Below are 72,089 nucleotides of genomic sequence, written 5' to 3' on the forward strand. Positions count from 1 at the left end.
CCATTATTGATACATACTAATCAGGATAAAAAAGAAAAAAAAAATTTCCAAGTATTACTGCTAGTTGGCATTAGCGCCATGTGTCAATCAAGAGCTCCAAAGGAGATGGACAATGAGCTTAATGTTTCTTTTGCCTGACACAAAATCCACTCTGCAATGGATACAATTTTTACTTTCAAGTCTTATTATTGAATATGTATACCTCTAGTGGCATACACCTGAAATCCCAGAACTCAAGACATGGGGTCGGGAAGATCACAAATTCAATGTCATTCTGGGCTATTAGTGAGTTTGAAGTCAGGATGGAATAAACAAGGCCATGTCTCAAAAAACGAAGTGGAGTGAAGAAATAAATGAGAGAATGGAGGAAGAGAGACAGAAAGAGAGGAGAGGGAAGGAATGAGAGATCTGGGGGAGAAAAGGGGAGAGAAAACCAAATTTGTAAGGCTGCAACATCTTACACACCAACACTCGTGGATCTTGGCAAAATAAACCGAAACTCTCCCTAAGAATTCAACGTTCTAAATGAAACAAAGAACATTTGTGATCCATGGGCAGAGGTCAAAATGTCAATGTCAAGAAAATTTGAGCTGGCCATGGTAACACACACCTGTAATCCCAGTACTCAGGGAATGGAGGCAAGAGTTCAAAGTTCATTTCTTTTACATGAGGTTGAGGCTAAGCTGGGCTACAGGAGAGCCAGTTCCAAAGGGGAGGAAGGGGGAGTTTGCAAGAAGTGGATTCCAAAGCATGGATGGCTTGAGGTAATTCAAGATTCAGTGAAGGAGGTAGTTGCAGATGTGCTGGAAATAGCAGAAAGACTGGAGTTGGAATTGGAGCCCGAAGATGTGGCTGAATTGCTTTTACTCTCACGAAAAACACTTAAACAGAGAAATACGTTTAATTGATGAGCAAAGCAAGCAGATTCTCAGGATGCAGTGAACATCATTGGAAGAAGAAAGCGTTATTACACAAACTTGCCTGTTAAAGCAGCAACAGGCATGAGTAAACTACCCCTGATGCTGAAACACATCACTATTACGAATAAAATCCTGTCAAACGACATCATGTTGCAGATTAATCTTTCCCGAGAATAGCAGTTTATCAATGCATCAAACTTAATTTCTGGCTTACTTCAAGAAATTCAGTAAATGGGGCATAGAACTAAACTAAATAATTCTCAAAAGATGAAATACAAATGGCTGACAAACACTTTTTTAATGGCCACCCTCCTTGGTCACCAGGGAAATGCAAATTAAAGGTACTTAGAGATTTTTGTCTTACCCCAGTCAGAATGGCTAAGGTTAAAATAACCAAATGACAACAGATGTCCTTTGCAGGAGACAGAGAACTGATAGAGGGAGAGCAAACTGTTGCAACCATTTCGGAAATCAGGTTGGAGTGTAGCTAGAGTTTTCCTGCCTTGCCCACAGTCAGGACAAATCCTTGTCACCCGCCAGTCCCACAGCCGCTCAGACCCAACCAAGTAAACACAGAGACTTATATTGCTTACAAACTGTATGGCCGTGGCAGGCTTCTTGCTAACTGTTCTTTTATCTTAAATTAATCCATTTCCATAAATCTATACCTTGCCACGTGGCTGGTGGCTTACCGGCATCTTCACATGCTGCTGGTCATGGCGGCAGCTGCAGTGTCTCTCCGCGTCAGCCTTCCACTTCCCAGAATTCTCCTCTCTCCTTGTCCCACCTACTTCCTGCCTGGCCACTGGCCAACCAGTGTTTTATTTATTGACCAATCAGAGCAATTTGACATACAGACCGTCCCACAGCACTTCCCCTTTCTTTTTTTTAAAAGGAAGGTTTTAACTTTTACACATCTCCAAAGTCAGCTTGGTATATTTGGGAATTTGGGCGTAGCTTCTCTTACTACTTCCTGCTGGAGGGGGGCGCTGTATCTTATGGGGACACAAAGAAAATTTTAGGATCATGGAGTAGTCCGTGAGACTGTATTGTCTGAGCCAGTTGCCTTGAAACGATTCTGGATGTTGGATCATCTGGGCCATGGTGTCATCGGAGACCTTTCAGGTGGTCTTGGCTGGTCAAACCTGATGTATCTTAATCTGGAACAAATCCATAGCCTCTGGCTTTCTGTAGAAACAAAAGCAGAGCCTCTTTTCCAAAGCAACATATCCTTATATCCAAATTTTGAAGTCAAGGTACCTTTTTTTTTTTTTTTTGGTTTTTCGAGACAGGGTTTCTCTGCGTAGCTTTGCGCCTTTTCCTGGAGCTCACTTGGTAACCCAGGCTGGCCTCGAACTCACAGAGATCCGCCTGGCTCTGCCTCCCGAGTGCTGGGATTAAAGGCGTGCGCCACCACCGCCCGGCAAAGTCAAGGTACCTTTAAAATATACATTTTGGCATAACTCAACAGCTTTTGCAATCAAATGTTTTTCTTCAGTTACAAATATCAAAGAGAACATAATCCAGATTCTCTGTGTGGTAGCCATCTTTATGTGGCTTTTTTTTAAATATTACCTTGAGCCTATTGCTTTAAACTGCAGCCTTTTAAGCCTGAAACGGTGCTGTGGCTGCTGGCTCTGCCCACTTCAGCTTCCCAACATGGCGGTGGTACGTTTTCCGCCAGCTCTGGGAGCCATCGTGGGTCTGTGCTTTTATCCAAGCAGCGTGTAGCCCAGAAACCTTTTTTGTTTTGTAACTAGCAAAGGCTAAATCCACCATGCAGCTTAATGTGCCACTTGCAGAGGACTCATTCCCACCATACTGCAGGTCAAGCACACACGCCAGGAACCCGCCAGTAACTCAAACCGGCAGCTGCCGCTCATTTGAGAGAGATAATTAGGAAGCTGTTTTTAGTTCCATTTTAGAATCTTTTCTCAGGTTTTAGGTGGAAACTCTTGCCAACACGTTGGGCGCCATTTGTAGCTAGAGTTTTCCTGCCTTGCCCACAGTCAGGACAAATCCTTGTCACCCGCCAGTCCCACAGCCGCTCAGACCCAACCAAGTAAACACAGAGACTTATATTGCTTACAAACTGTATGGCCGTGGCAGGCTTCTTGCTAACTGTTCTTTTATCTTAAATTAATCCATTTCCATAAATCTATACCTTGCCACGTGGCTGGTGGCTTACCGGCATCTTCACATGCTGCTGGTCATGGCGGCAGCTGCAGTGTCTCTCCGCGTCAGCCTTCCACTTCCCAGAATTCTCCTCTCTCCTTGTCCCACCTACTTCCTGCCTGGCCACTGGCCAACCAGTGTTTTATTTATTGACCAATCAGAGCAATTTGACATACAGACCGTCCCACAGCATTGGAGGGTCCCCCAAAAGTTAGAGATAGATACACCACACGGTTTGGCTATACCACTCTTGGGCATACCCTGAGGTCTATATCCTGTTCTAGAGATACAGCTCATCCATGTTCAGTCCTGCTATATTCACAATAGCCAGAAAGTGGGTAATGAAAACATGCAAGGGTAGAGGAGGGAACCTAGGAAGGACTAACACTAGAGAACACTAAAGCCCTTTGGGAAGAGACATATGGAAACCTACCACTATAGAAGGTTCCTAAACTGTATACATGCACGTATTATGTATGTATAGATGTATATATGTATGTATGCATGTATGCAGTTCATATTTTAATGGCATTACCCTATTATAAGGCAACAATGCCCCTACTAGGCACTATAGACACTATTGCTAACAACAACAACAACAACAACAACAACAAAAAGCCTAGTACTTAGACTGGATTACATCTTTTAGAGTTATTGGGCGGCCGGGCGGTGGTGGCGCACGTCTTTAATCCCAGCACTTGGGAAGCAGAGGCAGTCGGATCTTTGTGAGTTCGAGGCCAGCCTGGTCTACAAAGCGAGATCCAGGAAAGGCACAAAGCTACACAGAGAAACCCTGTCTCGAAAAACCAAAAACAAAACAACAACAACAACAACAACAAAAAAATAGAGTTATTGGCCAGTCAGGTTCCATAGAACTTGACAATAAGACCCTACTGTTGAAGACAACCCAATTCAGAACAATTCCAGGGAGTGGTATTTAAAATGCAGGTATCCAAGTTTCTCCAAGAGAGATTCTGATTTGGTTTGCTTGAGGTTAATCTCTGCAATGAGCCTCTTAAGAAACACTCCCAACCAGTGGCCCATGAATCACATTTAGAAGAACATGACTCTTTTTCTGGCATTAAAGGCCCTTCATCAGCTCTTTGTGTCTACTTCTGCCTTGTTTCTCATTATTCTCCACCTCTGGGCAGTCTGCTTACACCACCAAACAACTTTGCCTTTGCCCTACATACTGTACTCTCCATTCCAGACTGTCATCTTAACTCCTCCTAATGTTAAGTAGCCACGAAAGTTGGTTTCCTCGTCTTTGCTCGGGCAACTTAGACCGATTATCTTCAGTACCACAGCACTTTGAGTCCATGTGGTGCATGTACCCCATGGGTACACAAGCGTTTGTATGTGCTAATTTGCAATGCCACAACTTTCACGGGATTTTGTTTGCACATTCATCTAAAATTTGCACGTCAAAATTCTGCGTGTCTTCACTGTACTATTCTTTGACGGTAAAGGTTTCCCCTTCATTTCTTCAGTCCCTCTTTGTCTCTCTCTGTCTCTTTCAGTCTCTGTCTCCCTCTCTGCCTCTCTGTCTGTCTGTCCCTCCGTCTCTCTCTCTCTTTCTCTTTCTCTGTTTTCTCGGGCATTTTTTCAGATTTTACAGCTAAAACAGCACCTGCTGCTTTTCAGCCTCGCTTCCCCGGGCCAACTTTACAATCCGTATCACGAACTACCAATCCCAGAAGGCTGAGCGAGAGCGAAGGGGCGGGCTCTCCGAAGCCACCGATTGATTGGTGGACTCGGGAGCTTTCTTCCGGAAAGGCCCCGGAGGCAGGAACTTGGGAAGGGAATCGGGGCTCTGTACGGGACTGGGAGGGGCTTGTGCCTGAGCCCCGGGGTCCCCATCCGCTGAGGAGATGGATGAGGATGGGCTTCCTCTCATGGGGTCAGGCATAGACCTGACCAAGGTTTGTAAAAGATGCACTTAAGCTTCCGGCGAGCAGGGAAGGAGCTTGACCAAGGGGCCCAGGTTCCCCGGGAGACGCCACCTCTCCGGGCCCAACCTGGGCCCCTCTTTTGCTAACCTGGGGGAGGGGGAGCCCCCGCAGTCCACTTTGAAAGGGGTCCTTCCTGGGCTGATTAAAGAGTGGGCGTGCCTCGCAGCCTTTGCTCCCCACATCACGTGTCTCTACGCCCAAGGTTGACAGTCAGGAGACAGCGCCACTCTAACACTACCTCTCTGGGATCCTCAAGTCTCTATGTCTCTGTCTCTGTCTCTGTCTCTGTCTCTCTGTCTCTGTCTCTGTCTCTCTCTCTCTCTCTCTCTCTCTCTCTCTCTCTCTCTCTCTCTCTCACACACACACACACACACACACACACACACACACACACACACATTCTCACACTTTATGCAACCCCTGTGACTTTGACACACGCAAGGTTCGGGAAAACAAATCAGTGACTCTTCTCAGCCCTTCACGAAATTCATGTCACAGGGCAAAACCCACACCCTTTATGAAATCCAGACACCCAGAGGATTGCACAGTGTACCTTTCTCCGGTAAGAATCATATGTGTTTGTCTTTTACACGACGCAGGTGCCAGCCATTCAGCAGAAAAGAACCGTGGCCTTTCTAAACCAGTTTGTGGTGCATACAGTGCAGTTTCTCAACCGGTTTTCCACAGTTTGTGAGGAGGTAGGTCCTGTGCTGCTCGTTGACGGAGTAGCCGAGAAGTCAGTCCCCTTCCACCTCAGAGGTTAACATGCTGAAACCAGATTTCCAGACTTCGTGTATTCACGCTGCCATGACCTTCTTCAAGTGTGTCAAGACACCGTAGCGTCCTCTTTGATTCTGTTACCATCAGTCCTGTACCCTGTACCCTCAACTGAATTAGTATTCTAGAGGTTTCTGTGAGATTGCTCAGTCAAGTTTGTTTTGATTATGAGACCAAAACCAAGAAAAAACAAAAACACCCCAGAAGTTCACAGTTGAATTTTTTTAATTTTAAAGTTTCTTTTTTTATTTTCCTACACCAGAGATTTTTATTTTAAGTATATGTTTGAGTTTATATTAAAGTACTTTGCATTCTTTGAGCCAAAAATGGTTCAGGGAGGTAGCCTAGAAATACATTTTTCAAAAAAATACCCCTCTGCAGATGGCTGGATAACTTGTGAAGGAAGAAATAAGCACATAATTAAGAAATAGGAGCCAGATCCAAGAACTCCCCTGATCTTTGAGAAAGATTTTTGTTTGTTTGTTTTTGTTTGTTTGTTTGTTTGGTTTTGGTTTTTCTCTGTGTAGTTTTGGTACCTGTCCTGGATCTCGCTCTGTAGACCAGGCTGGCCTCGAACTCACAGAGATCTGCCTGCCTCTGCCTCCTGAGTGCTGGGATTAAAGGCTTGCGCCACCACTTTGTGTATTTTTTAAGCATGAGGAAGAAAATGAGACTATATGTTGAGACTGAATTTAAGAAAGGAAATATAAAAGACTTAGACAGTTCACAGCGGAATAATTGAATATTCTCTTGTCTTACATTGTCTTGTGTCAGGCGTATCCTTAACAAAGTCGAGCTTATGTTAGACATGTGGCTGTTAATCAGCATTGCCTGCAGACAGGACGCTTCTCATTTGTGTAAAATTCAAGCTGTGTAGTTGTGGATTGTGATCAAGGTCTTGAACAGGATAGGCATGCACCCTGCCGCTGAGCCCCATCCCTAGACCCAGCTGTTGTTTTATATCTTTATCAAAATATCTTCAGCTTTTCCATGGAGACAAATGGAGGAAAAATGTAATTACTAATGGTACAGTAAGGAGCTCAGTTCTGTGTATTTTACATATCCATAGCCCCAGAGACTAGGTGCTTGTTCCCAGGCAGTTTTCTTTCTCTCTCCCTCTCTCCCTCTCCCCCCCCCCCATTTTCTTTTTCTTTCTTTCTTTCTTTCTTTCTTTCTTTCTTTCTTTCTTTCTTTCTTTCTTTCTTTCTTTCTTTCTTTCTTTCTCTCTCTCTCTCTTTCTTTTTTTGTCTTTTAAAACTTTATTTAATTATTTAAAAGATTTATTTTTATTTTTTGTGTGTGAGTGTTTTGCTCACATGTTTGACTATCCACTATATGAGTGTCTGGTAACCTCAGAGATCAGAAGAGGGCATCAGATCCCCTAGAACCGTAGTTACGGACAGTTATGAGCCACCATGTGGGTGCCGGCAATCCATTCTGGGTCCTTGGCAAGTACAAGTGCTCTCAGCTGCCAAGCCACCTTTCCAGCCTGTTCTCTCTTGGGGCGCCGCTTCTCTAATGGAGTAAGGAACCCACTGAGTCAAAACCAGCATGCCAAGATTTTCACGTTCAGTTTTCCCATGGCCCCCTTTTCACTCTAGGTTAGCGCATACAGCAGAAAGCAGCAAGTGTTCGTCCCCTACAGTTGTGAAGTTGCCCTTTCTGAGTTAAATAAAACTAGCAAACAGGCTAGGAAAGGAATGTGATGTAAGCTGCAGGGGCAAGAAGAGCCCCTGGTCTCTGTAGGCCTCCAGTTCCCGCTGTCTGGAGAACGGGTGTTACCGGTTGACACTGGGATCTGAGATCGCGAGTGTCAGCGTCTGGTAGCTTGTGGACGAGGCAGTGCCCTACGATCCACACTTTCACCCTCCAGCTCTTCCACCCTCAACTTTCCCCACAGCCCTCTAGTGTTTCTTGAACCCAAGAAAAAAGGGTGTCAGGCAGAAGGCACAAATAATACAGTGTTAGTCTATTGCCTTTTTTCTCTTTTTTATGTGTTTATTTGGACAAGTTACATGTTTGTCTCTATGGTGAAAAATATGCTGCCTTGATTCTTGTACCCTCCAAGGAATCTATAAGTCAGGCCATATCCCATGAGGGCTGCCTCACATACTTTTTGAGGATGGAAAGAACACCAATTCTAGTCTCTTCTTTCTTGAGAGTGTGTTTTGCTGTTAATTGCAGTCACCTTAATGTATGGGAAATGTGTTGAACTTTTTCTCCTAAGATTCTGTGCCTTTGAGCAACAGCTTCCCAGTCCTCCCATCTCCCCCACCACCTCTGATCACCGTTATTTTACTCAGTTTTTTAATTTGAACTTTTTTATTTAAAAAATTAAGCTACAGTTACATCATTACATCATTTCCTTGAACTCCCTCCATCTACACACACACACACACACACACACACACACACACACACACACACACACACACACAGAGAGAGACCTTGTGCTCTTTCTCTCAGACTTCATATCCTCTAGCCAAATTGGATTTTTTTTTATATTGCAAATGGAAATGAGATCATATAGTATTTGTCTTGCTATGCCTAGCTGAGTTCACTTATTGGTGTCCTCTGGATTCATCCATGTTGTCCAAAGTGAAGTGTTCCTTCTTCCATAAGGTCAGAGTTTTCCTGTGTGTGTGTGTGTGTGTGTGTGTGTGTGTGTGTGTGTGTGTGTGTACGCATGTGTGTGATATTTTGTTTATCTGGTCATGGTTCACAGACATTTACGCTGGTTCTGTACCCTGGCTGGGGTAAAGCCACAGTGAACAGCAAAGTGCAGATGCCTCTTGCACAGACTGATGCCACTTTCTCTGGCTGTGTAACCAGAAGTGGAATCACTAGATCTTCAAGGAGTTACGCGTTTCTCTTCTCTCTTGAATTGCTATACTGTTTTTCCAAATGGCTATGTTAATTTTCATTCCTACCAGCAGTACAAATGAGCTGCCTTTTCTCTACCTTCATGCTAATTCTTGTATTTTTTTTAAATCTAATAATGTTCTAACACTGATCTTCCAGTGGATGTGAGGTGGGTTCTCATTCTATTTTAATGTGCATTTTCTTTATGATAAGTGATGTGAAATTTTTTTCCCAAGTATCCATTCCATTTCCGTGTCTTCTCTTGATAGTTATCTGTTCAGGTGCTTTGTTCATTTCATTTTCTTTTTCCTTTTTCTTCCTTTTTCTTCCTTTTTTTGGTTTTTTTGAGACAGGGTTTCTCTGTGTAGTCTTGGCTATCCTATAACTCTCTCTGTAGACCAGGCTGGACTTGAACTCAGAAATCCACCTTCCTCTCTGCCTCTCTGCCTCCAGAGTGCCGGGATTAAAGGCGTGCGCCACCACTGCCCCGCTTCATTGTCCATTTCTTAAAACGGAATTGTTTGCTTTCTTACTATTGAGTTGTGGTTCTTTATAAATTTTTTTGGCTATGACCATGCTGAGATAGACAGCATGTAGACATCTCCCATCCATAGGGTGTCCCTTCTCCCCGTCGACAGGTCCATTCTGTGAAGAAGCTTTTTGCTGCAAGTACATTTGCTTCTTCTGCTTTTGCTGCTTGTACCTTTGGGGTCACTTCCAGCCAATGCTTGTCCATGCCACTGCCCAGAGTTTCTCTCCCGTGTCTTCTTTGTCTGGTGGCTGTGTGGTTTCAGGTCTTACATGTGAGTGTTCTACCCATGTCACATTGGTTTTTGTGCATGGTGTGTGGCGTGAGCTCTAATTTTATCCTTTTGCTTATATATATCCTGCACCATTTGTCGAAGTAACTGTCCCCCCCTTTTTTTTTCAATTGTGTCTTCTTGGCATGTTTGTGAGAATCAGCTGATCGTGCATGTTCAGCTTTATTTCGGGTACCCTGTTCTTTTCCATAGCCTGTTTTTATCAGCATCATACTGATTTGGTCTGTATAGCTTTGCTGTCAGTTTTTAAGTCACTGTGGTGGTCTGAAAGAAAATGCCCCCCAAAGGGAGTGGTACCATTAGGAGATGTGGCCTTGTGGGAGTCAATATGGTCTTGTTGGAGGAAATGTGTCCCTGGGGAAGTGGGCTTTGAGGTCTCATCTATGCTCAAGTTACCGCCCAGTATTTCAGACTACTTCCTGTTGCTTGTGAGTCAAGATGTAGGACTCTCAGCTCCTCTCCAGCACCATGTCTGCCATGCTTCCTGCCATGATGATAATGGACTAAACCTCTGAACTGTAAGCCAGCCCCAGTTAAACGTTTTCCTTTATAAGACTTCCAGTGCTCATTGGTGTCTCTTCACAGCAATAGAAACCCTAACTAAGACAGTCAGCTAAACATCTATGCTAAGTAAGCAGAACTTACAGTCACACGAACAGGAAGCAAAAATTTTCCTAGTGGGTCGCTAGGGGTGGTAGTGACTGGAACCATTCCCATTTCTACCCCTTGATTCCTGGACCCGTGAATCCTGGCTTGGGGAGAAATTGTACTAAGTGTTAGGTGCTGATTGAAAGCATAGACCACCTTCTGGAGAACCCTGCCTCAGCCCTCCAGGCTGCTGCCACCTAACTGGTGGGGTCACTGTGTCTTCAGAAGGCCATTCTGCTCTTCTTTCAGGCCAGCTGCTGCAGGGTGGTGGAGAAGGTGGTAAGGCCCGTGGATGCCGTGAGCATCTGTGATGTCAGTTCCTAGGTCAGAAGGATGCTGTGTGGAATACCATGATGGTGGATAAGGCATTTCTAAGCCCACAGATGGTAGTTTGAGCAAAGACATTACTTGCAAGAAAGGCAGATCCTTAACCAGAATAAGTATCTACTCTAGTAAGGACAGGCACTGCCCTTTCTGAGAAGAAAGTAGGCCGGTGCAGTAAACCTTCCACCAGGCGGCTGGCTGGTTCCCTTGGGGAATGGCGCCTCGTCGGGAGGGCACTGTAGGTCTCTGCGGCTGGCAGATCTGGCACTCAGCAGCTGCTGTGGCCAGCTCAGCCCTGGTGGGTGGCCGTCCAGATGCCGAGACCCTTTCCCTCCCCCATCTCTGCCTCCAGATGTGCTCTTCTTGCTTCAGTTCACCTGTGGTGGAGAGAGAGAGAGAGAGAGAGAGAGAGAGAGAGTGTGTGTGTGTGTGTGTGTGTGTGTGTGTGTGTGTGTGTGTGTCTTCCTCTATGAATTTCACAATTTCTATTTTTGTGAAAAATTTCACTAGAATTTTGGTAGAGATTATGTTAAATCTATGAACTATTTCAGGCCATTTGTGCATTTTAAGAATATTCAAACCAAAGAACACAGGATATCTTTGCATTTACTTGTGTGTGTCTGATTTCTCATCAATAATTTATAGCATTTGCGCTCTCTCTCTCTCTCTCTCTCTCTCTCTCTCTCTCTCTCCTCTTTTGGTTTTTTTTTTTTTTTTTTTTTTTTTGAGACCAGATTTCTCTGTGTAACAGTCCTGGCTGTCCTGGAACTCACTTCATAGACCAGGCTGGCCATGAACTCACAGAGATCCGCCTGCCTCTGCCTCCCAAGTGCTGAAATTAAAGGTGTGCACCACCATGTTGGTATACAGATCTCACGTTCTTGGTTCTGCATAGAGCTTGGATCCAATGAGATGGACTTATTGATTGGCTTATGAGGTGGGCCTTGGCTGTGGATCTGCAAGGGAAGACCTAGAGTTTGGGTCTCTAATAGACCATCCTGAACCCCAAGGCTACAGGGACTGACTTGGAATTGTGGTTTTGAGCCTGAATTTGCCAAGTCTGGCTTTGTACCTACCAGTCCTGGGCCCTGGATCCTCTGGGATGGGTCTGAAGCCTGAGTCTGAGGGAGGAGGCCTGGTCCATTCTGTCAGATCTGATGGTTGGGTCTGTAGCAGTCTTCAAAGAGCCTTGGTTTGTGAGGGCATTAGAGCCTGGTTAGGTTTGTTTGGCCTGGATTCTGAGTCTCTGGGGCTAGTTTGGTACTTGGCAGGTATGGTGTGTACATCCACAAGGCTAGTGTGGGGTATGGGAGAGTGGGTGCTGGGCTGTCACCATGGCCCATGTTTAGAGAGCTGGAGGTTGGGGATGTACAAACAGTCCAGAGGCCGCATATACTGGCCTGTACGGGAAGTCGGGAAAGGTTGTCCTGGGCTAGGTCCGTTAGGGCATGAAGCTCTATTGCCAGTCTGGAGAGTAAGGCTGGAGGGAAGAACCTGACTGTGTTGGTGGGTTTCAGTCTGCTGCCTTACAGTCAGAGATACCAACCTGGAGCCGTCACGGGCCTGAAGCCTGGCTGTGTAGTCTGCCTGGCTTGGGGCTGGCTTAGAATCTCGGGCAGACCTGGAACCTGTACTCACAGAAGCTAGCTTGAAGGCTGAGTCCAGGGCTCACTCTCTCCTCAGGGGGAAGCCTCGTCCTGAGAGTGCAGACCGTAGTGCCTCAGGGGCCAGTATGGCCCTATTGTGGCTCTGGAGACCGAGTCTGTGGGGACTAGCCCAACCCTTGGGATGTCTTGAATCTTAGGTTGATTGGGAGGTTTAAACCACTAGGGTTGAGCTGTCAGTGGACCAGGCATGAAGTCTGAGGTTCTGAACTCTGAGCAGACAGTGAGTGCGCTTGGAAACTCCGTCTTCGGTACTGGCCAGGTGTCCGGGGCCATCAGGGTCTGACTGGAGTGGTACTAAGTGTGGGGCCGTGTGGGGCTCACTTCCGTCTCCTTTCCCCAGATAGAGTTGTGTCCTCACTGCTGTGCTGCTTGGGGTTTGGTGGGAAGTGAGCCCGGTAATGAGCAGCTGTCCGCGTCATACACACACACACACATACACACACACATCACATCACACACACACATACACACATCACATCACACACACACACACACACACACACACACGTCACATCACACACACACACACACATGTCACACACACACACATACACACACATACACACGTCACATCACACACACACATACACACGTCACATCACACACACGTCACATCACACATACACACACACACACATACACACGTCACATCTCACACACACACACACACACGTCACATCACATCACATCACATCACACACACACACACACATCACATCACACACACACACACACACACGTCGCATCACACACACACACGTCACATCACAAACACACACACATACATACACACATACATACATACATACACACATACATACACACACACACATACACACACACACACACACACACACACACACACACACACACACACGTCACATCACACTCACTGCTCTTTTCGATGTGTCTTCCCTGAGTTCATCCGGTCACTGCAGTTCTCACCGGCTTCCCTTAGCTCTTGGGAAAGTGTCTTTGTGGGGGACTCTGATTAAATCAGTGCTTTGCTTGTGGACATGAACTGGGAAGTCCTACCCACCTTCCTGGGGTGCTTTACGTTTGGTAACTGACTACAAGTCATTGTTTACAATTGATGTTTTGGCAGTTTTTACGTTTTGGTCAGTTGTTGGCTGTTCGCTCAGTGAGAGGTAACCAATCTTTCTTGTGTGTTTCTCCCTAACTGAGTAACACGCAGGCAGTCACCTCCGCCCTGCCATTTCAGGTCCACGCTCGCGCTCTCTCTCTTGGCATATCCACACACTGAGATGTGGACAGTTTGAACTGCTGTTCCCCTTGTATCTGAGCCCCTAGGGTTTGCAGCTCACTGTTCACGGGAGGCTCTAACTTGCTGAGAACATACAGAGCCCAGTGAGCCACACTGAGACCCCAGCTCTGGCCTAAGTGAAGAGGCCAAAAGCTTCTCTCTACTCTGTGCTGTACATTGTGTTGTCCTGTATCTCCTGAATGGAGTGTCTTTATGGATATGGAAACTACTGAAGATATGTATCTCAAGGTCACTTTCTGGAATAGTTTTTAATCTGTTGCTAGCTCCTGGGAAGCTTGTCCTTGTTTGGCAAGCCGGAACAGAAACAAAATGACTGTTTCCCTAACAGAAAAAGTGAGCATCCACTGTAGTTTCTAAATTATGAGTGAGCTGCAGGGAGAAAGACGCCTCCTCCCTGCACGCTGATCTACGGTGGACATAACTGTAGCGCTTTCAGCCAGCCAAACTCAAGCTGGGATTCAATTAGGAACAACTCGAGCTTTTTTTTCATCTGTTACTTTGTTTCTTAGAGTTTTCTGATAAAGAGAACAGTATAGAACTCTTTTATATTTGTAAAGAGCTCAACTTTTTAAAAGACTTTGTACCTACTAGGCTACTTTGAAAAGAATTCTGCTTCGCCTGCTGAGACCAGAGGCCAGAGAAAGGAAAGCAGTTGGATCAGACCCAAGTTACAGAGTCACTTAGGGTCATCTCCTCTTCCTTCACAAATCCCCAGCTGACGGTACATTCCTGCTCCCATGAGCAGAAGGGCCGGCGGCGGCATCCACCACTCCGTGGGCAGGGCCAGCCCATGCTCTTACCTGTGTCAATTCTGGGCAGACTGTCCTACTGTGAATTACAGGGTCAACAGTCCCGTGTAAACAAGACATGTGGATGTTTTTTCTTGACTCAGATTTGGTACACACAATACTGGATTTTAAATCATTTCTGATCTTTTTCTTCTAGAACTCTTTAAATACAGGCAAAGGTGTTGAGAATTCTCATCTAACAGATTTATAGTGTTTATCTTTTATATCCAAGTTTTAGGCCCGCATTGAACTTATCTTTCAAACAAGTGATGTCTTTCTTAAACCCTCTTTTGGTTTTTGCTCCATCTTTATAGTGGGGAGGCTTAAAAGTCATATGCGGCTTACTGAAGACTGATTCCCTGCTGGCCTCTAGGATACACAGCACAGCAGGGTACACTCTTTAGAGACGTAGCTATCGATGCTCAGTTTTTATAATCATAATTATGTCATCTCATTGTTCACAGTGCTATTAATTAACCTTCTCTAGAGCTGGCTTGAGAATCTCAGGTGTTGAGTGGTTTTGGATTTTCTGTTCTGTAGAATTGTGAGAATCATTTCTTAATGCAGCGCTCCTTGTAAGTTTTTAAATTAATAACTAGACTATTTGGAGGGGGGGTTAGAACTTCAGTGTAGTATAAAACTGCTAGGGTTTGTTTTTTCTTGAAATTATGTTTACATTGGTTTATCTAGCATTGACATCAGTGGTAGTAGCCATAGTAGCTAAAATGAGCTCGGAATGAAAGGATGGCAGGTACCAGAACAATCTACAGCATACAAAGAGGGAGAAGACTATTGCTCTGAAATGATCGTTTTTGTCATTTTTGAAATGATCATCTTAGTCTATTCAGGAGGTAGATTTCCAAACAAACATCTTTACTCCCGTAATCACTAAGATTTCTTTCCAGTCTCCGCCTACCCTGTGTAAATCGTCCGTTCAGTACTCAGTGACAGCTTAGTTTTATCTTCTGATCATGAGAATATTTAATACTGATTTAAAAATAATAATAGTTGCAGGTGAATGTCATCCACCTTAGTAAATGTTCCAAATCAGAAAATCTTGGTTTCCAGTCTGTATAGTCCAGAGCTTGCTGAGAAGCTGGTCAGTTGTTTACTAACTCTGGATAATGAACAACAGTCTGTGGCCCCCCGGATCTACCGTCATGTTGTCACAGATTCTGTCAGCTCTGGATTTGAAGTGTTTTGGTTCAGGTGATTTCACTTGTATAAAATCTCGCTTTTTTTCTTTTTCTCTTAATAATGAGCAAGGTCATTCCTACTTTATAGACTTGGTGTGGAGACTCGAATGATGTGATGCAGACACAGTATTTCACACACCAATGATCAGACATTTACAATACTAAATCTCTTTCAAAGTGTATATTTATATGGGTATATTAAAACATAAAACTTAATTTAGGGAACTGGAGCAATAATTCAGTCAATAAAATGCTTTTCATGAAAGCATGAGGACCTGAGTTTGATGTCTCAGAGTCTATATGAAAGTTAACTAGGGAAGAGCATGCCTAACCTGGGTGTTGGGAGGGTCATTGGGAGGGTTCCTGGGCTTGCTCACCAGCCAGTCAAACTGAATTGGAGAGCTCCAGGTACAGGGAAATAACCTGTCTCAAAACTTAAAGTAGAGATCAATTAAGGAAGATGCCTTAAAAGTTGACCTCTGGCCTCCACATAGACACACATGTATGTGCACTCTCTCACACACATTAACATGTATATGTACATACATGCATAAAATAGTAAATTTTGAATTCATTTTTCTTTTTATGTTCATTTTACTTAAACCAGTATGCTCATTTTTCACATATGGAATTTATCACTTCACAAATTAATTTGTTGTAAGATTTCTCCTCTAGTGAATTAAAAGACTTATTAAATTTGCCAAAATTGAATTTCCATGATTTTCAGGAATGTGCCTATAATTTGGATAGCATGACATGTTTTATAACTTGTATTTATGTTTACATAACAGCTTATTGTGAACAAATCTCAAAGTTAAACTTAGCACTGATGCCATTAAAACTAAATTCGATTCAGGGGATGCAGGCCTGTTATCTGAGCCCTAGGGAGGACTGACGGCTTGAGGCTACTCAGACTGTACTGAACGTTTGAAGCCAACCTGAGCTCCACAGTGAATCCCTCTCTCAAAAAAATGAAACCAAAATTAGAGATTAGCTTGTGTATGTTGAATTTCCAGTGGTTGTTTTAAAAGTAAGCGTTCTCAGGTTGGACAGGTAGCTCAGTGGTAAAAAGCACGTGTTTCTCTTACAGAGGCCCCAGGTTTGGGTTCCAGCACCCATGTTAGGTGATTCACAGTTGCCTGTAACTCCGGCTCCAGGAGACCTGGCGCCTCCTCTGGCCTCCATGGGTACCTGCACTCATGTACACATACTCACAGACACACACACATAATTTAAAATAAACGTTATCTTTAATACAAAATAAAAAACAAGTACTCTATAGCTGTACACTTTGCATCAGGTATATGAAAGGGATGTGATAGTGTAATAAAGTGCACATATGAATTAAATAATATTGAAACACTGTCTTGCTCATGTACCAGTCTTGTGGATCTAAGTTATCAGAGCAATTGCTATATCCAGGAGAAGTTTCTTCTATTATGTCCTCTGATATTGTTGCTTCAACATCCACTCAGGCTTCTATTCCTAAGACTGCAGATAGGCCGGTACACATCTTCATCCCAGCTTGCAAAGATGGAAGAAACAAAATACAGTAATAGGTAAAATAAAAAGAATGCAGCTTTTATTTAAATTTCAGGTGACAGATTCAGATGCAGCAATGTATCCTGCCATTCCACCTATTTGGATGGCTGAGGCAGGGAGCTGCCGTGATCCCAAGTTTGAGACTTACATAGGCAGGATTTGGTTGTTTCAGGATCCTACCTTGAAACAACCAAGTATCCTATGAAACACTAAGTGCTCTGTACCAATGTTCAGTATTTTACTCCTAATTGTGGGCAAAATTACCTTGGGGCATTAAAGTTCTGCTTTTAATAAGGAGTTTTATATTATTCCAGGTAGCAGACAAAATGCTGCCTCTGCCATGGAGTAAACTGGCTAACCCTCTTGGAATGTGTAACAAAACATGACATGTTTAGAATCAAGGTATTCAGTAAATGCTTTTTTGGATTGTATATATGTGTGTAGATGAATAATTGTATGTTTGGTATATGTGCATGCAGATATACCCGTACCCATTTGTGTGGGTAACTGTGTGTACAGGCTGGCATGCACATGGACTCCAGAGGATGCCATTCGATCTTTCCCTCATCACTCTCCACTGTATTTATTGAAGCAGGGTCTCTTGGTGAACTCAGTGCTCACTGATCTGGCTGTTCCTACTACCCACCTTGCTCTGGAGGTGCTGGGAGTACAGGAAGGCCACCGTGCCGGCCTGGCTGTTATGTGGGTGCAGGGGATACAAACTCCAGTCCCCACACTGGAGTAGCAAGTGCTTTATCCCCTGGACCGTCTCCCTAGGACGAGATGGGTAGCTTAATTATATAAATTAATTAGGGCATAGTGTGCTTTGGTCTGGTTTATATTGGGTTTTGATAGATGTTTCATTTTGCTTCTTTAGAACTCTTTTTCTCTTTTAATTCTTTTCTAAAATGTATTGTTTATCTTTCCATTTCACCCCTCCCCCTTTTACTTTTGAAACTTGAGAACTTTGAATTTGGACTGAATTGTATTTGCTTATTCACCAGAGTAATTTCTACAGGCAGATCCGATGCAAGGCTATGTCTAACTAATGGTTATTCTTTCTCTTGTCTTCTGTGGACAGTTCGCTCACTGGCAAGTAGTTATTTCGCTGCTTTCACATTCCAGGCACTGTCCTGGTTCTCAGAATACAACAGTGTCAGGGACCAGCCCAAACCATCGAGCAGTCCTTGAAGGGAGGAGTGAGGATTAAGAAAAAATAGATAGGAAAAATATAGACGTAGACGAAGAAAAAGACAGAGACACAAGATAGCTTCGGGAGGGCTCTGGGTCAATACCACAGTCTCCTCGACTTTATTCATAATGGGCTTTTTATATACCAGCAAGGGGAGAGGCAAAAGACCTCCCCTTCTCAAGGTCAAGGTACAAAGTACAAACAAGTGTAGACCCTTCCTTAATTTTCAGAACACCTGGTAACCACACCTATGACAAAGCATCTTATAATTAGGTCTCGAAGTATAAGACACCTGGTAACCACGCCTTTGGCCAAAACATCCTATTATGCAGCTTTGTGGGGCAAAGCAAACTCAGACTCTCTGACCCTGAGTCAAGATGGAATAAGGCCTCACTGTAGAGTCTCTGTGGCCCCCACACAGTGAATGAAAGACTGGCCTAGCCTTGAACATGTATTTTGGTTTCTTGCTCTGATAATGAATCTAAGAAAGGTGAAAGTTAAGATTTCTATTAGTGGCCGGGTGGTGGGGGCGCACACCTTTAATCCCAGCACTTGGGAGGCAGAGACAGGCAGATCTCTGTGAGTTCGAGGCCAGCCTGGTCTACAGAGTGAGATCCAGGACAGGCTTCAAAGATACACAAGAGAAAAGATTTCTATTAGTATCCATATAGAAACTGACACATTCTAATAATACCGTGTTCTCATTCAACTCTTACGAAAACAGTGGTATATGAGAAAATGAGAAATTTTTAAGTTGTGTATTTTATAATTTCCAAATCTGCTCTTCATTGTTCTTTCTCGCCATGTTAATCAAATGCTCTGTTCTTATGTCTCTGACTTTTTCTAGAAACTGGCAGACCTTTCTCTTCGTATTCAACAAATTGAAACGACTCTCAATATTTTAGATGCAAAGGTTTGTATTTCTAAATACAGGGTAAACTTTTCTGTATGTACATCATCTTTCTCAGTCATACTTAGAATGTATTTGGGAGTGAAATCAATCTAACCCCTGTGTCTGTGAAGTGATAGTGTTGCACATTAAAAAATGTATTAAAATTGCAAGACAATGAACAGTGTTATATAAACATCAACTTAGTCATTTCAAATGAACTCATGGATTGAGAGTTCTTTTATTATGCTAATTACAAGTAAACTATAAACATCATGTTAGCAAATTAAGCTACTATTAATGGAAACTCAAAATTATATTTTTAAGATTTTTATTTATTTTATGTGCATTGGTGTTTAGCTTGCATGTGTGTCTGTGGGAGGGTGTCAGATCCTTTAGAATTGGAGTTACAGACAGTTGTGAGCTGCCATGTGGGTCCTGGAAATTGAACCTGGGTCCTCTGGAAGAGCAGCCAGTGCTTTTGACCGCTGAGCCGTCTCTCTGGCCCAATTATTTTTATTTTAATGATTATAATGTAGAAATAGTGGCACAATAATATAATCATTAGAATAAAACTTAAATGTCTCCCAAGCAAAATTTATCAACATTGTCTGATATTTTCATTTGTAAAATATCTTGGAAGTTAATGAAGAATACCAGTTTGAAATCAGAAATTGCCAAGAAGCTGGGTACAGTGGTCCCTGTTGATAATCCCAGTACTCAGGAGGATGATGCAGGAAGATAGTGAGTTTGATGCCAGCCTGATCTGTACAGAAAGAAACAACAAACGAAAGGTCCCTTGTTACCTGAAAAAAATGATTTTTATTTGATTACTAGAGATTTTGATAAATAAGTGACACATTCAGTTTTAACTTCTTTTGGTTTGTAATGTTGTACATGTTTTTCCTGTTTTCGGGGGTAAAGGAGAAACTACTGTGTTTTTTTTTTTTTTCTACTGTATTTTTGGGATTTTATCCTTTCCTCCATGATACTCCAAAAAAGTGTTCAGTGTCTGCTTTTGTATGTGTCAGTTCAAGGGGGATTTCATTTTTTTAATCAAAATATTCACTAAATATGTAAGTGGAAAATTTTGTATTCGTGTTAGAATAAGTGAATAAAGGCGAGGTTGTACTTTCTCTGCCCTCTGTGGACTTCAACAGGTACGTTGCCTGAGAACATTTCTCTGGCATAGAACTTTGGATATGCTAGGGACATTCTAGCCGTCACAACTGCACCTACTGTGACTTTGGGCCACTGCCACTTGGCTAAGCACAGTCTTCAGTCAGCACTTGTCAATGACTTCTGCTGCTTGAGATCCGATCACCAGGGATTTCGTATACTCTGTCTTATGACTGTCTTCTTTAGTGGTTGGGGACCCTAAGGTGCTGCCGTCCAAGGACACAAGTCACATTTCTGTTTGGACAAGTTCACCGTAGTGTTTCGCCAGCATAGTACAATTCCCACAGCCGGCAAACATCTGAGAGACACAGGGTAAAATCAGGATGGATTTTTTTTGTAAATCTAACCCCAAATGCCTATCTTTTTTGTTTTAAAATGCTACTGTTCTAGTCTGGAATGTTGACAATATGCTTACCTGCTGTGAATAAAACACATTTAGTAACATTCAATAATAAATGTTTACAGAGAGAAAAATAAGCTGTGTTATATATTAAAATGTAAAGACACACCCTGTATAATTAAAACTTAAAATGTGCTAGCGGGCTGGGTAGGAGATGCAGGGAAGTACTTGCTGTTACAAGTCTGAGGACCTGAGTTCAGATGGGAGAAAGGAGGATCTAACCAATCCAGCATTTCAAATGGAGGCACTCCAGGCAGTGTGCGACCCTTTCCTCAGAAGATGGTGAAGGGACAGTGAAGAAGAGTCCAGCACATGCACCAGCATGCATGCACACACGTGCACATACATGCTTGCTAACCCCCACACAGCTATACACACACACACACACACACACACACACACACACACACACATGCATGTATATACAACACACTTGCACATACACTGTGTATTGCAGAGTACTTTTCTTTAGCAAGCTATTTTTAATAAAAATGTTTCAGAAATAATTCTATAAGGAAAACTTCCTCATCCTTGTTACAGGCAATAAAATGGGGGTACAAGGAAGGTTGGCCAGAGGCTCACATAGTATGTTAGCAGTGCGTACATGTTGGCAGTCAGGCTCTAAAGCCACGCTCTCAGTTCTTGCACTAAAATACTCTGTAATCTTAATAATAATTTATAGGGGAAGAAGGGTTATCAACTAAATTAAACTTTTGAAAAAAATCCTCAAAAGTATTGTGAATGTTTTTCACTTTGAGTTTATGACATGGAGATGGAAGATGAAAATTCTGAACCTATGTGATTTGGTAGGTTTAAGGGAGCTGAGTAAGAACTCACAGGTAAAAAGGTTTTTTGTGTGCACCTAAAAGGATCTCCCAACACTAATGTCCATTTCTCAGCTGTCATCTATCCCAGGCCTAGAGGATGTCACCGTTGAAGTGTCTCCTTTAAGTGTCACTGCCGTCCCGAGCGGGTCACATTCTGAAAGCCCTCCAGAGCAGCCACAGGTAAGATTTACAGGGACATGGTCATCGTCATCGTGGTTGAGCTGGATAGCCCTGTGCTTAGACCTTGGAAGATGCTCAGTAGCTGTGAGACTCTTAGTCATCAAATTACAAAGCCTGAAGGTGCAGAACACGTGTCGAGGAAAAGGAGCTAGCTATTTTGTTTTTTAATTTTATTAAAACTTCATTATGTATGTCACACCAAAGTTAACAAGACCCAAAGTCTCTATATTTCAGTGAACTGAAAAAGTGTATTTTGGAAGTTGATTTGTTTATTTAAAGATATCCATTATATGCACATCTCAGTGAGGTATTGAAATATGAAATAAAACAATCACCAAAATGGTGACCCACTAAAGTAATATTAACAAGGTAGACATCCTATGTAAGTGAATTTTGCATTTGTACCTAGAAGTATTTTCACACGGTATTTTTAGGTCATAAGGATGTTGCTAATAAAGTTAGTAGCTGAGAAAGGAAGCTTGCTGTGTGTCAACATGTGTATACTTCTAAGTGTTTTTATTTTAATAATTGAGTATATTTAGTCCTCAGAAGAGCCCTATGACTCAAGTATAGTGAGTTGATCTTCTATGCCTGATTCTGCATTTCGGAATTCACCTAAACACACATTAAGGGTATTCAGGAAGAAAGAATTTGCATCTATAGGGAATGTATGTGGACTCTTCCTTGTCATTATTCCTTAAACAACATGAGTGTTTACATTGTAAATGTACTCTAAGTAATCTAAAGACGGCCTAAATCACACTATAGGGTAAGTTAAATTCAGACACAATGCCACTTTATAGATAGGATACTCTAGCAGCTGCAGATTTCAATATCTATGGGGTCCTAAGACCAACCCTTGCAGATCCCCAACTATTACTATTAATCACACCTGAATTTCTTAATTTGCTTTGCAGATTCAGAACTGCCTGGTATATGTCTGACAATTTTTGAGTTGTAAATTAATTCATTTAGAGCATTTGGAAGTTCTGTGGCCTTTCTGCATTTGTAAAATTGTATTGGTTTTGTGTTGATCAATCTAATAAAATGATTCTTGAGCATGTTAACATTCAGATAAACTCATTTTTTCTTCATTGACATTAACTAGTATATTTCTATATAAAATACTTTGAAAAGGACTTACGCATTGCTTTATATAGATTTTTATGGACATTATAGTCAACTCAGCTATCCCAGTACATGGGAGGTGCATGCAGGAGAATCAGGAGTTCAAGGTCATCCTTGGCTATGTAGTGAACTGGAGACCAGTCTAGGCTACATGAGACCCTGCCTCAACACAAAACAATAACAACATCATCTCTTTATTACTGTTTATAAACTATGAGTCAGAATCCTGTGGTTTCTATACTGTTTTTTGTGCAACTCTAATCTCATGGCTCAGATCTTATCATTGTTCACAGTAGAGTATCAGTTATTCAGATTGAGATCAACTTGAGAATGAAATGAAGGACAGTTGAGAGAAAGGATTAGGAGGCTTAATGGGCCATTCATATAGTAAAAGTATGCTAGTGTGTGATTAAACCTTGTTAGGTCTTGGGTGTTGGCACAAGGTAGCAGCTGAGAGTTGAAAACTGTTAGATTGGGATGTAGCTCTCATTTGCTCCATTGGGCTTTGGAGGAGCTGTGCATTAGAGACGTAAAACATATGCTTGAATCTTTTTTCTTTTTATGCTTAACAATGTTTTTGACTCGTGTTTAAGTGTTTTGCAGATGAATATATATACTCATACATATTGTCATTCGTTTTTGTAACATTTAACAATATCACATAGTGGAAGAAACCAAAAGAATTTGTACTTGTCTTATTGCTTCAGAGTTCCTTTAAAAACAAAAAGATTTGGCTTACGTATATATTATATTAGAAAAACTTTAATATATAAACATAATTTATGTTCATTTTTTAAAGACTGAAGATTGTTGTTTTGTTTTGTTTCTTTTCTTTACTTCTTTTTTTTTCTTTCTTCAAGACAGGGTTTCCCTGTATAGCCCTGGTTGTCCAGGAACTCACTCTATAGACCAGGCTGGCCTTGAACTCAGAAATCCACATGCCTCTGCCTTCTGAGTGCTGGGATTAAAGTGCGCCACCACCACTGCCTAGCTAAGACTGAAGATTTTTAAAATAGTAATTTGTCCACATTTTAGCATAGATGCATTGTAATGGCATCTGTGGAAGAAACTCCTTGAAGCAGTTATGCCAATGCTGACTGAGAGTCACGAAAATGAGTTGATTCTGAGTGTTCAGATTGGTAGGGAAGCCAAGTACTGTGTGCCGGTGAGTCCTCACTGTGCCCCAGCTTCTGGTAACCCAGCGCTGTGCAGCATCAGGACTGCCACTGTTTAAAAACACCACCCCTCAGTATTTGTCACCCAAACTAGTATTTAGTATTTTAGACACTCTGTTAACTTTGTTACCATTAATAACTGCTCAATACATACAATGTACAAAACCAGAGAATCTAGTTTTCTCCAAGAAATCTCTGAGCATCACTTTCTAAAAACGTAGAATCACCATATCCATTTAGAATATGATGGTTTAGTAAGTGAGGAGGACAATAGGGTACATGGCAGATCCTTAGAAAAGTCATTCATTGTCCATTAGTTGAACAGTTGGCAAATCAAACTGTTTTACTAGTTTCCTGATATGTCCACCCGTCATGTTTTATAGGAAAAATAAAGGAAAACTAAAAATTCTGATGCCAAGAATACATTTGCATTTTAAGGAACAATATATTATTGATGATATTAATTTTAGCTTATAAATATTTATAGGTATTTAGAAACATATATCCCATAATTAAATTGTTGGTATTTAAATGTAAGAATATAATTTTAAGTATGTATTCCCTTATAGTTATAAAAATAAACATCCCTTTTAAGTAACATGACAGATACTTTCTGTGACTTGTCTAAAGATTTACACCAACTCTCTACAGCAGGACAGCACACAAGACTCTGGACCACAGGAAAGTGAAGTTTCTTCAGAAAATATCGTAACTGTAGCCAAGGACCCAAGATACGCCAGATACCTCAAGATGGTTCAAGTGGTGAGCTCATTTATCTGTCTTCTCTGTCTAAACCTGCAGGTTTCACTGTTCTTTTTCCAATTTCCAGAAGTCCAATATTTCCCATTAGAATCAATTACACAGGGCTGGAGAGAAAGCTCAGTGGTTAAGACCACCAACTGCTCTTCCAGAGGACTTGGGTTCAATTCCCAACACCCACATGGCAGCTCACAACTGTCTGTAACTCCAGTTCCTGCAGACCCGACACCCTCATAAGACATACATGCTAATGCTCATAAAATAAAAATAAATAAAATGAAAAGTTTAAAATCAATGGCACTTCAAGTTGACATAGGTTAGCAGTTCAGTGTAGATTTGTGCCATTGTTTTATTTGAAATTTTGGCTATATCAGAAAAATGAAACAGGGCTGTTCCTCTGGTAAGCCAATACTTGAGTTTGCTTCTCTTGTGCTACTGTAAATACGGTTTTAAAATATATTCTATTTTGATGTTCATTTATCAGTGATTTGGTTTATAAAAAAAGAACACAGCTCTCTTGGCTACATAAGGTAATAGTGTTAATAGTATATGCCTTTATGTTTTTCTAAGCAATTATACATGGTCTGATGACAAATGTTTGTGGTTGTCTACAGCAGCAGACGTACATTTACTCCTATACTTAAAGAAAGCCCTACTGCAGGTAGCTGAAAGAGCCAACAGAATATTATATTTCTGCTAATCAAAAAAATTAGCCAGACGGTGGTGGCACACGCCTTTAGTCCCAGCACTCGGGAGCAGAGGAAAGTGGATCTGAATTCGAGGCCAGCCTGGTCTACAGAGTGAGTTCCAGGACAGCCAGGGTTTCAAAGAGAAACTGTTTTAAAAAACCTAAAGAAAAAATCAATGCTTTTAGAACATTTTGTTATCAGACAAAAAACAAAACAAAAAATAGTACTAGAGACGAGAGAATAAATTTGTGTCCCAGCCAGTGGCATTATTTACCACCAAAACGACTTCAAGGCAAATACTGCTGTCGGGTGGCGGAGAGAGCGGATTGGGTACTGTGGGTCTGCTGAAGTAGTAATGAAAGAGAAGCCACGGCCTCCCTCTGTGTGACAGAGCAGACCTGCCCCTTTGGAGTGGTCCATTGACAGTCAGTGGGCTGGCCTCTAAGTTTCAGGAGTAAGGTGGACTTTGGGATAAGAGTGTGTACATTTTTAGGCATTATTACATTGACATTTTCCCCCCTCTGGTCGTGTTTGGTTCTATTGTAGGTCTCTGGGCCATCCAGCCTCTGGGTTCTGGTCTTCCAGGCAGTGTCAGGGATGGGCTTACTCTCTCGGCATGGGTCTCAGGCTGGACCAGTCATTGGTTGGCCACTCCCTTAATCTCTGTGCCACCCTTATCCTAGCCTGTCCCGTAGGCAGGACAGACTGTCGGTCAAAGGTTATGTGGCTGGTTGGTGTCCAATTCTTCCACTGGAAGTCTTGCCTGGTCACAGGAGGTGGCCAGTTCAGGCTACATATCTGCTATTGCTAGGAGTGTTAGCTGGGGCCATCCTTGTCGATTCCTGGGAGTTTCCCTTGCACCAGGTTCCTGCCTGACCCCGGAATGCTCCCCTCTACTGTACTCACAGATTGGTGCCTAGGTCAGTAGTCATCAGAGAGGCTTCATCTAGTAACCGGTGGAAACAGATGCAGAGACCGCAGACAAACATTAGGCTGAGCTAGGGAATCCTGCTGAAGAGAGGGGAGAAGGATTGTAGGAGCCTGAGGGGTCAAGGTCACCACAAGAAAAACTACAGAATCAACTAACCTGGGCTCATAGGAGCTCGCAGAGGCTGAACCGACAACCAGGGAGCCTGCATGGGACTCATCTAAGCCCTCTGCCTGTATGGGACAGTTGTGTAGCTTGGTCTTCTTGTGGGACTCCTTACAGTTGGAGCAACGGCTGTCTATGACTCTTTTGCTAGCTTTGGGGACCCTTTTCCTCCTACTGGATTGCCTTGCCCAGCCTTAATAAAAGGGGAGGTGCTGAATCTCACTGCAACTTGATATGCCATGTTTTGTTGATATCCATGGGCGGCCTGCCCTTTTCTGAACAGAAACAGAGGAGGAGTGGATGGGCGGGGGAGGATGGGAGAAGAGGGAAGGCCATCGGGTGGGGGAAGAAAGAAGGGAGGGGAAATTGCGGTAGTGATGTAAAATAAATAAATTTTTTAAAAAAATTATAACAATAATTACAAATAATAAGTATGAGAACACTTTGTAGTAATAGTAAACTTTCTGGATTAAAAAACGATGTATAAATTTTTAATAAGATCAGGAAAGAGTTCAGCTTGAATATAAGTAACAATGAACCCAGGAAAGAGTACACTTGCAAGATAAATTCTTAAAAACTTTGTGACTCTCAAAATAAGAAAGAAAAGCCTTCAGAACGACACATAAAAGCCTTTTCTGTGAGTGTCTTCTGATGTAACCCACCTAAGAAATGAGGAAATAGAGTCGGGTTTTCTGAAACCTCTCATCTAGGACTAGGTAGCTGACCTGTGTCCCTGGTACCACTCCCCACCGCTACAGTTAACCAGTCGGCTGCCATCTGGAAACGCCAAATGGGAGCTTTCCTAAGTAAGCAGTTCATCCACTGGAAATGAGTTGCTGTTCTGATGCATTCTCACTGGAAAGGAAGTCTTCCCCTGTCCATTGCATCCACCTGTGTACACGATCCATGTGTGCAGTTAGCAGACAGCCTGCTGCACGACTGTGGAACGTGTGGGCAGGGTCAGTCCTCCCAGGTGTCTGCCTGGCAGGTCTCACAGCTCCTGCAGACGTGGGGGGTTGGGGGGGTTGGGGGTTGGGGGGGTGGGGGGTGGGGGGTGGGGGGTTGGGGGGGTGGGGGGGTGGGGAGGTGGGGGGGTGGGGAGGGTGGGAGACCACTGGCTGTGTCCACTCAGGTCACAGATGTGGAGTAAACACTTCAGAGATTACGTTAGCGAGCCAGAGCCAGCTAACACTCCCAAGCTACTTGGAGTTTTGATTTTTGTTATTAATTACTTAAAATAAGTTCTCTGTCTCTCTCTCTCTCTCTCTCTCTCTCTCTCTCTCTCTCTCTCTCTCTCTCTCTCTCTCTCTCTCCTGTCTGTGATGATCCTTTATCATTTTTTCTGATCATGCAATCTACTATCTCACTGGCTACGAAAGCCAGCGCCCTTAGGAGGCCTATGCGACAGATCTTCTCTAAGTCATCTGCCCTGTTACCTTTGTGACCCCTGTCCTCATTCACTCTGCCCTAGGTCACCTGGCCTCTGTGACGTTCTGAGCTAAGTGTGTGCTCAGTCTCCTGGCTTGGGGTCTTTCACATCAGCCATTCTCTGCCTGAAATACTTTTCCCCAATAGCTGCATGGCTTACTCACTTTTTCCTTCAAATCTTCATTTAAAATAGTACCTTCTAAGTGAGGACTGAGTCACCCTTCTTTAAATGACAATCTCCCCTGACCTTGTTTTCAGAATGATCAATCTGTAAAATACACGTTCATGGCACCACTCACAGAATTGGAATCTCTAGATGTGGAAGTCAGAGCCAGATCATATATGTTTTTAAAATGGTTTCTAATTTAAAAGTATTTTAAAATCATTTTGTTAATGCTGTTATAAATTTTTATTTAAAGTATTTTTTTAAAAATAAAATGTTTTGTTAAGGAAGAAAGAACAAACATAGCTCGTTAGAAGTGCTTGACTTAACTCTAGACCATCTTTTTTTGCTCTGTGCCTGAATGGAGCAGGGGGCCAGTTTGGAACCAACCTTCTCAGGCCTTCTCAAATGCGAGCAGTGCCCCTGTGTTAAGCTCCTGGCTTTCCGGAGCCTGTGGTACAGGTATCTCTGTGTTCTGGGCTCTGGAAGTGGCGCCTTCGTGGGATCTCCCTCTTGGGACACATGGACGTGGCCTTCATCTGTCACACTGCCTCATCAATCATTCTTCTCTCTGCTTTTAATTTTCAAGCATTGTGGTTCTTACATGCCTCTCGGTCAGTGAAGTTGGAGGCTGTTTTCTAATTGTTTGGGGGTGGTTTTCAAGCAGAAAGGGAGAAACAAGATCTTCGCCCCGCCATCCCCAAACTGGAAGTTCATCCAAGTTAAATTTAATTTCATTGTTTTTAGTTCATTGTGCCAACCTGTATCCCAGACTCTTATTACCCAACTTTTGTTTCCTAGTGCTCCTTGTCCTGAATTCCATTCTTCATTCAAACCAAACCACAAATCCTTCCTCACATAAGCGGCACAGTGCTTTTCCAGCTCGGAACCTAGATTCTGCTTCTCTTAATTACTGCTTTTCAAATTCTGCTTGTCTCACATCCCAGATTCTGAATGTACCAGTTCATAAAGCTAAAACAGTAGCTCCTTTCCTTAACCTAGCCAGCCATTTTTTCTGTATTCATTATGGAATTTGTTATTTCATACCCTTCTCTATGAAAAAAAAAAAATATATATATATATATATATATATATATATATATATATAGAGAGAGAGAGAGAGAGAGAATACCACCAGTCAAAAGACGAACTGTATGAGGAGAAATAGCCTTGAGGAATCTTTATATTCACTTCAGCACTTGTACTGGCTAATTTTTTTTTATCAATATGAAATAAGCTAGGGTCATTTGGGAAAAGGACTCTTAATTGAGAAAATGCATCCATCAGATTGGCCTATAAGCAAGTCTGGCAGGCATTTTCTTGATTACTGATTAATGTGGAAGGGCCCAACCCACTGTGGGTGGTACCACCCCTGGGCAAGTGGGCCTAGGTATTATAAAAGAGCAGGCTGAGCAAGCCATGGGGAGCAAGTTGATAAGTAGCATTCACCCATGGATTCTGTTTTAATTTCTGCCTCCAAGTTCCTACCTTAAATTCCTGCCCTGGCTTCCTTGAGTGATGGGATCTGACCTGAGAGTTGTACGCTAAAATAAACCCTTTCCTCCCCAAGTTGCTTTGTGTTATGATCTTCATCATAGTGAAAGCAACCCCAACTAGGACAGCAGTGTAAGGGTCCTCAGGTAGTCTTTCCAACCACAGTGTGATGCTGCCCGTCTGCTCTCTGCTCCAGCTTCAAGCAGGGTGGAAATGCATAATTAGCTCCTGTTTCTCCAAGTTGTTGGTGTTAAATGTTTTATAGGACATTTAAACATTAAAGGCTAGATGTGTCACTCAGGGTTAACACGAATCTTTGGAATCTGGTTATTAATCTATATGTAAACACTTTCTGATGTTTCTTAAATGTGTTGTGAGTAGCTGTCAAAATTGGAATTGGACAAGCATGATGGTGTTAGAGTCTGCTTTAGAAAATGCCTGACGGTAGAGCCATTAGAGACCCATGTCATCTGCTCATTCAGTTTATCAGTGACAGGAGAAGAATTACTGAGATTATTAGACTAGTAACCCAGGGTGGTGAGATGCCTTCCTGTTTTCTCTTGGCCTTCTAATCTGCTGTATATTCTCCTAAGGTGGTTTAATTCCTTGAGTGTGAAAATAAGCAGTTTAGTGGGTATAGACAAAACGATAAACGTACTTCACTGCCATCCCCCAAAAGCAGCCTAATCTAGCTAATTCTAGTGCGTTCCTTCATTGTGAAAGGTACTTTACTTCGTCTGAAAATTCAGAGGTTTTATTAAAATGCCATATTTTTCTCAGCTTCAGAGGGTCACTAATGTTTCCCTTGCTTTCCTAGGACTGTTCATGCAGAGAAACTTATCCTGAGAGGGTTAACTTGTGTATAGACACGGTCTTGAGTAATGTGCTGTCCACTGTACACAGTACTGTAAGCCATGAAGCTGTATGTAGACATGGTCTTGAGTAATGTGCCATCCACTATACATGACTGTAAACCACTGAAGCTGTATGTAGACATGGTCTTGAGTAATGTGCCATCCACTGTACATAGTACTATAAGTCATGAAGCGAAGTCACAGAAGCCCTTTTTAGCTATTAGGGAGGTATTTGTATTTGTATTGACAAAAACAAAGAAAGCCTGGCCTAAAACAAAGCAAATCTGTCTCTAACAAAAGAAACCACATGACTTATATCAGCGGTATAAATTATACTCTCAAAAGGGAGTCGGTGGTGCCACCACGCCTCCCCACCTCCGCACAGTGCTGACGTCCCGTTCTTCTTCAGGACCATTCCGTTCCTACTCATCCACTCCACCTGGGCTGAGCTTATCTTTATCCGCAGTGTGCTAGTCTCACTCGGCAGCATCTTGTTACTGGAGATGCTCTCAGTGATCATCTTTTCTCCTGCTTTCTCCCCGAATTGTTGAGAAACATTTCATCCTCTCAACTAGACAGGGTCCTTTTCAGGCCTCCTCAGTGTTTTTTGTCATATAAAAAGCTTGGGTTTGCAGACTACCTATGTAGTGATCATTCGCCTCCCTCTGGGAAAGTCCTACAGGTCACAGAAACATCGCTTTCCTTTTCAAGCTCCCTCTGAGATGCACTGTCATCTTTTGGGGCTTCCTCCCTAAGGCACCATGACAAGAGCCTCTTCCTAAGCCCTCGCTGTCTTCAGGAGTTTGTTGCTTTTCCCGTGGTCCTATCTCACTGGTCCCATTCCTGTAAGTCCATCTTAAAGCCTCGTAACTTCAATTACTTAGTATAAGTGTCTCTGAACAGAAGCTAGCATGGCCTTTGTTTGTTTCACAAGTCCCTGCCGCAGACCGGGAAGCAATAACTTTCATTGTGGCTTCTGCGCCCTTTCCGGTTACACGTGTGGAAGACATTGCAGAAAGCAGTTGTTTTGAGAGACAGTGTGAGCGCCTAGAAGCGTGTTTGCCGCGGAAACACAAAGCTCCTTAGCTTTGCCTTAGGCTGCGTGTGACCACGGTCAAGTCTGTTTCCCCGTGTAAGCTGAGACCTGAACTTCCTCTCGATTTATGATCTGTTCATTAATCCTCAGATTTGGACCGTGCCATTAGTAAAGGTTCCTGGAACACCTGCAGGCACTTTCTGATTTTTTTCTTTTCCTTTTAAAGTAAGTTTTATACAAGATTTTTCAGTGAGTAATACTATTTTGTTCCAAATGTGGCAGATAATTGCTTCTGATTTAGTGCTTGTTACCCTAAGAGTGTGGCACCAGCCTTTGCTAAGTTACATTTTGCTTTTATAACTTAACTGGAATAGTGTACATAGATCACTTTTCCAACCAGTCTCCCCCCCTTTTCCTGGCAGAGCTTGGTGAATCTTGTGCCAGTAATAAATTGTGCATTGGGAAAGTCCTGCTTCCACATGAAGGAGGCTAATGAGTTGTACTTTTGAAACCATATTTGCCAAAACAGTCTCTTCAGACACTTAGACTGTTCAAAGCTCTATTTTCTTTGGCTTGCTCAAAATGTGAATTGAATAATCTCTGGTTCTGGTGGTTCTGATGTATCCATTGCCAGGAGTGAACGTTGGCCTAGGGAAATAGGACTCCATTACCTAAGGGCACAGAGTCTCCAAGTGATTATTAGAGATGTTCATCAAGAGGTGATACACTTTGGACCTGGGGAAGCAGTCAAGCATGATGTAGAGCTCTCTTTAGAGAGCAAGCAAGGTCGAGTTACCTTAGGAGTAGTCGATACCCAGACCCTTTGTATATGAGTACAGCGTGGCTTCCCATGGTCTAAGAAGCTCCAGGATAGGTTGCTTATCACTGCAACCATGTGACCAAAGGACAGAGTTATGGTTTGTGGTGATGCCAGCTGTTGAACACTGGTCTCAGATTTAGTTTAACAAGGATATGTTACTGCTATGTGTTTCTTTTTTGTAATACCTGAAGTTTTATAATATATATATAATAGTATAATTATATAATAGTAAATCTGTGTGTGTGTGTGTGTGTGTGTGTGTGTGTGTGTGTGTGTGTGTGTGTGTGTTTAATAGTAAACACCAAGGCTGTTTATTCTAACGTAGGAAGATTGTCAGGATGAAGGGGTCAGTCTCATGCTGCTTGCTGAAGGGAAGCCACATACCCAGTGATGTGGCAAGCTTCCTGTTTTGTGACAACTAAGTGATCACCATGTCAGTGTGACAGTTCTCTGTAGTGTGGTGGACCCATGAGGAGGAAGTAAGAGCTGGGATAAATGAGACTTGGGTGGCCTCTGATAGCTCCTCTCTTCTGCATCCTACCTCATAGAAGTACAAGAACTTCACTTAAACAGGGGACCTAACAGTCAAAATGTTGCCTAGGACTTGATAGCAGAGAACCCAGAAAGAAAACTGTCATTTTTTGATTAATATAAAAATTACTAATTTTCTCCTAGTGTCAGTGAACTGAACTCTAAGAATGCTGTTTGTAAAATATTTTCATGCCAATTATAAAATCTATAAGACTGGGTTTTCAATCATTTTTGCTTTTCTTTTAAACCTCTGCATGTTACCTTGGAAGTTGGGGAGCTCAGAGCAAGTCATGGTGTACATAAAATTAAGAAATATTCCTGCCTGACATTGTGGCAGATCCTCGACTCCCAGGACTTAAGAGGCTGGGGCAGGAAGATCACAGATTTAAGGACCACCTGGGCTACATATGAAATACAGGTCAGCCTGGGTTATAGAGTGAGTCACTGTCTCTGAAACAAAAAGAAATGTGCCTTTAAATTGTGTATTTTTCTTTCTGTGTGTTGGGTTTTCTTATTGACTTTGTTCTTTTTGTGCTGGGGACTGAATGTGGGACCTCCCAAATGCTAGGCAGGAGTTCTGCCACTGAGCTTCTTTGGAACTTTAGATTTGGTTTGGTTTTTTTAAAACAGGCTTTCTCTGTGTAGCCCTGGCTGTTTTAAAACTCACCCTGTAGCCCAGGCTGGCCCCAAACTCAGAGATCCATCTGCCTCTGCCTTCCTAGTGCTGGGGTTAAAGGCCTGTGCTACCACTGCCTGGCTCTTGTTTTGTTTTGTTTTGTTCTGTTTTGTTTTGTTTGTGACAAGTCCTCACTAAGTTTCCAGGCTGGCCCTGCATTCACTCTGGAGTCCAGACAGTTCTTAAACATGTTGTCTTCCTGCCTCAGCCTCTCAGGTAGCTAGAATTACAGGCCTGTGATACCTGGCCCAGCTTCATTTATCTTTTTTTTTTAACAAAAAAACAAAAAACACTTTTTGTTTTTATAAATATGGGTGTTAGCAATAGACAATAAGTCTAACTCAGATTTGAGCGTTCATGTTTTCCCTGAGGTGTGATAAAGACAGCAGGAAATAGCTGCCATGCAGCAGACCGCTGCGTCTGTCTTATGTGGGTGTCCGTATCTATTGGTGCTGTCGTCTCTGCCCCCTTGACTCCTCAGCTGTGCCCTTCACTAATTTCACCATTGCCGTACTTCTGTAGTTCAGTGTGTTTGTGTGCTAGTGTGACAGATTTTTCACTGTGGCACTTTTATCAACGTGTTCATTTGTTTCCAGAAACTAGTTGTTTGCTGTACTGCTTTTATGCCTGGTGCTTAATGTGCCTGGAAAATATATTTTGAACTGTCAACCTTTGGAAGGTCAAAAGTTCTCAGTCACATATGAAGAACAGCCCCAGATCAAGAAACTGATGTACGTGCATGGAGGCCGGTCTCCCTAGAGTTGCTGATAGACGCTTGGCTACAGTACACTTGAGTTCATTGTTTTTAATGTGGTATTAGATACTTTTAAATTGATTTCATTTAAACACAAGTCTTAGGGGTAGAGGGGTGGCTCAACAGTTAATGGTTCTTGCTCCTCTTGTGGTTTGGTTCCCAGCACCCATAGTAGGGAGCTTACAGCTGCCTGTCCCTCTGGCTCCAGAGGGTCTGATACCATCTTTTGACCACGGCAGGCACCAACAAGCACACCACACACACACACACACAGAAGTGTGCACACATGCCGCGCGCGCACACACAAATAAAAATAAAATAAAAATTTTAAGTAAGTTAAAATGGGTAAGTAGAAAATAAGAAAATAGAAAATGCAAAGTAATATTTAAAATGTAGTTGAGAGCCAGCAAGATGGTGCAGCGGGTTAAGACATTTGCCACCAAGCCTAACAACTTGAGTTCAGTCCCCAGAACCTGCATGAAAGTCAATGTGATAAGAATGTACTTATTCTTGAAGTCATCAGATGTTGTATTAATGGCATTATAATTAAAATAACTTAGATAATACATAAGATGCGTTATCTGAAATAACTTCTTAAAGTCAAGTATCCATTTCATCCAACTTTGCTAAAGGCCAATAAAACTGGTTTCAGTGTATTAAACCACAGGAGCACAACACCTGTCCTCCTCCATCATGGAGACAGAAGCACAAGTCAGCAAGCTCTGTTGGCTTCATTCCCTTCATTTACACAACCTCTCCTCGCTCCCCAGAGGTTGTAGGGAAGGCACAGCATCTTCTCCGGCCTCTCTCGGGCACAGGCACTGACTGGAAGGATCTTTGTGCCTGCTGGGGCCTTCCTTCACTCCAGCCCCCTATATGTTAGTTCCCAGCTATTGTTCATCCATGCTGTTCTCTCTTCTGTACTGACCACCTCTGCCAGAAATAAGGGACCACCCCTGAAAGTTTTCCAAATGGGCAAAGGGGAACAATAACCACTGGAATTTAAGCAGTTACTTCCTTTTGCTTATTCCTTTTTGAAATACATAATTCACACCTTTCTTCTTAATTTATTTATCAAGCATTTGGGTTAATTTATAAGACAAACAATAAAGACCAGAAAACCTGTGAGCTGTCATAGGAAACAGGCTTCCTCAGGAGGGAGAGGATGCCTGTCAGCAGGTCCAGACCTGAACAGTCCTGAAAAGTCTCCAGCACACAGCAACGTCTTTCATTTCCTGACCTAGGTTCACAAAGACCTTTAATTAGTTGCTTAGATCTAGGCTGATGACATGTCATTACCAGATTCAAGGCTCTTTCCTCTGGCTCGGTAGCCTCCATGGGTGCTTAACTCTGGCCATCTTTCCTTTTGTGTATATGGATTATTAAGGTCAAAGAATGTGAGAATCATATTGCGGCTGCCTAAACACCTTACCTTAACTAGAAAATTAACTCGGAAGTAAATAGTCTGTGAATTAAATCACTAGAATCTTCTCTGTTGCTTTTATTGCTATATTTGCAGAAATGGCTTTAAATTTACTTGAATAATATGTGCATGTTTTTAACATCTGAATTCATAGACTCATAATTTGATTAGCAAATTCTAATGATTTTATAATAAATTTTGGGGAGCTGAAGTGAAGGCTCAGTAGTATAAAGAATATTTACACTTGCAGAAGATCTGAGTTCTGTTTCCGCACCCACATCACACTGCTCACAACCACCCATAACTCTTAACTCCAGGATCTGGCACCCTCTTCTAGATTCTGAGGGTACTTGCACATACCTTCATATAGACCCAGGCATATACGTATGCATAATTTAAATAAACATTTTAAGTTATTTGCAAATTTAGAAAGTTAAAGTATAATAAAATTTAAAAATGAGAGTGAATACATTTATAGTAAGAAGTCATCTGGTTAGAATGAGGTGATGATTCCACCATTGATGAGCCTATCAAAGCAAGCATTAAAATTCTACATGCCAAGCCAGGTACAGTGATGCACACCTTTAATCCCAATACTAGTGAGGCAGAGGCAGGTGGATCTCTGTGATTTCAAGACCAGCCTGTCTACAGAGCGAGCTCCAGGCCGTCCAAGGCTACTTGCCTCAAGATAGGTAGGTAGGTAGGTAGATAGATAGATAGATAGATAGATAGATAGATAGATAGATAGATAGATAGATAGATAGACAGACAGATTCTGTCTACCACTTACACAGGATAGTAGAGGGAAGAAATTGGGTCTCCCGAAACTCCATGTTACTCTTTAATCAACAAATACTTGAGTAGTTACAGATACAAAGAAAACATTTTATGCACTCCTGGCCATTAGCACGAGTTTATTGTGTTACAAGTGTATTTTATGGGGCATGGGATGGTGTTAATAACATGGGAAAACTGGTGTAGCTATGCTTTAAAGTATCTCATAATAGATTCCTAACTTTTGGAAATGATTTTCTTAAAGGTTTTAAACTTCATATGCATCCAGGTAAAGTTTAATTTCTTATCCCTAAAACATAGAGACAGAACTGCTAAAGTGTATTTATTCTATGAATAAAGTCACAGGGATTGCCTTACCAACTTCCTGGGCCCTGAGAATGGCTGGTGTGCCTTTACCCATTTCTTCCTGTGAGCTGTCCCTGTATCTGTGAAGATGGCAGATAAGCAGTCAATGAGAAGGCGCTTCTGGCCAGGATGCTCATCTCTTGGAATAATCCTTGCAAAAGAACTCAGTCACTACTCCTTTCCCTAGAAATGGCTGTTTGGTACTGGGCAAGATTTGTGACCCGCATACATATTTAGGTTCAAGATAGAAACACTTAGAAGGAACCATCTCCACATTAATATGGGAGCACAGCATTTTCTAGATCTGTACAAGTCTTTGTAACTTGTCTTACAGAGTCTTGTAAAGCTTCCTTCTTTAGATAGCTATATTTGTGTTAAAGTCTTGAAGATATTTATTTAAAGTCATTTCATATTCCTTTACTGGAAGCTTCCAGGAGAAAAAAATCATTGAGTATGTGTTTTGTTTTATGATTTGGTCAGCAAACAAATTATATATATATTTATCAAGTATATGTGTAATATATAGAATGAAAATTTTATCCTTAACGTAAGACCATACCACGTTATAAAATGCAGTGTTTTTAAAATGGCATTCTTGGGCTGGAAAGATGGCCCAGCTGTTAAGAGCACTGACTGCTCATCCAGAGGACCCTGGTTCAATTCCTAGCAACCACATGACAGCTCACAACTGTCTGTAACTCCAGTTCCAGGAGACCTGACATCCATGGCAAAACACCAATGCACATAAAATAAAAATAAATAAATTTTTACAATGGCATTCTTAACCATGGAGATGCATGCCTGTAATACCATAACTTGGCAGGTGAAGGCAGAAGATCAGGAATTCAAGGCTAGCCCCAAGCTATATAACTTATTTGAAGGCAAGCCTGGGCTACATGAAATCTTGTCTCAAAATAAACACCTGAACAAACCTAAATAAATTAGTAAAAATAGCACTTTTGAAACATCAGAGGGCAAAGATATGGTTGAGTCCATTTCACCACGTCATGGAAGCTCATTAGCATGTAGTGGCTTCTTTTCCAGCCCAGACACCCCACAGTTTCTGCACGCCTCTTTCTTTGCAGATGGAAAGTGGTTCTGAGACAGAGCCTTGCTGTGTGACCCAGACTGGCCCGAGACTGGGCCCTTCTGCTGAGCCTGGAGAGGTTACAGGTGTCCTTCCCTGCCGCTCCCTCTGAAAAACAAGTTCTGCCTTCCTGTCAGCTCAGTAGACATGTATTATGCTTGCTCTATGTAAGGGAAGAACTTCATATTTTCTACTTCTTACAACTAAATTATTGGATTCAAATTCATAAAATGATAGGAAAAAGGCCTAAAATATAAGGATTTGGTTTTGTTATTTTTTTTCAAGAAGCATAGCTCTATTTTTTCCTTCAAATCTAAAACTTTAGGAAAATTTCAGCCTGGTTTATAGGGAGATTTAGTAGCGTGGTTCCCATTAACACAACAGCAGATTATTGTGTAAATATTGGCAGGCCTGGAGACCTCCCAACAGTTCTTGTGATATAAGAAACTAGCATTTAACCATTAGCGCTGCCATTCTAATTTCATTAGCATGGCTTCTTTACACACTTTCTCCAGTGACGCAAATGCAGACCCATGGCCGCCTCCTCTCCCCTTCATTACTTCTGTTGGACAGGCTGCCCTTGCCGCTTGCCAAAGAAAACCCCACAGTTCCGTAGACTTCATTTCAAGGTCTCCTGTGTCCTCCTCAGACCACCAGGAGCTTTGTCTCTTCGTGACTAGAAATTGGACACTTCTTTTTGATGGCTAGCAAACCACTCTTGGGACTTGACGTCCTACCGAGACGAGCAAACAACACATTCCCGAGCAACGTCACCGCACGTACAACAGCAGGTCTTGTCGGAACGCGGGCTCGGAGCGCGGGCCCAACTCGTGGTTTTGTTTTTCATCAGACTTTATGAGATTTACATCAGGGTGTGATTAGAAGCCTCTGCAGGGCGGACGGTTGAAAAATGGGTGTATTTTCCTTTATCTGTATCAATACACAAAAGTGACAGAAAGCTCGCTGGACTTTGGATAGTTCTGTGTTCTCCTTCTGTAACTGGTTCCAGAAAAGTCAGGTTAAAATATGGAGCTCCGGGCTCAGATGTCTGTTATTCTTTGACCATAATCAGTTCCATGAATCTATTAGAATGGGGGGTTGATCTGATTCTCCCAGCATCCCTGGTTCTCACTTGTGTGTTTCCAGCCACCACCACCACCCTTTGCCTCATATACACTTTTTGTGCTGTAGTTTAGAAGATGCTGGTGTTGGAGGGGTTTTTTTGCTTTTTGTTTTGTTTGGGTTTTGTTTTTTTTTTAACCTCATTTTTCTTCCCTTCTGCTTTCTGGGTCTTGTAATTTATTTTTGTAACCTTTCCAGTGATGTCCTGTGGCTTATGCTAACATATGATAAATAAATCACGTAGTTGTGCTTGTAGAAAGACCTTCTGACATCAAATCATACTTAATAGAAGCTGAGAGGCTGTCTGGTTCTTGTTGTTGCTTTTAGGAAATATGGCATGAACTCTGTTCTTTTCCCTTTTATCCTTTATGACTTAGAGTCAGTGCTTTTGGAAAATGAAATGTTCTAAACTTCTTACGTTCTGTTATCCTAAATAGTTAACTAGATCCCATCACCACCCCCACATGTCCCAGCTCGCACTCACGTCCTCCGTAATGTGTTTAATGCACTGACACCAGTTAGTGTGCATGGTGGAGGCCAGGCACTCGAGTGTGGCAGCCTACCAGGGGCCACATCCCTGAAGAAAACTGACTCTCCCTCCCACGCAGCCAGCAACTCCCAGGAGCACTTCATAGCAGTGGTGCTTGCTAAGCCACACACACCCCCACCTCCCCTCCCCACACCCACATCCGTGCTGGCCTTTGGACTGGTTCCATCTTACAAGGCTTTCGTGCAGGCAGCCAGGGGAGCTGAGAGCTCATCTGGGCAGTGGTTGTCACATCCAGAAAACAGTTTGAAGCTGACCCCAGCCTCTTGCCATCTCTCCGCCTTCTCTTCCATGATGGGTCCTGGGCCTTGTGACAGCAGGTGTGATGTAGATGTCCCAATGGGAGCTGAGCACTCCACAGGCACTTGTCCTCTGTCCTTTGGCCAGATGTGGTTCTATTCACCATCATCCACTGCAAAATGAAGCTTCTCTCAGAAGGGTGGACACTTACACTAATCCCTTGGTAGAAAGTTAAGCAGTAGATTTGGGTTGTAAATCCATTTTACTCAGGCCTTGGTTTTAGAAAATATACTTCAAGAGTAGGGCTTGTCACTCTACTCCATATGTTAGTCTGTTTGTACGGGATGGGCTTTTTGTTTTGGTTTGTATTCAATATTTCAGTAGTCTTTCCTCTAACTTTGTAAGTGATCAAAGGCCCAGGGTTTTATCTTCCTTTGCTTGGTCTTCCAGACCTGTCATAATTCACTACTCAGAACACAGTAACTCTGCCTTATGGGAAGAGTTATTTTGGGGGAACAGCTCTTTAATGAATTCTAGGTTGGAATTATTGATACTTGTCCATCTAATATCTAGGGTACAGTGAAGCAGGTTGCTTAAACCTTTAACCTTTTCCATTTGTTGAACCTGACAATTGTCTCCTGACAATTTTTATACAACCTCAGGCATATCTATTTATGTAAAGCAGGTACATAAATCAAACCCTTATTGATAATAGATCATGAAAAGGTGTTTAAAAACAACTCATGAGCATGTATATGGTTTTCTACCTTTTAAAGGTTAAAATAAATTTGCACACTAAAGAGATGGATGTTCTCATTTATCTACATAAACAATTAAAATTTGGTTGAATTTTGATACTGTAGGATTTTTTTTTCAGAGAAGATTCGTATTTTCTTTTTTTAAAGATTTATTTATTATGTATACAACATTCTGCCTGCATGTATGCCTGCTGCCAGGAGAGGGCACCAGATCCCATTACAGATGGTTGTGAGCCACAATGTGGGTGCTGGGAATTGAACTCAGGACCTCTGGAAGAGTGGGCAGTCAGTGCTCTTAACCTCTGATCCATCTCTCCAGCCTCATATTTTATTTTCTAATCAATGATGACAACACCACTTTATATAAACACATAGTTAAAAAATAGCAAAATTTTTTAAATCTATTTCAGGAATTGTTGCTAATTCTGTTTTAATCACAAGCCAAAATTCCTTGATCAATTTTTTTAATTGGTGTGTGTGTGTGTGTGTGTGTGTGTGTGTGTGTGTACCTACAGAGGCCAGAAGAGGGCGTCTGGTCCCCTGGAGCTAGAGTTCCAGACGGTTATTGTGGGGGTCTCTGCAAACACCATGGCCAACAGAGCAACTGTCCTCACGAGGCAAGAAGGAAATCCTGTTCAACACAACTCAGTAGCTGGTACTGATCCAGACTTCTAGAATCTGACACCAGGTAGTTTATTTTAGGCATATCTAAGTACAGTACAATTTTGCAAAACCGTTTCTAGGTGTAACACAATCCCCTGTGCACAAGGAGGTATAATTACACCAACACTCTTCTCAAAGTACATGTCACTTTTCCCATGAAGATGGGTACTAGAGATATCTTAAGGGCCGAGGGAGGCTCTGGTATGGTCTCAGTCACACATATATATAGAAGTCATCTAGACTATTAGCTACCTCTGGTCCTAATTGTGGGAGCTTAGTGGGGCTCTGGCCATACCGATAGCACAGAGGTCACCTAGACCATTGATATTTCCAGTCCATCCTGCTTTGGGGAGCCTAGGAGGGCCCCTGGCCATACAGATTGCACAAAGATCACCTAGGCTATTAGCCACATCCATTCTGAGACTTCTGGGCAAAAAAAACAGGTTATACATTGCTTCCGTTGAAGAGATAGCCCTGTGCGTTTAACATTCCTGGTTTCCCTGGTGCTTATCCATGAGCACACGGACCTTTGTGTTCCCAACAAGTTGTGAGCTGCCCGACAGAGGTGCTGGGAAGAAGCTCTGGGCCTCTGGAAGGGCTGCAGGTACTCTTAACCGTTGAGCCATCTCCAACACAAACTTCTTTTTTAATGAAACTCAAACAGCATTTTTTAACTTCAAACATTTGAACATGCTACAACCCCAAATTATACTATTTTGACTCTTATATGCTGAGGCACAAGAGTGAGAAATCATGACTAAAGTTTGTCTTCCATATTTAAACCATTGTTTCTATAAGAGCAGAAAAGCATTGTTTCTATAAGGCACTGCAGCTCATAACATGCAATAGTATTGAATCCAAGCAGAGGTGTGTCAGGTAGCATTCCTAATGCCATGTGGCTTGATGGGACGCACAGGGCAAAGTACACATGCTGTGTGTCAGGAACCAGGGCTTCAGTAGCGCCACATGCTACAACACAGACAAGTACTCACCGGAACACCTCAGTTCATCACGCGCTTCAGTTTGAATTCATTGTGGGGTGTACTACTTCCAGGAACCACTTACTGCTGCCAAAGGTTTTGAGACATCCACATTCAGTGATGTGAAGCTATAGAGTTTGTTTATTTATCAAATGAGTTCTTTTTTCAAATAAATTTGTATTCATTTCTGATGTATCCTTCTCTTATACTTTGCTATTCTTACTCTGAATGCAGATATTCATATATTCTCGGTGTTTCTCAGTTTATCGCCTATATTGTCCTTGCTTCATGTTTATAGTGGCGTTGAGAAGATGTACAATATATTCCTTGAATTCTACATTCCTACGGTGTCTAAATGAAATTGGGATGTTTGCTTATTACGTGAACGTTTACGTTGGTATGTGCTATGTTTTGAAAAACTCTGAAACTTTGGTTTTCATTTGAGAAGCATAGTTAACTATTCATTCTATCAGTTTAGCTAAACTTCTAGTTATCTGGGCTGTTGATGCTTCCTGTCTTTGGATGAGAATGTAATCTCCTCATCCTGCACAGCAGAAGTGACAATGAGATGGTTTAAGTGACTTGGTCTGCGTTTATGAGGATTAGATAATGCTGATTCCATCAGGTTGGTGTGCAGTGTGCCCTGAGGTCATTCAAATGCTTGGCACATACAGCAGTAGAAGCAAAGAAGACCTGCTTTAAATGATGATGTACCTCAGTGTATTCTTTCAGGTGGTTCATGGAAATAATGAAGAAGGCTTTCTAATAACTGAATTATTATCTTTTGACTTTTGCTTAGGGTGTTCCAGTGATGGCCATCAGAAACAAAATGATATCAGAAGGGCTGGACCCAGAGCTTCTTGAGTAAGTAGTATTTCTAATAAAATCATATTGACAAGGTACTAAATCTGTCAGTTGTAACAAAAAAAAATCAAGTTCTCTGTACTGTTTTCTATACAGTGTTTTATAGTTGAGATTATCATCGTCATAAATCTTGCCCCTGCTAGTTAAAAAAAAAAGAAAAGGAAATATCCTAGGCTACTAAAACTAGCCCTTGCACACTTCAAGAGATGAAATTCAGTGATGAAACTGGTCAGAATTTGGTAGATGGGCCTTTGGGTTTTTTTTTTTTTCCCATACTGACTTCTCCTTTAGGGGTGCTATGACAAAATACTATCCACCTCTCCTTTACTTAAGGTCATAATACTTAAGAAATGTGTTCTACAGTGACCTAGATTAGGCAAGGCTGAGAAATAACTCGGATAAACAGTATCCTAGGTGCACATTAATGGTTATTAGGAAATTGATGCCAGTTTGAATGTGTATTATAAAATATTTTTTGGAAATGCTAAGAAATCACAGCTTGGAGCTTTGATAATAATTCATTCCATCCAAGCCAGCCTGACCATGTGGTTCATCTCAATAAATTATATCTCTTAATGGGTTCCTCACAAGCCTTCTGCTTTGCAAGTCTCCAGACTCTTGTAAAGAGCCTGTCTAGCTGGAGCCTGCGTTCACCCCTCTGTCACCCGGGCATTCAAGCCGTGCTAGCAGTGTGCTTTGGAATTTTTCTTGGCTTCAGCACTTCAGGAGAAGGTGTGCATTTTGGAAATGAAATACCATAAAAGTCATCTTCTCATATTTTATCTTAAAAAAATGTGAAATTCAAGAATGCCTTTAAAGCTGCCAACAGTGGATTTTCCAACATTTATGTTCATTTGGTGTGTTTCCAAGTAGCAAAAGGGTTGACTACAATAGCCTGGCCTGCTGAATTGAGCAAAGCATATCTGGAATGTTTAATATGTGTTCTGGAAATTGTTTCTGACATTTTAAAAGTAGATGGATTGTGGCGTGTATTTTAATAAGAATTGAACATTTGGGTTCAATCTATTTTGGTGCTTGAGTTGTATAATTATAAGTAGATTTACTATCGATTAGGATTCTTTCTGCTTCTGGAAATATACAATAGGCCATAAATAATAACAGAGATCAAAAATGACCTTTAAAAAGATGATATTTCCCTCTGGAGAGACAGGAAAGCCAGTGTCCTGGAAGCATCCCCACAGGCTGCATATCCAGTCTTCGGCTGCTGATGGTTTCATTCATCTCCTTCCCAAATGAAGCTAATTCATGGCCCTTTCATTCACACTATTCACACTAGCAACTTGAAGATCACCTTTGTGTCTTCCCTCTTCCCAACCTACTATGTCAGTCACTATGATTTTTCTCAGTTTTAATGTCGCTGACCTTTTACCATGTGCTTACCTACCCATTGCTGCTGTCCTGACTCTCATCATTTCTCACCTGAATTAGTACACTAGCACCTGATTTGTTTTTGTTCTCTTTCAAGCCATCCAATAAAGCCAAGTGGATTTGTTCATAACTTCATTCTTGCCTTTAACATATAGTGTCTAAATGTAAATGCTTTTCCCATTATGTCCTGGATTATTCCTCAAGCTCTTGCTAGTTCTATACATGTTCATTTTATGTGACCATTGCAAATGACCTATGTTTCTCTGACTATATCATCTTTCTCTTCCCTTTTGACATTATTATATGCTGTCTTAACTCTCCTTGGAACCCCTTCCCCCTATTTTATTAGCCCAGGTAACTCCTTATTCTTCACGAGTATTAGGTTTTGTCACTTTAATGGATCGGTAAGTAGTGATCCAGGGGCAAAACCCAGACACACCCAGTGTGTTCTTATATCACCCTTAGCAAATGTGGGTGTATGTCATTGTCTGTAAATGTTGAGAAACAGTCAGTTGTGAGGTGGATGCCAAGTTGTAGGGTAGGATTCCAGTAACAGCATGGCCTTACAGAAAAGCTGCTTCTCAACCACAGCCTAGAGGCTGACTTCTGACCCATTACCTCATAGGTACATGCCACTGGCCACCAAGGGCACTGGTTGGTGTGGACTGACTCACTTCAGCAATCACCGCTACAACCATTTCCATCTCCATTAGCTTAATATAAATGTAACAGCCACCTTGTTCACAGGGGAATTCTGGGGCTGTGGAATTGGGGTTACACAAGTTAGGGGCCTTCACTTGGGGAAGGAAGTTTGACGTGATATACAAGGAGGAAATGTACCATCCAAGGGGAAACATAGTTTTATTTAGAACCTTCGGTACAAAATAAACCTCGTCCAAGAACTTTGAGTAAAGAGTGTCCTGATTCTCTTTTCCTTAAAAGTATAAACATAACTTTCTGTTTTTATTATCTTCAGGTAGTAAGACAAATTCATATAACTGTTGGAAGAGCTAGTCTAGATCTGTCTGGCCCGGACAGAGAACAGAACTGCAGTTGAGGGAGAAAGAAACACCCGTCAGTAAGCATGCTGTCGGACTGGTGTGGTACATCAGAAGCTGGAGACCAAAAGCACGCTGTTTGAAAGTAAAAGTTTACATGAGAAAGCCTGGCAGTTTTACTGGAAAATTAATGCCTGTCCTTGAATTTGAGATGTCTACAAAACTGATGAAAATGTTTGATAAGTACTGAACAAGTATTTGTTTGATACTTCTAATTGTTTTAATTATTATTTTTTAAATCTTCAGCTTGTCAAAATTAGTCTTGGTGCTGCTGACATAAAAAGACTTGGGAATGTCACTGTCATACTTAGGTTAAGGAAACAATTGAAACTTTTAATTAATCTTTATTCAGAGATTAAAATGCTTTAGTGTTGTATCCAGAAATACAGAATAGTAAATCATCCTTTTAGAATACTTTCAATTGATGCCTAGTTTTTCTTACCAGGAAACAAAAGTATCACCGCTTTGTGTCTCAGAACTAATATCAGTATTACCTAGTAATGACTACCTTCGTGCCTCTGGGATGACAGCTTGGCCTTGGCCCTGTGCAGCTCAGGAGCACATTCATGGTGATGAAGGGTGTCTCAGGCCACCTTAGACGAGAGACTGCATGAGGCAGTTGAGATGAAAGGCCACACTGCCCTTCTATCTCTAGAACCATGGATTGATCTGTAAAATGGGAAATAGAATGGTTAAGCTCCGCAGTAATGGTGTAGGTGCTCAAGAGAGCTCTGGACAAGCAGTGAGTGGTTAATGAATGTTAGTTGTGACTTGTGAACGCTCTAAACCATGGGTTTCCCAAGCTTTGGGGTCACAGCTTGTTTATAGTCCTAGTTGTCTGTATACCATCATGTTTTCAGTAGACATTGTTTCATACACAGAATATGATCTTTTAAAATTATACACTGTTTGTTCAAACTGAACATCTCCTCTTCCAATTCTGTAGCAAAGACATATTGTTGTAAATTAGTGGTCTGCCAGAGCTCTATGTTATAGCAACAGGCACTCTTGAGGGAAGAACAAACTCTAGGGTTCTGAACAGAGAACACTGATGAAATACGAACCTCAAGGCTCCACCCTAGATGAACAGCTACAGGCAATCAGTGGCCGCTGTGAGAGGAGAAATGGGTTATCCACTCAATCCCAAGTGGTCGGCCTAAAACACACACATGTGAACAACACTAAATGGATTAAGTAGGATGGATATGTGTGTGTGTATGTGTGTGTTTGTATATATATATGTGTATGTGTGTGTATGTATATATATATGTATGTATGATATATATACCCATGTATATACATATACATATGCACTATATATAGTTAGTATATATATACATATGCATTATATATATAAAATTTGAGAGGGAGTTGGTAGGTACTAAAGGAGTTGAAGGGAAGAGGGAGGAATAGAAATGATTAAAAATCGCCACTTACATATTTAATTCTCAAATTAATAAAAGTTAAAAAATCAGACAAAGTAGGTGGCGTGTGTGCTTATTATTTGTGAGTCCTGGGTACATGTCCCAACACGAATGCTCTATACATTCTAGCTGACAGCCACTAGTAAGTCGTTGAGAACTGCAATTAAAAATACTGAATGAGTGAAAAACCAGACCAAAGAAAACCCACCTATATTTTGGAATTGAGATCTATTTTTAATTAGTTTAAAGGCAATTTTTGCTCCATCATGTGGTTGGGCAGCAGGGAGCCAACAAGAATACTGATAGATTTATGTATAAACTCCAAATGGATCAAAGGCCATACTTACTGTAAGACCCGGAGTTCTGAAATATTTAGAGGAAAATGTGGGGAAATCACTTTCAGGAACAGGCACAGGCAGGGGCTTTCTGACTAAGATAGTGTCCCTTAGGAAATAATGCCAACAGCAGAAGTGGGACCTGATAAAGCTAGGAAGGTCTATAGGCAAGGGAGACCATTAACCAGTGAATGGACAGCCTACAGAGTGGGAGAAGACCTTCACTAGCTACACATTTCACTGAAGACCAATATCTACAGTGTGCAAAGAACTACAGACAACTGCCTCTAATTCCAACTCCAGGAGGTTTGATATTGTCCTTCAATATCAAATATATTTAATATCAAATATCAAATATTGTGTCCACGAGCGCGCACACAAACATACACACACACACACACACACACATTCATACACACACATACTCACACACTGAGACATATACATATACTTAATTAAATATGAATCTCTTTCTTTCTTAACAAGATAAATATGTTGCCAGGCAGTGGCTTAATCCAAGCACTTGGGAGGAAGAGGCAGACAGATGTCTGTGAGTTCTAGGCCAGGGCGAGGACAGTGAGAACCGTTACCCAGAGAAACCCTGTCTCAACAACAAAGATAAATATGTTTTCTCTTAGTTATGGTTCTTGGATTACATACAGATACATGTAATCTATATGTATATATGGCATGAAAATGGGAGCAGAACTGTCGGGGGGGGGGGGGGGGGACGACGACAAGGTGGACCGTGGAAGTAAGTGGGAGAGGAGAGTATAGGGTGCATGTGCTCACCATGCAGTTTACACCTGTGTGAGATGTCCTGTGTAGCATAGTGCCATGTACAAGAAATGTACATGGTGAAATTTCTAAAGGTACACAGTTGCCATATGCCTCAAAAATATCTATTCATTGAAATTTTTGTACACACATATTCACAGTGACATTGTAGTAACAAAGTAGTAAAACAACCTTAGTGTCTTTCATTTAATGATGGATAAGGAAATGTGTTGTATGTACACAATAGAATAATACTCACCAGGAAAAACAATGACATGATGTAATGCTGCAACATGGATGAACTTTGAGTATATCATGCTAGTTGAAAGAACCCAGGCACAGTGGATGGGCATCCTCTGATCTCATTTATGGGAGATGTCCTGAACAGGCAGATCTTTAGAAAAAGAGGCACATGGTTAATTGACCGGAGTTGGGGGTAGAGGGAAATGCAGAGTACCTGCCAGTGTGTAAAGGCTTCTTTTTGCAGTCATAGAGAGAGAATTAAGTGCTAGTGGTGGTGCACAGCCTTGTGCACCTGCCCAGCCCCTGTGATTTGTGCACTTGAGACGGTGAGTTTCCTAGTGTCTGAGTTATCCGCCAATTCTAAAGATAACGAGAATTTAAGAATCTCAGCATCTGCTATTTCCGTGAAAACTTGAGTTTCCAGGGCCTTCTCTCACCCTTCACCTACTGGATGTGCCACACATCCTGATGTCTCTTGTTTGCCTCAGTGACCTAAGACTGTGCCCCCCAAGTCCTGAGTTCCCAAGAGCGCAAAGCACAGTGCTCCCATTTCTGTGTCCACTCAAACTGTGCTCATTCTGGCTCCGCCACCTGTTTTCTGGAAAAGTCCTGCTGCTGTCTAAAAATTCCCCACGAGTGTTTTCACGTCTTTTGAGTCTTTCCTGACCAACCCAAACAGTTCTTTATGGTTTTTTCCCCACACCAACAGGTCCAGTCACACTGTATAACAATTTGTTTGCATTTCTGTCTCTCCGAATAACAAAGCAGCTTCTTTAGGGCCAGAGCCCGGGGTATTCATTCACGTTAGCCCTGGAGGAACTTAGATCCTAGCAAATGGTAGCTATGTGATGGGGAGACTCACATGATACAGGTCACATTCATTAGTGCTTACTCTGCGCCAGGTGTTGTTCAGCACTTTACAGTTAGTCATGTTGTCATCATGTCAATCCAGCCAGATATCTGGGCACAGAGTGGTCATCTCTGCCAAGTTTCCTGACACTGGAGTTTCAAGGCTGGGATTGGAACAGCCTGGCCCTAGAGTCCGTGTTCTTAGCCATCATGCAGATCTGTGAATGATTGCACTTACATTTTTTCTTCTTTATTAACATACGTTAATTGTAAAAAATAATTTATTTTGACCACATACACCCTATTACTCTCTCTTATCCTGATTTCTATTTTCCTCTCCTTGATAATAGCCCTGATTTATTTTCATATATTCCAACCCCTCCAGATTTCACATATGAGAAAATATGATACTTATCTTTGAGGGGCTGGCTTATTTCATTTAACATGATGGTCTCTGGTTCCTTGCAGATGACATAATCTCATTCTTCATTGTTGTTAAAATTTCATTATGTGTATATACCACATTTTATTTATTTGTCAATCCACTGATGAACAGCTAGGCTGATTTTATGACTTAGTTATTGTCAGGAGTGTAGTAATAAACATGTATATGCAGGTATTGCTATTGATAGCTGATTTTCATTCTTTTGGTAATATGCTCAAAAGTGGTATATATGGAAATTCTGTTTTTCAATTTTTAAGGAACTTCCATATTGATTTTCCTTGTGATTAGATATTCCTACCAGCAATAAATAAGCTTGCCCCATCCTCCATCCCCCACCTCACACAAAGAAATAAATGGATACAAATAGGAAAGGGAGAAGTTAAATTATCGTCTGTTTGTGGATGAGATGATCTTGTAGTTTGAAGACCCAAAAGGCCCCCACCAGAAGAGTTTGCACTTTCAGCAAAGTGGCGGGTTACAGAATGAGCAGATTAGTTGCCGGGAACTGAGGGGAAAAGAAATGTGGAACACCTACTGGTAGAGGAAGAGATTTTCCCCAACTCACTAAACACAATGGAAAGAAACCACTAAGAAGCCAATCCCATTTACAATAGCCTGAAAACAAACAGAAAAATCAAATCTTAGCATAAATATTGCCATAGATGTTAATGACGATGAAAACTATAAATCACCAGACACAGAAGTTGTAGAAGATCCAGATGATGAGAGGACCTCTCGTGTTTGTGGCTCAGGAGAATTAATATCATTTAAATGGTCACATTGCACACTCCATGTTAAGTTTTGCTCCTTTCTAGACTTAACTCTGTTTACCTTTTTGGTTTGTTTGGGTTTTGTTTTTGTTTTGTTTTGTTTTGTTTGTTTTCTTCAGACAGGGTTTCTCTGTGTAGCCCTGGCTGTCCTGAAACTCACTCTGTAGATCAGGCTGGCCTTGAACTCACAGAGATCTGCCTCCCAAGGGTTGGGATTAATGGTGTGTGCCACCACCACCTGGCTACCTTTTAATTTTTTTTTTAATTTATTTTGTTTTTTGACATCAGATCTTGCTGGGATGGCCAGGTGACCATAAACTCATAGCAATCCTCCTGTCTCAGCCTTCCAAATACTGAGATTATAGGCATGCATCACCCTAACAGCCAACCAGTTTCTTAAATAGCACTTATTTTAGAGAAATATGTACATTGCTTCATTTGCTTGAGTTGTCATAGATGCTAATATAATATTGATGTAGTAATTTTATTATTTCTAATTCCCTGTAGTAATTTTTTCCTTCAAAATTAACAAAAAATGGAAGGCAGGTGTAGTGGTGCACTCCTTTAATCCCAGCACCTGGGAGACAGAGGCAGGAAGCTATCCATGAGTTCAAGGCCAGCCTGGTCTACAGAGTGAGTTTCAGAGCCACACTGTGAGACCCTGTCTTGGAAAAGATGTTAGAAATTGGCAGTGTAGCCGAGAGAAACTTAGTGGGAAAACACGCCCTGTGCTGTGCCCGCCGCTCAGAGCTGGTGCAGCTGTGAAGGGCCGTGCAGCTGATGGACTGGATCAGTGTTTTAGGTAGGGAGAGCATCAGTCAAACCTGGAAATGCCACTCAGACCTTCAAAGCTTTTCTTTGGTGGGTCCATGCGACCACCTGAAAGACGCAGTCTAACATTGCTCAGCAGAGCACCTGAGTTTATATTTGACAGGCAAAAGCAGTGCCAGCATGTCTCTATGTTTAGTAACAAGCCAAACATATCTAGATCTGTCAGCCTTATTTTAGTCATAGTTCTGAGTAGCTAAAAGTAACAAGCAGACAGTATATTCCCTCATTATAGTGATAACTTCTGCTCAGTGTCTCTCCTGAAGCTTTAATAATAGCCAAGGGACCTGAGTCAGAAATCAGTCTGGTAATCTGGCAACTTTACTTAAGAGCACATAGCATCTTGTTTTTCTTCCTTTTCTCTCTCGGTTTCTCCAGTGGTTTACTTTCCCTGTTTAATTTGCTTCTTGGTTAAGAGTGAGCAGAAGCTGAGGCCTGGTGCATGGGTGTTGAGTGGGCACTTCCTAGCACAGACACTAGTGAAACCCACTGAAAACACGCTGTAGCTTGGGGGAATATGGGGGGGGGTGGACGTGTTTCTGGGTGTGGTGCACACATGCACACATGTGCTTATCCGCTGGAGGTCAGAGGGCAAGCTTGTGGGTGCCGTTCCTCCTTTTGTCTGAGATGAGGTCTCTGCTTGCCTTGCAACTTCACCAGGTAGGTTAGACAGACTGACCAGAAAGCTGCAAGGCCTCACCTGTCTCCACTTCCTCTTCAGCACCTCTGGGACTCCAAGCATGGGTCACCACTTCTGGCTTTTTGTGTGGTTTGGGGGATCCGAACTCAGATCCTCACACTTGCAGGACAAAAGCTTTACCAACGGAGCCGTCTGTCCAGCCACTCACAGTGACTTCTAATAGTCCTATTACGTTTTTATGTTGGTTTAGTGTAACCACTCATGCAGAGTCGGGGTTTAAACAATCAGTTTTCCTGTTGTGCTGTCTTTGAGATAGTATTTTTTTTTTAATCAACTCATTCTTCTTATATTCATTCTCTGGAGGGTAAACCACAAGAACAAAAAACTAGTGAGTGAAGACGTCCCATCGACATTAAGAACCTTCTCTGACCGTGCACTCCTCCCCCACAGACTTTCCACATTGCGGTGCTTCTGCCCTTCTTGAACCCTTCCTTCTTCTGAGTTTCCAGGGCTTTCGTTTTTCTCTCCATTCCTCACTTCCCGTCTGTACCTCAGTGTACACTTGAGGCAGCAGTGTGCCAGCCTATACGCATCACATCTGTCTATAGCTGTCTCCATGGTAACGAGATGCAGAGTGCTGAGGGAGCACAGGGTGTCGGGGCTGGCAAGAGTGCCATGGCCTCAGCGGAACTAGCACTTCATCCCCAACCCGTGGAAGTCAGAGGCAGCACGCTGGGGTGCAGTTCCTGGTGAAGGACACAGGCCTGGCAGGTTTATTAGCAGCACTACTCCAAGATGAGCCCAATTCACAGTTTGTAAGTGCCTGCTTTCTGTTGGAAAAACCTTTAAATTTTTCCCTTTTTTTTTCAGGAAGCCAGATGCTCCGGTGCCTAATGGTGCAAGTGAAAAGGCCATAGAAGAAAGTTCAGACAGTGAATCTTCCTTCAGTGACTAAGTTGAATGGTGATGAGAATTACATAGAAATGTTTACATTCTGTGGAAGAGCCTAAACTCTAGCTCTTAGTGATAAAACCATCAAATGGCCACATACCCACCCCACCCTTCTTTTGTTTAAGCATAAAAATAAAGCATTTATAACCTTCCAATATGCCTCCTTAACCAAATTAAATGCTCTGAAATTAAAAATAGAACAACCTAAATTGCTATGGGCGCTACAAAGTCTAAGATGGATTTGATGAGCATTCTAAGTGGAGTTAGTTTGAGTTTACTGATCAAAAGTAGACTTTATTAAAAAGAGAATATGACTAATTATTCAATTTAGTGAATATGTTAGTTTGGAAATTATTGTGTACATTTGTTTCATAAGCTTTTTGAAGAAACTTCTGGCAGAAAGCAATACTAGACTAAGATTTTCTGTCATTGTTTAAAACTTATACATGCCTTTCTAGAATTCATTGATGATATTTAATAGCACCTATATCTTTTTATGCCTTGGCCAATAGTTTATATATTATCAAAGTCAGATATTTTATTGTATCTGTTACCAAACAGAAATATTGCAGGTGATCACAGTGTGGTTCAGAGAGGGCACTTCTCACTGTCATCAGCTCCTTTATCGCCTTGACAAAAGATTACAATTCTAAAGTTAAAATGTTCTCACCTCACCTGCAAGTAAGTCTTCCTAAATAACTACATAAACACAGCCTAGAAAAACCTGTAAAATGCTTAGGTGGGAAGATATATAAAGCATTTGATTCATAGTGTTCTTAGTTTAGGTCCCCTGAGAGGAGAGCCCGAGAAAAGGTCTTGGGTCTATGTAGGTCATTTGTGAAATTATCCCAGGAGGTGTAATTGATAGGACAGGGAGAGCAGGAGGGAGAAAACCGGTGTGAAGAAGTGGCATGCAGGCCGCCATTTAGGTTTGAACGCCCTAAGAGCTCAGGGCAGCTGGTAGAGCCTCCCACAGCCTTCATCCACCAGGTGGAACTGAGGGCCTTAGGCAGTCTCTGTAACCCACCAGGAAGAGGGTGGCTTGTAAGGACAGTTGCCATCCTTATGCTTCTGGAAAACAAGCTTCCCAAGTCTTGAAAATGATACTGAAACTAACCAGAATAAAATACCTGAATAATTGATGCTCAGAACTATTTACTACAGGTGTGAGGGAACCAGAAGTAGAAATGAGGGATGTAATTACAGGGCAGAAAAAAAACATATTTCACACCGTGTGTGCTAGACTGCCCAGAACTGCCTGAGTTCCGTCTTTATACTCTCATCTCCAAGACTTCCTAGAGGATATCAAGCCATGCTCTTAAAAGACTACTCGAGAAGGTTAGTGAGACGAGCTGTAGTTCCTGTTATTATAGCTGAACCTAAGGCCCAAAATGGTAGTCGTCACCTCCTTTTTCTACCAGCCATTTTAGAAGAATAAATACACAACTGCGGGGTATTCTGAAGAAACTAAAGCTATTTTGTATGAAACTGAAGTGCTGAAGCTGTTGTATATTTGTCAGAATCTATAGAGCTGCCCAGCATAGTGGATCTCAATATAATCTGCAAATGAGTTAAAAATACTACATTAATATTTGTATGTTAACTTAACAAATGTACCACTAAAGCAAGATCTTAAAAATCGGGGATGTGGGGGTGTAGGGTGAGATGAATTTATAGTCGGTGTATACTATCTACTTAAAATTCTATAAATTTAGGCCGGGCGGTGGTGGCGCACGCCTTTAATCCCAGCACTCGGGAGGCAGAGCCAGGCGGATCTCTGTGAGTTCGAGGCCAGCCTGGGCTACCGAGTGAGCTCCAGGAAAGGCGCAAAGCTACTCAGAGAAACCCTGTCTCGAAAAACCAAAAAAAAAAAAAAAAAAAAAAAAAAAAATTCTATAAATTTTAAATTGTACTAAAATAAAATCTGTTGGTTAATAATATATTCAAGTAGCATGTGTCCCACAAATACAAGAACAGGTTACACTTGAAAATCAGCCAACACTTTCTCACTTTAACAAACTGAGCTGGGAGCTTCCACCTGAGACAGAGGGCTTGCCTAGCATCCTAGTACCAAGCACAAAAGAGCCAAACAACGAAATGCAAGTCTCAGGAGGCCCAGAAATATTTTTATTCAGCTTTGTATTGGAGATTCTGGCTGCCAGCGTAAGGCAAGAGAAGAAATAAAAGATGTACAGACTGAAGAAGTAAGATGGCCTTTACTTATAGCTGACATTATCATTCATTTAGGAAGTCCATTGCAATAAAAAACAAACAAAAAACCCTACTGAAACCCACGGACAAGTTTAGCAGGATTGTAGAATACAAAGATCAGTACAGTCAACCGGGAGTATCCCAGCCCCTCTCCTGAACCTCAGGAAAGCATAGACAGCTTTAAGCCTAGGGGTGTTGGGGGGGGGAACGACACAATATTTGGATAGGCAAGGGAGCTATTAATATTAGACACAAGCTAGGTGGGGGTCAAAAGACAAAATAACCAACTTGAATAGATTTCCAAGGAAAATTGGAAGATCAATAAAAATTACCATAAGTTGAAACACTATAAATACATGCTCCTGATTATCTCATCCAGGTCCATGGTTTAATCAGCTGATTCTTCCAAGAATCTATCTCAAGCCTAGACCCCCTCCCCCAAGCTCTAGCTCAAGTACAAACCCCTCCCCCAAGCTCCAACTCAAGTACAGCCCCCTCCCCCAAGCTCCAACTCAAGTACAGCCCCACCCCAAACTCCAGCTCAAGTACAGACCCCTCCCCCGAACTCCAGCTCAAGCACAGGCCCCTCCCCCAAGCTGCAGATGTGCTGATCTCCTTTGATCCTGGATAACAACTTCACCTGGATGCCCAAAGTACTCCAAAGTAAAATTCTCGGTTGCAGTTACTATTTCTCCTGGACCTGTTCTCCTTTGCTCTACTGAATTCAGTAACTTGTGCCTAGTCAGCTTAGCCTTAAATTTTTTTCCTTCCATACCACAGCTCCCCACCCCAACACACATACATGAGAAACCCTGTTAGCAAGTGTATCACTTAATTTTCTGTTGCTGTGGTAAAATACCATGATCAAAGGTAACTTATAAATGAAAACATTTATTTGGGTTTACAGTTCCTCGTGGCAGGCAGGCCCAGAAGCAGGAGCAGGAAACAGATCTCAACTGCAAGCCAGTGCAGACGCAGTAAGTGAGCTGGAATTGGGGCCTGACTAGAAACCCTCACAACCAGCTCCCAGTGATGTACTTCCTCCAGCATAACCTCCCCAAATAGGGCTGCCAACCGGGGATCCAGTGTTCAAATACATGAGCCCCTCGGGGACATGTGGGGAAAGATGACTCCACCTCTCTGTTGATAGGAGTAAAACTGGTACAGCCACTAGGGAAATCATTAAGGGGGTTCCGCAAAAAAGTTAAAGACAGAAGAATAATGTGATTCAGCTGTGCCACTCCTGAGTGATACCTGAATTTCCCAGTTTGCATCTCTGTTGCTGTGATGAAACACTGGCCGAAACAATTTGGGGAGGAAGAGGTTGAATTAGCTTGCACTTTGAATTATCAGTCCATCAGTGAGGGAAGACAAGGCAGGAACTGAAGCAGGAACCCTGAGACAGGAACTGAAGCAGGAACCCTGAGACAGGAACTGAAGCAGGAACCCTGGGACAGGAACTGAAGCAGGAACCCTGAGACAGGAACTGAAGCAGGAACCCTGAGACAGGAACTGAAGCAGGAACCCTGAGACAGGAACTGAAGCAGGAACCCTGAGACAGGAACTGAAGCAGGAACCCTGGGACAGGAACTGAAGCAGGAACCCTGAGACAGGAACTGAAGCAGGAACCCTGAGACAGGAACTGAAGCAGGAACCCTGAGACAGGAACTGAAGCAGGAACCCTGAGACAGGAACTGAAGCAGGAACCCTGAGACAGGAACTGAAGCAGGAACCCTGAGACAGGAACTGAAACAGGAACCCTGAGACAGGAACTGAAGCAAAACCACAGAACACAGCTTTCTGGCTTCCCCCTTGCTTGCTCACTTACCTTTCTTTTTTTTTTTTCTTTTTTTTTTTTCTGAGACAGGGTTTCTCTGTGTAGCTTTGCGCCTGTCCTGGAACTCACTCTGTAGATCAGGCTGGCCTCGAACTCACAGAGATCCGCCTGCCTCTGCCTCCCGAGTGCTGGGATTAAAGGTGTGTGCCACCACTGCCCGGCTCACCTACCTTTCTTACACAGCCCAGGCCTGGCCACCCAGGACTGGCATCTCCCCATAGTAGGCTGGGGCCTCTCACGCCAATTAGCAATTATGGAATGCCCCACAGACACACCATCAGGTTTGGGGTGTTATGTACGTTCATACGATTTTAATTTGTTTGGACCTTATACTAGAATGATGAGTTACTTGGGCCTAATTATTTGGTCTTGAAACTTCCAAGTTTTGTGGTTGAAACCATCTTTGGGTTAGGGGTTATTTGGCATGACTAGTTCCTTCTCTTGAGAACTCTGCTCATGTATGAGGAAGGCTTTCTCTGGCCCATGGGAACACACAGTATCCCAGCCCTATGTGCTCCGGGGATACTCCAATGGCTCCTTTCATGGTTTCTTTTCAGCTTTGGTACTTTGCTCACAGCCACAGCTGACTACAATTTAGCTAAACGCCTAAGGACACTCTTGGCTGGTCTCTTGTTCCGGTTCCTCTCTCGGGTATTCTGTGCCCTGACGTCTACCGCTCTGGTGTCTTTACACTCTGAACTCGGCTCAGTTCAGGGAGATTGCCAAGCCGTCCTCACTTCCTCTTCCTTGTGCATTGTCCTGGAAAGGTCACCATTCCTCAGTGGTTTTGTGGAGCAATCTCTGTCCTATGCTACCTGCTTTGCAATGTCCAAAACTCACCACCTAAGAGATTTTTTTAGCATTAAAAAAAAAAAAAGGGCTGGAGAGATGGCTCAGCCATTAAAGGCTAGGCTCACAACCAAAAGTAAAAAAAAAAAGATGAATTTTGCTCCTGTTACTCCATCATGGCGGTAAGCATTGGATCCCAAGGAACTGGAGTTACAGACAGATATGCGTTGCCCCATTGTTACTGAGGATGGAAGCCCGGATCTCTGCAAGAGCAGCAAGTACACTTATAACCACTGAGCCATCCCGCCAGCTCTCAGTTCTTCAACTCTAATTAGACTTTTAATTTAATTGCAACCTTGTACTTTTCAGTTAAACTGACACTTAGAATAGAGCTTTGTGCATCGTAGATACTCAACAGTTGTTGAATTAATGGTGCCCCATTTCCTCCCATTCCTCAATGAACTTTTCATATACCATGAATATTACCTATTCTCGTTCTCTCTTCTGAAACATGACCTCTTCTTTAATATCCATCATGACATTTAATATCCAATACACTTCCATATCATTTCTAAAATGTTTAGGGAAACCACTAAGAATGAATCCACATGAGCACACTGGCCCCTTATTGGGTAGACCTCCAGGCAATTATATGCCCATGTCTAAAACAGTCATCTGAACTGTCCTTAGAGGAAATGATTCATATGTTACATCTGCCAAAATGATCACACCTGGCCCTGGTCTAATTCTATAATGTATGTTCCCAAGACCAGAAAGTTCTAGGGGTGGCTAGTATTGGCACACTGGCTGTGTTTTCCAGGCCATCTTCTAAAATTGCCTTATTCTGATCTTGTCAAAGGGTAACTGAGTTCAGTCTAAAGTTGATACCTGTGCTGGGTAGGACACACGGCATCAGACCTCCTCCATCACACCTCAGCTGGTCTTCATCCCGTATTAGCACATCTGCCCCTTGGAAAGCCAGAGTAACACGGCCAGAGTAGAGCGACACTTGTAATCCCAGCACTAGGAGAAAAAGAAAAAAAAAAGTCACTTTTTGCTGTGGAAAAAACTTTTTTTAAAATAATAGTTAATATTATTACCATATTAAAGTACAGTCTAAGAAGCCATATTAACAGACCACAAATGGCTCATTTTTTTGTTATTTGTTTTTTTGTCTTGATTTTGTTCATTTGTTTTTATTTTTATCTATTTTATTTTATTGGTTACCTAGACCACTTTTGATTAAGAAAACTGTAGAAAGTTAGTAACTGCCAAAAGCGGGCACCAGGTAGTGAGTGGCATGTGTCAGTTTTCTGCAGAGTCCTGCTCTATGGGGTGACTGAGTGCACTGCTCCGGGCTCTGCTCAAACTTACTAGACTCCCTCATGGCAGATTTTGGTCCACAGGTCGCTTTTCCCCATATTTCTTCATAAAGTCTTCAACATTCTTAGAGAATTTTGTATGGTTCTTAGAACAGTCTTCAGCTCGGTCAGTCCGGAGTGGGTTCTCAGGCTGGGGGTCCTTCACCAGTGCTGTGAGGGAATGGACGGCTTGGTCGGTCTTGGTCTTGGTGGCTACCTTCCAGTTTTCAGCACTAATTCTGGCAAACAGACCCGCCCCTTCTCATCAACGTTAGGGTGGTAGATCTTTGTTCTAAAAGGGCTCTTGGGCCCCCATGGAACTGGATCAGACCCTCTGGGTAAGTGAGACGTCGTTTAGCTTGAACTGTTTGGGAGGCCCTTAGGCAGTGGGACCAGGACCTGTCCTTAGTGCATGAGCTGGCTGTTTGGAACCTAGGGCCTATGCAGGGACACTTTGCTCAGCCTGGGTGAAGGAAGGAGGGGACTGGACCTGCCTGGACTGAATCTACCAGGCTGAGTTGAATCCCCAAGGGAGTGGGTAGATTGGGGGGAGAGGGGAGGAGGGAGGACAGGGGAATCTGGCTGATAAGTAAAATTAAACTAATTATAAATTTTTTTAAAAATTAAATAAATAGCCGAGCGGTGATGGTGCATGCCTTTAATCCCAGCACTTGGGAGGCAGAGGCAGGCAGATCTTTGTGAGTTCGAGGCCAGCCTGGTCTACAGAGCGAGTTCCAGGAAAGGCGCAAAGCTACACAGAGACACCCTGTCTCGACAAACCAAAATAAATAAATAAGTAAATAGGCTCTTGGGTAGTTTGAATGGACACTCTTCCAGGAAGTTGATTTCATCATAAGGAGGGTTGTCCTGCATCAGCCTCCTGCTGTCCGCCATCTTAGATATGGTGCCAGAACATTTTTTAATAAACAAGAGATTTCTCTTTCTCATGTGATGAGCTTTGTATGTTAAATCCAGAGCTCCGACAATTCAGTGAGTGCATAAAAGAACTAGCACCTTCAACTTGCCTGCTCTCACCTACAGGCTGGAGCTACCATGCTCTTGATTACAATAGCAAGGGAGGTATGAGAGAAAAGTTTCCTTATGAGACCTTGTCTTCTTAATTGAAAACAATTCCAGTTGCAGGAAAGATGCAGAAATAATTCAGTATACTAAAACACCTTTCATCTAGATTCATCAGTTGTAGTTAACTTAATGCATTTTTCCTCATATAATATATAATATATATATTATATATATATATAATATATGGTTTTCCCTCTCTCTACCCTCCCAGATCCTCCCCACCTCCCCTCCCATTTAGATCCACCCCCTTTTTCTGCCTCTCATTAAAAAACAAACAGGCTTCTAAGGGATAATAAAACAAAAACTAACACCTTGTAATAGGACAGTACAAAGAGAAGGAACAGAGCCCCCAAAAGGCACAAGAAACAGATATAGATGCAGAGATCCACTTGTTTACAAACTCAGAAATCCTATAAAAACACAAATATAAAAAATAAAAAAAGACTTGTCACAGTGTTTTGAGACAAGACACCCCCAAAGATTCCAGTGAGTTTGCTTTCTGTCGGCCATCTACTGCTGGCCATGCCACCTACCCTTAGTTTGTTTCCCCAGTGAGAATCTCTTGGAGGAAACTAAATTTTCATTTGCAAGTGCTTATCAACTGGTGATTGCTTCTGGCTTAGGGGTGGCGGCATGTGTTCACTTCCTCTTTCAGCTCTGGGACCCCATGTGGCCCAGACCTGTGCGTGCTGCCTAAGTCTCTGTGAGCTCACATGTGCATCATTCCTGTGAACTTAAAGGTCCTTCTTTCCTTGGTTCCTCCATCCCCTCTGGCTCTGACACTCCTCCTCCTCTTCCACAGGGTCCCCTGAGCCCTGAAGGGTGGGATTTGATTGAGACATCCCATTTAGAACTGAGTGTTCCAGGGTCTCTCACTCTGCGTAACATCTGGCTGTTGGTCTCTGTTTCCATCTGCTGCAGGAGGAAGCGTCTCTAATGAGGGCTGAGCAAGGCCTATGAGTTTATCATTAGGAATCATTTTATTGCTTTGTTCCCTTAGTAGAGCAGTAGTAGTTCCTTTTCCCCTGGGTCCCTGGGCTGTCTGGTCTCGGTTTCTTGGTCACCAAGCAGCATTGGGTAGGGGTTCCATCCAATGGAGCGGGCCTTAAGTCAAATCAGATGTTGGTTGGTTGTTCCCACAAGCTCTGTGCCACTGTTGTACGAGCATCTCATTCGGGCAGGACAAAATTGTAAATAAAACCCCTTCGCAGCTTTGTTGGTGTTTATGTTTCTCCTTTGGCAGTGTGCAGAGGACCCTCCTGTCCCAAAGATGCTCGAACGCAGGGATGAAGTCTCTCTGTAGGCACCAGCTCCACTTCACCATGTTCAGTGATCGGTGTAGATGTGTTCTTCAGCAATAGGGCCTTGCCATGGTGAGCAGCATAGTCTTGGCAACACCCTGGTTGGTTTGGGGATTCACGTAGGCCTCCTCTGGCCAACAACTTAATTAGAATTCCCAGCTCTGAAGCTCCATTTGGTGACAAGAGATGTCTAGTTTGGACCCTGTTTCCCCCATTATTTGGTGATTTTACATATATCTCGGGAAGGGTCTACTGTATTAGGTTTCCATACCACCCCTCAAATGGCCCCTGATTTTAGCTGTCTCTCCCTGGATTCCCTCCCTCATCCCCCTCTTCCCTCTTCCTCCTGCTTAATCCTCATATTCGTCCCCCCACATACCCCATACCACATGATTTTTTTTTCTAGTTCTGGCCATTTACCTATGAATTTCATTGTTTCATTTTTTTAATGGCAATATTCCATTGCATAAAAGTGCCACATTTTTTAATTCATTCTTCTGTTGAGGGACATCCAGGTTGTTTCCATTTTTCGGCTATTATTAATAGAGCAGCAATGAACATAATTCAGCAAGTGTCCTTGTGACTGGATGAAGCACCCTTTGGGTATATGCCCATCCATCCATACTGTGGATTCCATTTCCCTTTCTTAGGGAGCTCTATCTCCCTCCCCTACTCTCTTACTCTATATCTAACCTCTGTGGTTCTACAGATGGCAGCTTGGTTATCATTGACTTAACAGCTAATATCCTCACATAAGCAAATACATACCATATTTATTATCTGGGTCTGGGGTACCTCACTCAGGATGATTTTTTTTCTAGTTCTGGCCATTTACTTGTGAATTTCATTATTTCATTTTTTAATGGTAATATTCCATTGTATAAAGGTGCCACATTCTTTATTCATTTTTCTGTTGAGGGACATCTAGGTTGTTTCCATTTCCTAGCTATTATTAATAGAATAGCAACGAACATAATTCAGCAAGGGTCTTTGTGACAGGATGAAGCCTATCACATAGGTATATGCCCAAGAGTGGTATAATTTGATCTTGAGGTAGATCGAGTCACATCTTCTTGAAGAACAGCCAAACTGATTTCCATAGTAACTATACAAGTTTGCACTCCCACCAGCAATGGATGAATGTCCACCTTATCCACATTCTCACTAGCACAAGCTGTCACTAGCCATTCTGACTGGTTAAGATGGAGTCTTAAACTTGCATTTTTCCCTGATAGCTAAGAGGGAATACTTAAGTGTCTCTCAGAATTTTGAGATTCCTCTTTTGAGAATTCTGTTTAGATCTGTACCCCATTTTTAAATTGGGTTATTGGTTCTCTTAATATCTAGGGTTTTTTTTTTTTTAGTTTTTTATATATTTTGGATATTAACCCTTTATCAGATGTGTAGTAGGCAAAATCTTTTCCCATTCTGTAGACTGCCACTTTGTTCAAATAATGGTGCCCTTTGCCTTACAGTTTTCCACTTCCATGTGGTCCCAGTTATTAATTGTTGATCTTAATGCCTGTGTTAACAGTGTTCTCTTCAGGAAGCCCTCCCTGTGCCAGTGCATTCAAAGCTATCCTGCACTTTCTCTTCTCTCAGGTTCAGCGTATCTGGCTTATGTTGAGGTCTTTGATCCACTTGGACTTGGGTTTTGTTCAGGGTGACAGATATGGCTCTATTTGCATTCCTCTCCATGCAGACTTCCAGTTTGACCAGCATCATTTGTTGAAGATGCTGTCTTTTTTCCAGTGTATATTTCTGGTTTCTTTCTCAAAAACCATGTGTCCGTAAGTGTGTGGCTTTACATCTGGGTCTTCAATTAGATTCCATAGATCAGCATGCCTGCGTTTATGCCATAACCATTGCTGTTTTTATTACTATAGCTCTGTAGCACAATTTGAGGCAAGGTGTGGTGATACCTCCAGCAGTTCTTTTGCTGTTCGGAATTGTTTTAGATATCCTGGGGGGTTTTGTGTGTGTGTGTGTGTGTGTGTGTGTGTGTGTGTGTGTGTGTGTGTGTGTGTGTGTTTTCATATGAAGCTGAAAATTGTCCTGGCAAGATATGTGAAGAATTGTATTGGAATTTTGATGGGGACTGCATTGACTCTGTAGATCGCCTTTGGTAGGAAGGTCATTTTACTATATTCATTCAATCAATCCATGAGCATGGAAGATCATTCCATCTTCTGATATCTTCTTCAATATCCAAGTTGTTTCCATACAAGTCTTTCATTTGCTTGGTTAGAGTTACTCCAAAATAATGACTATTACTTGAGGCTATTGTGAAAAATGTTTCCCTAATTCGCTCTCAGTCCACTTGTCATTTGTATATAGGAAGGCTACTGATTTTTGTATGCTAATTTTGTGTCCCACTACTTTGCTGAAAGTATTTATCAGCTGTAGGAGTTTCCTAGTGGAATTTTTAGGTCACTTATGTATACTATCATATCATCCGCGAATAAAGATACTTTGATTTCTTCCCTTCCAATTTGTATCCCCTTGATCTCCTTCAGCTATATGATTAGACAATACTCTAGCTAATAATTCCAGTACTGTACTAAATGTAGGGATGGAGAAAGTGGACAGCCTCGTCTTGTTCCTGATCTGAGGAGAATTGCTTTGAGTTTCTCTTCATTTAAGTAGATGTTGGCTATGGGCTTGCTGTAAACTGCCTTTATTATGTTGATGTATGTCAGCTGTATCCTTCATCTCTCTAGGAGTTTTAAAAAATATTTATTTATGTACTTTATGAATATGGATGTTTTGTCTGCATGTATATCTGCACACTAGAAGAGGGCTTCACCCATGCTACTAGTTATAGACAGTTGTAAACAGCTGTGTGGGTGCTGGGAATTGAGCTCAGGACCTCTAGAAGAACAGCCAGTACTCTTAACTGCTGAGCCACCACTTCAGCCTTCTCTCTAGGGCTTTTATCATGAAGAGGTGTTGGATTTTTGTCTCAAGGCCTTTTTTGCATCTAATGAGATGATCATGGTGTTTTTTTATTTCAATCTGTTTACATGGTGGATTACATTTTTTCATTAACATATGTTTAACCATCCCTGCATCTTTGGGAAGAAGCCTACTTGATCATGGTGGATAATCTTTTTGATGTGTTCTTGGAATCACTTTTGCAAGTATTTTATTAAGAATTTTTTTGGCTCTTGTGTTCATAAGGGAAATTGGTCTGTAATTCTCTTTCTTTGTTGAGTCTTTATGTGGTTTGGGTATCAGAGGAACTGTGGGCTCATAAAACAAATTGGGCAATGTTTCTTCTGTTTCTGTTTTGTGGAATAATTTGAGGAGAATTGGCATTGACTATTCTTTGAAAGTCTGGTAGAACACTGTTCTAAAACCATCTGGCCCTGGGCTTCGTTCAGTGAGAAGACTTTCAATGTCCACTCTGTTTCACTGAGTCTTATAGGTCTGTTTATAGTGCTTATCTGGTCTGATTTAACTTTGATAGGTGGTATTTTAAAAAAAATCTATGTATTTTAGATTTTCCAACTTTGTAGAGTACAGTTTTTAAAGTATGTTCTATAAATCTCTGGATTGCCTTGGTTTCTATTGTTATATCCCCTTTTCATCTCTAATTTTGCTATTCTTTCTTTTCCTTTTAGTTAATTTGGATTGTCAATATTACTGATTTTCCCGAAGAACCAACTCTTTGTTTCATTGATTTCTTTGTACTGTATTTGTGTGTCTGTTTCTTTGTTTCTAGTTTATTGATTTCACCCTGCATTTGAGTATTACTTGCTATCTTCTTCTGGGTTTAGTTCTTCCTTTTTGTTCTAGAGCTTTCCAGTGTGCTGTTAGGTTACTAGTGTGGGATCTCTCCAATTATTTTAAATATAGGCACTTAATGCTCTGAACTTGCCTCTTAGAACTGCCTTCATCGTGCCCCATAAATTCGAGTATGCTGTGTATTCATTTTCATTGAATTCTAGGAAGTCTTTAGTTTCTTTCTTGCTCCATTTTTCATTCAGTAGAGAGTTGCTCAGTTTCCATGAGTTTCTGAGCTTTCTGTTGTTTCTGTTGTTGAAATCCAGGTTTAATTTGCAGTGCTCATATAGGATGCAAGATGTTATTTCAATTTTCTTGTATCTGTTAAAGCTTGCTTTGTGTCCAAGTATGTGGTCAGTTTTGAAGAAAGTTCCCTAAGATGCTGAGAAGGTATATTGTTTTGTGTTAGAGTGAAATGTTCGGTAAATGTCCGTTAGGTCCATTTGGTTTATAATATTAGTTAGCTCCAGCATTTCTGTAGTTTTTGTCTGGATGACCTGTTTATTGGCAAGAGTTGGGTATTAAGGCTCCCACTATCAGTGTGTAAGGTTCAATGTATGATTTAAGCCAGTGTTTCTTCTTTGAACTTGAGTGCCCTTGTGTTTGGTGCATAGATGTTAAGAATTGCACAGTGTCCTTTTGATGAATTTTTTTTTCCTTTTGATAAGTGTGTAGTGTTCTTCCCTATCTCTTCCGATTAGTTTTATGTTGAAGTCCATTTTATCAGACATTAAAATGGCTACACCAGCTTGTTTCTTAGCTTCATTTGTTTGGAATGTTGCTTTTCATCTTTTTACCTAGTGGGGATGTCTATACTTGATGTTAATGTGTGTTTCTTGGATGCGGCAGAAGAATGGATCCAGTTTCTGCATCCATTCTGTTATTTTGTGTCTTCCACATTCCTAAAGGCTGTTTAAAGGTCCTTGCCTTGGCCTTCAGCTATGTTCCCGTTCTCAGGGCGTACTGCAGTAGGGTTGCTGGGCTCTAGTGGAGACATATTGCCCTGGCTGTTTGTGTGTGTGTGTGTGTGTGTGTGTGTGTGTGTGTGTGTGTGTGTGTGTGTGTGTTTGTTTTTGTTGTTTTTTGTTTTTTGTTTTTTGTTTTTTTGGTTTTTTGAGACAGGGTTTCTCTGTGTAGCTTTGCGCCTTTCCTGGAACTCACTTGGTAGCCCAGGCTGGCCTCGAACTCACAGAGATCCACCTGGCTCTGCCTCCCGAGTGCTGGGATTAAAGGCGTGCGCCACACCGCCCGGCCTGTTACCGTGTTTTTACACTGGCATCTGGGCATCTGGGTTTCGAGTGACTAGAAGCCTGGGTGCTGATTTTGGAATTTGTCTTTGTCGAGTGGTGTTTTGTTCCTTGGTTTCAGTTTACCCTCTCTGGTTCTTAGCAGAGTGTGGTGGCGGTGTTTTCTGGTAGGGAGTGCTTCTGGGATCCTGCTAGGTATGGCCACTGGAGATTTCTGGGTAAAATGTGTTTCTATGTGCTAGGAGCTGACACTTAGAAATGCGCATGGAATCAGGGTGGTGCTGAGGGAGCCTGCAGGAAAGAGGAAAACAGGGTGTCCCGCCAGGCTCTGCTTAGTCCCCGGGGGTGGAGACAGAGAGAGGAAAGGCCACACTGGTGGTCTACAGCTACAGATCTGGGGGTGAGGCCGGGGGCTGGATTTAGAGACAGGAGGGAGCATGAAGGTCTAATGCTCTCCTACTTGCTTCTCTGGCAGACTGGGCTAATGGGTTCCCAGAGAATGCCTGGTAGAGTTGGGGGCACTGAGACAAAGGGATGAATGGGGTAAGGAAGATTAGAAGGAAGATCTGTGTGATCTCCTGGGGATGGGGCAGAAAGGAAGGGGAGGCCACAGCAGGTGTTCCGCTACAGAGCTGAGGGTGAGACTGGGGGATTGAATTTAGAGGAGAGGAGGAAGGGGAGGTGAAGATTTACATTGATTCCACGGCTTCCCCAGCTGGAGTGCTGTTTGTCTTTATACGTGGTCTTGCTATGTATCTCTGACTGGTTTGATACTATGCAGTCCAGGCTGGCCTTGAACTCACAGCAGACCTCTTACTCGGGCTTCCTGAGTGCTGGGATTATGAGTATATAGCAGCAGGTGAGGGTTTGCCGCTTAAGATGGGGCGGTCCCTAAAGTGCCGGCTTTGCTCTACACGGACTATTAAACTTGGGAACAGGGACTCTAGAATTAAGACCTACAACATGTTGGCATCTTAACAGCTTTTTTGTTCACTCCTAGACTCCTGGAGTTTATTATTAGCACGGTGGTTTAGCCCTGAAAGTTTGGGTGTAGACTGAAAACTTGTCTGTGTCCCACCTGGCCCGCAGCAGCTTATAAAATAATCATCCAGAGGCTTACTATTAATTACAAACTGTTTGGTCTATGGCTCAGGCTTCTTGCTAGCTAGCTCTGACATCTTAAATGAACCCATTTCTATTAATCTATATTTTGCCATGTGGTCATGGCATTATGAGTCTGCTGGCATTTTGTTCCTTGGGCAGCTGGATGGGCTCTGCTCTGTCTCTGCCCTTTTTCTCTCTGTCTCTCTGCTTGCATTTCCCGCCTGGCTCTTACCCTGCCTTACCATAGGCCAAAGCAGCTTTATTTATTAATCAATGGGAGCAACATATATTCACAGCATACAGAAAGACCATCCCACAGCATTTGGTGATACTTCTTTTTGGTTTTGGTTCACCATGGAGACAAAGTTAAAACACGTGGTCTGTTTTCTCCTTCTTCTGAAACATTTGTTAATACATAAGCATATTCTTCTAGAAGGCCATTCAAGTCCTATATAGAAGAATCATATATTTCTATAAGTGCTTGCCTCCCTTCAGGTTTTCCTTAGATAGTTGAAACTTAGTAGGAAGGAAATAGATTCCATAGGATTTCTTTTCTCTATATAAAAATTATTATTCTTAATATTCATAACTATTTTTCAACTTGTTGGACTACGCAGCTCAGTCAAATCAGTAGAGCAACAAGATAAATGCAGCACCAAATTCTGTAGAATTAATTTAGTAAAGAGAAATTCAGTGTGAGGGCTGGCAAGATGATTCAGTCGGAGAAGGGTTTCCTTTGCAAGTAGAAGGGGCTACATTTAATCCCTAGAACTCAACATAAATCAGAGCCCAGTATGGTGACGCATGCTTGCAATCCCAGTACTGAGGAGGTCGACACAGAGGGAATCCCGAGGCTCCCTGTCCAGCAAGCTAGCTAGGCTCCTTTACCAGTTCCAGGTCAATAAGAGACTGAGAAATGCTATCACACAAAAACATAAAAAACAAACAACGATAACCAAGGTAGATAGCACTGAAGGTGACCTCTGGCCTCTGCGCAGAATCACACAATTATAGCCACACAAGCATACACACACATGCATACACATGCACACAGACACACACATACACACACATAACAACCAAAAAAAAAAAAGTTCAGATGAAAACGTGCACAGACATCTTGAGCCGGAAACTTCTAGAACACAGGTGGATGTTATCTGTCACATTGGCATGGAAAGGCTGAGCTCAATTTATTTTTCCCTCCTTTTATCGTAAAATAATTATAATTGGAGAGCAGATCTTTTCAATGTTGACTGTAATTATTGGGTCAAAGAGATTTCAGTTGACAAGGTTACAAAATTCAGTATGGAAGAAAAAAGAGAGAAAGACAAAGTCAAAATAAGCTTCTCCTCCTGAAGGGACGGCATGAGAGAGAACAGCTTGTCCGCTAATTGTACAATGAAGTCATTGCTGCTCTACCAATATGAAATGCCTAACATGAGAATCTTTCCATTTCATCTTGCTCTGCAATATAACGCTGGTGACAGGTATTTAAGAACTGTGTGTTCTTCCAAAAGGTTCACTGTCTACTGAGTACTCTCAGGCCATCCACATGCATAAACTGCTCCCGACGGTTTTGAAGCACAGCAGACCCTCTGTGCGGCAGGCACACCTCAGGTTGTAACTCTCCCTTTTGGATTGCATAGTTATAATTTAACTTCTGGACTTTTTTTTTTTTTTGCCTTGCTAACACTTCAAAGACAATGAGTAAGGTTTGGCTTTTTCAAACAAATCCCATTTGTACTTAAAAATAAACTCACTTCCTAAATGCAAAGAGTCTTGCAGGACACAGTAAAATACTTTGTATGGTATCTCAGATTCTCACTAAGTTTATTTTCATTGTGTAATCAGTTCCATTTGGTGGCAAGTCCTCGAGGCAATTTCACATTCTATTAAATGCTGGCACACACCAAATTCATGGAATCATGGGAGTTTGTTGGTGGGAAGCAGGAAAGTTCGTAAAATTAGGGCAAATTAGGCTAAAAGTCAATGTGATGGTCCAATATTACATTTCCTTTCGCCCATAAGCAAAAAACTTGGGAGACCTGCAGTTGACTTCAGGGATCCCTTTCTGACCGTTTCTTGCTGTTCACCAGCACAAAAGCAAAATGATCCTTCAAGCACTGTCTCTTGAGACTTTGCCATTCTTCTTGGTGTTCTAACAGATGCGGGCTCCAAGCTCTTTGCAGGAGAGCAGGATTTAGCAATAACTTCTTTAGAAAGGGTGAGTCCATCGGAATATGTCAGACACCAGCTTGCCTGATGTGAAAGTTATTAATATGAGAACTCCCTCTCTTCGTCTTTCTGCTTTTTAATGACCAAAAGTAATGAGCCCTTTCAAGAGTTTTGTTTCGCTAATTTTTATAATATGCACACTGTACAGAACACCGTGACCACTAAACAAGCTTGCAATTACACTAATCTCCATGGAAACATTGAATTGCAGATAAACAATCCCAGACGATAGATAAGAATGCATTAACCTGTTTATTAGGCTTTGAATATCTTCCTAGTGGCCGTGTTAGTGAGTTCCCTATAAGGGAAAAAGAGTGAGAGGAATCAGGGAGGTGGCCCTGTTTTATTATTGCAATAGAAAATAACACAGCCTTTCTGCAGTTCTACCCAATAAAATGGAACTATAAGCTATGTATTCTGTTTGAAATTTAGTAGCATCCAAATACCAAAGTAAAAAGAAATATTTAAAATTTTCTTCAACACTTTATTTAACCCAATATAGCAAAACTAGCATTTCAACATACAACCAGTAACAGTGCATTAATAAGTGTCTGACATTCTTTTTTTCATACTGTCTTTGAAATAGGCTATTGTGTTCTCCTGTACCCTGGGCTGGTCTGCAACTTCCTAGATAGCTGAGGATGTCCTTGGACTTCCTTCTGCCTCCACTTCCCCAGTCCTGGAATCACATGTGCATGACACTAATTCTAATTTTATACGGCGCTAGGACTACAACCTAGGCCAGCACACGTTGGGCAAGCATTCTGCCAAGAGAGCCACATTGGAGTCCCTGGATCACCGCACTTCAAATGTGCAGTGACCACACGCAGCCTGGTGGCCATTGTGTTAAACAGATAGTTAGTGTGTTTTAGAAGGTACTAAAGCCTCTTCAACGGGGAGTCCTTTCCATTTCCCTCTGGTCTAGTTAAGAAGTTCTACACTTACACACACCCTGGCCTGGCCCCTCAGGCCTGATGCTCCTGCCCAGAGTGACCATGCCTTAGGTACCAGCATGCCTGCTGGTATTTTGCCCCAAAGCCAAAGGTGAGTCTTGGTTGCCAGCTACAATGTTAATCTTCTAGAACCTTCCTCGGTTGAAGATCTGTGCTCAAGCAACCTACCAGTGAAGCTGATTTGAACCCAAGAAGAAACCCTGGAGCTCCTGATGGACTCAAGGCTACTGTCACCCATTCAGTTTATCAAACACTCAGGACTAAGTGGCAGCTGTAGGTTGAGTGCCCGCTTAGTCCATAAGCCTATTGCCCCACCGCCACTGACTTCCGGGAGCACTCAGTACTCGCCACCTGGTTGTCGAATCATATGACATCTCTCCAGCACTCTTTCTACATGCTTTCTGGCCACGTGGAAGTTACTTCTTGCCATCTTTTGACCAGGTATATAACTTTTTATCATGCCTGGTTTATACACAGCTTCTTTTCATATGCCTTTTACACTGCAAGGCACGTTTTCTTCTTGCTTCATCTTGGATTGTGGCAAAATCCTACTCATCCATTCTGTGGAATCTGGTACACATCCCAGACGTGATCCCTATTCTGCAGGGAGTTCCCTGGTAACCTGAAAACAGCTTTATTTCTAATCAAGAAGCCGATATGGCTTCAATGAATAAATGCTCTCACTTCCGTGTTAATACTGTAGTCATACAAAGGGCAGCCTCACAGGAAAAGCCAAGTGTGAGCTTGCCTTTAAAGGTTCGCTTGAAAGCTATTTGAAAAATAAGATTTAATAGTTTTTAAATATAGCGGTGTCAAAAAGGGACCAAAACTAAGAGATGAACCTTTGAGCCTCCTTTTGAGAGCCAAGTCCACATGAATACTCATCTTGTGAGGGAGGACCCAGTGCCCTCTTAGTAGCTCAATGCACTCTTCCCATCATGTTTTTAACCAATTGGTTAGGGAACCAATATGTGTTCTAGGCTACCCTAACTCAAACCGCCTTCATCTCCCTAAAGCTTATTCTTTCAAACTCTGTAAGCCCTGGAGTGGGCATCACTTCAACTCACAGCATGTTCTTCTACATAGTTCTAGAATCAACCAAAGTAATCCTATGCTGAGCTCTAGACATGCCGTCTCCAACTAACACAGCACTCAGCTTTTCCCTATCACCTAATTACACCGCCTAGATTCTTCTACCTGATGTCCAGGGCCCACCCGTGCTGTGACCCTAATAACATCATAATGTGACCTCCCCCTGCTCCCTACATGAACTCCAGCCCAAAAGTACTAGTCAACTCCCAGATACACCCCATCCGTTGCAGCTTCGGGGCCCTGCGTCTGCAGCATTTGTATGGTTTTCTTAGTTCCCTAAATTCTTGCTGATTGAAATGTGATGCCAGTCCATCAAGTCTCAATCAAAACTAC

General features: G+C 42.2%; 1 protein-coding gene and 1 pseudogene across 4 annotated transcripts; one reads left to right on the forward strand and one right to left on the reverse strand.

The window, feature by feature from the left end:
* Positions 1-4,857: 4,857 nt before the first annotated feature.
* Washc3 (WASH complex subunit 3) lies at positions 4,858-52,912 on the forward strand. 3 transcript variants are annotated; one of them, XM_076554575.1, is made up of 7 exons: positions 4,858-5,017; positions 5,647-5,745; positions 18,997-19,062; positions 21,517-21,624; positions 24,558-24,689; positions 42,984-43,048; positions 52,677-52,912. In XM_076554575.1, exons 1-7 carry the CDS (start codon positions 4,967-4,969, stop codon positions 52,759-52,761), a joined length of 606 nt encoding a protein of 201 aa, XP_076410690.1. In that variant the 5' UTR covers positions 4,858-4,966; the 3' UTR covers positions 52,762-52,912. The 3 variants fall into 3 exon arrangements, with proteins under 3 accessions (XP_076410690.1, XP_006979911.1, XP_006979912.1); XM_006979849.3 differs by having other exon boundaries at positions 24,579-24,689; XM_006979850.4 differs by having other exon boundaries at positions 24,582-24,689.
* A 5,431-nt stretch (positions 52,913-58,343) lies between these two features.
* On the reverse strand, positions 58,344-59,849 carry LOC102925690 (ubiquitin-conjugating enzyme E2 L3-like; annotated as a pseudogene). The gene is made up of 3 exons (XR_013045811.1): positions 59,762-59,849; positions 58,969-59,275; positions 58,344-58,617 (listed from the first exon to the last, which is right to left on the reverse strand). The product of XR_013045811.1 is annotated as a ubiquitin-conjugating enzyme E2 L3-like (transcript).
* Between the last annotated feature and the right edge of the window lie 12,240 nt (positions 59,850-72,089).

The sequence above is a fragment of the Peromyscus maniculatus genome, chromosome 18 (genome assembly GCF_049852395.1).
Source record: "Peromyscus maniculatus bairdii isolate BWxNUB_F1_BW_parent chromosome 18, HU_Pman_BW_mat_3.1, whole genome shotgun sequence".
In the NCBI taxonomy this organism is placed as follows: Eukaryota; Metazoa; Chordata; class Mammalia; order Rodentia; family Cricetidae; genus Peromyscus; species Peromyscus maniculatus.

What these genes read in the sequence shown, in the direction of transcription:
- Washc3 (XM_076554575.1), top strand. Translation starts at nt 4,967, where the DNA reads ATGGATGAGGATGGGCTTCCTCTCATGGGGTCAGGCATAGACCTGACC. An exon ending in CAGGCATAGACCTGACCAAG is followed by an intron (nt 5,018 to 5,646) that starts GTTTGTAAAAGA and finishes TACACGACGCAG; the next exon opens with GTGCCAGCCATTCAGCAGAA. An exon ending in TCAATATTTTAGATGCAAAG is followed by an intron (nt 19,063 to 21,516) that starts GTTTGTATTTCT and finishes TCCATTTCTCAG; the next exon opens with CTGTCATCTATCCCAGGCCT.